General features: G+C 41.4%; 4 protein-coding genes and 1 pseudogene across 4 annotated transcripts; 3 read left to right on the plus strand and 2 right to left on the minus strand.

The window, feature by feature from the left end:
- The first annotated feature begins 2,050 nt into the window (after positions 1-2,050).
- LOC124385130 (NACHT, LRR and PYD domains-containing protein 3-like) lies at positions 2,051-40,593 on the plus strand. Its single transcript, XM_046848274.1, is given in 14 exon segments — positions 2,051-2,119; positions 2,713-2,793; positions 7,015-7,131; positions 7,298-7,414; positions 7,576-7,633; positions 7,994-8,198; positions 8,411-8,470; positions 8,473-9,019; positions 9,021-10,178; positions 29,287-29,460; positions 37,830-38,003; positions 38,377-38,550; positions 38,727-38,903; positions 39,762-40,593. Coding segments are annotated over 13 exon segments (3,009 nt in total). The 5' UTR covers positions 2,051-2,119; positions 2,713-2,752; the 3' UTR covers positions 39,769-40,593.
- Positions 40,594-42,136: 1,543 nt separating this feature from the next.
- On the minus strand, positions 42,137-45,588 carry LOC124385150. Its single transcript, XM_046848300.1, has 2 exons — positions 44,344-45,588; positions 42,137-42,165 (listed from the first exon to the last, which is right to left on the minus strand). The coding sequence occupies exon 1, from the start codon at positions 45,586-45,588 to the stop codon at positions 44,545-44,547; it is 1,044 nt and encodes a 347-aa protein (XP_046704256.1). The 3' UTR covers positions 42,137-42,165; positions 44,344-44,544.
- A 277-nt stretch (positions 45,589-45,865) lies between these two features.
- LOC124385166 (zinc finger protein 24-like) lies at positions 45,866-46,669 on the minus strand. The gene has a single exon (XM_046848329.1). It carries the CDS (start codon positions 46,225-46,227, stop codon positions 45,889-45,891), a length of 339 nt encoding a protein of 112 aa, XP_046704285.1. The 5' UTR covers positions 46,228-46,669; the 3' UTR covers positions 45,866-45,888.
- Positions 46,670-47,445: 776 nt separating this feature from the next.
- Positions 47,446-50,100, plus strand: LOC124385161. The gene is made up of 2 exons (XM_046848324.1): positions 47,446-49,482; positions 49,599-50,100. The coding sequence occupies exons 1-2, from the start codon at positions 49,042-49,044 to the stop codon at positions 49,776-49,778; spliced, it is 621 nt and encodes a 206-aa protein (XP_046704280.1). The 5' UTR covers positions 47,446-49,041; the 3' UTR covers positions 49,779-50,100.
- Positions 50,101-68,330: 18,230 nt separating this feature from the next.
- The window catches only part of LOC124383822, a 28,490-nt pseudogene continuing 24,731 nt past the window's right edge, over positions 68,331-72,089 (plus strand).

The following is a 72,089-nucleotide window of genomic DNA, read 5'->3' on the forward strand; positions in this document are numbered from 1 at the left end:
TACTCAATGCCACTGTCTCTAAACCATACAACATCGCAGGTCTCACCACAGTCCTATAAACTTTCCTTTCATTCTTGCAGATACCCTACTATCACAAATCACTCCTGTCACTCTTCTCCACCCACTCCACCCTGCCTGCACTCTTTCTTTACTTCTCTAACACACTCTCCATTACTTTGCACTGTTGACCCCAGGTACCTGAACTCCTCCACCTTCTCCACCACTTCTCCCTGCAACCGCATCACTCCACTGCCCTCCCTCTCATTCACACAGTTGTGCTCTGTCTTACTCCTACTGACTTTCATTCCCCTTCTCCCCAGTGCATATCTCCACCTCTCCAGGCTCTTCTCAACCTGCTCTCTACTCTCACCACAAATCACAATATCATCTGCAAACATCATAGTCCAGGGAGACTCCTGTCTGACCTCGTCCGTCAACCTGTCCATCACCACTGCAAACAGGAAAGGGCTCAGGGCCGATCCTTGATGCAGTCCAACCTTCACTCTGAACCAGTCTGTCGTACCTACTGCACACTTCACTGCCGTCACACTGTCCTCATACATGTCCTGCACCACCCTTACATACTTCTCTGACACACCTGACTTCCTCATACAATACCACAACTCCTCTCTTGGCAATCTGTCGTACGCTTTCTCTAAATCCACAAATCCACAATGCAATTCCTTCTGTCCTTCTCTATACTTCTCCATCAACATCCTCAAAGCAAATAAGGCATCTGTGGTGCTCTTTCTCGGCATGAAAAAATTTTAATTATTTATTAAGGATAATAAACAACATGTAGTCAGATGTGGATGCATTTGTCTGTTAATTGTTTTAATTTAATTTATTAGTATTTATTATTTGTTATAATGTATTTTCCAACTCCCACAGTAGAACAACCACTCCAACAGACTTTTCACAAAGGAAATAGAAGTGGGGAAATCAGATCCACCCTTACGAATAAGGGCTCTATCCAAGGATAAGAAACAACACACAGGGAGAGCAAATATACAGAGCATACACACTAAATTAAAGTGTACATATATGATACAATTATTAACAATATTATTGGTTTTCCAAATTAAGGATTTTGGAATACATTAGAAATATTGTTATTTGGTAATAAAGTGCAAAATGTAATATTAAAACTGTTTCACCCCTCCAATTAATGACTTTAATGTGCTCCATATTCACCAGAGTTCAATTTTATGGTTTTAACTTATATTATACATTCTTTAAATGGTTAACACTTTTATACAAATAGTGACAAGATGTATTATTTTTTAATGGAGACCAGATGAGCTTACTGAGCTCTGCCACCAATGGACAAATCATCTACTTAGATCAAATGCTGGTGTTAGAGAAGCCCTAGTACACGGCATCTCTGTTTTAGAATAGGATATGGAGTATGTGTATCACAGCTCAGATATTCACCATGAAAAGTTGCTGTATAAATATTTCCATTGATGTTACAGATTCAGTGTGAGATGTTTGGCTGTTGGTTCCATATGCAGTGTGTTCAAGAGCCTGATCCTATCAAGTTCTACAGCCAATTTCAAGCTTCTCCTCCTGACCAATGTTATTATTATTGCTAAAGTATTTGTAGTATTGAAGTTACTCTTATAAAAAAGTTGTAAAGATTTGTTCATATACAGTTCATAACAGTTCATTGTGTTAACATTGTGTGTATAAATATGTGTATATATATATATACACATACACACAAACATATTTATACACACAATGTTAACACAATTAACAATAATAATATAATAATATAAAACATTAAACAGTCAAAAGCGTTCACTTCTGACATGCTGCTTTATTATCCTTAAAGAATAAATAATATTCATAGTGTTAAAACAAAACAGGAAAAAAAAAACAATAAGGAAAATATAAAAGGCAAAAGTATCTGAAGAGCGTGACGCTGTTTGTGTAGTGAACTTGTTTGGGTCATCAAGTTCAAGCTGCACATGAACAACAGCGCCCTCTATAGTCACAAAATATAATCACAGAATCTGGTGTAACTTCCTGCTCTGTGGAATAAACAAGTCAAAGTGAAAGTAAAAACTCCATTTTATGAAGAGAGGAAGTAAAACGTTTCGAGGAGAAAAACACAGTAAGTATGTAAATCTAAAGCTAGAAGATGTGAATGTTAGGAATCTACACTGGATGAAGAACAGTTCAGGTGATTTTTTCCTGAAGTTGGATCTTCTACAGTTTACTGTAGGACTTGATTTACTGGAAGTGAACCGTGTGATGATCCAGGATTAGATGAAACACACCCCATATTGGAGTGAAGTAAATATGTGTCCTGCAGTGTTTCTCTTTTTTTCAAACTCTCCTCCTTTTTCCCAAATGAAGCTCTGGAGCGTGAAAGTGTTTTATTGGGGAAAATAGCGATTATGGGGGGTGGTGCAGAGTGGAGCGCATTACGTGTTAGTGATAAACTGCAGTTTAAGTTTTTTGGGAATAAATGGGCTGTTGTTTATTTTTTATCAATATATTAATGATTATTTTTGTATTTCTGATTTTATGCTGGTTTTTACATTGTTAAAGTGAGGCCTTGCCCCCCCCTTGCTGATTGAAATTGTTTTATTAACATATTTTTAAAATCTTGTTTCTAATCTTACTACTACTAATAATAATAATAATCTGTTTGACCTTGTTCTCTCTCTCTCTCTCTCTCTCTCTCTTTCTCTCTCTCTGTAGGTGTACAGGTTACTCTGTAGGAGTAGAAATTTCCTCCAGAATGAGTGAGTCTGTGAAACAAGACATAAAGAAAGATAAGAGGTGAGTGAAGGTTGTGAAAAATAGCGCTCAACAGCCATCCCATTGATGTGGGTGATATCATGTATCATGTGTTGGTCAGAAAGTCTATAATCCAGTTGCAAGTGGTGTTAATGCCCAGATCTACAAGTTTGGCTATTAACTTGGATAGAATGATGGTGTTAAATGTTGAGCTGAAGTCAACAAACAGCATAGGTGCATAAGTGTTCTTATTGTCCAAATGTGTGAGCACAGAATGCAGGCAAACTTGTGAGAGTCCAATGTGGATGGCAGAGAGTCCTTCAGGTGTGCCAGGACCAGCTGCTCAAAGCACTTCATGACAATGGGTGTCAGTGCTACAGGGCGGTAGTCAGTCAGGCACGTTGGGTTGGAGTGTTTTGGCACTGGCACAATGGAGGTGCATTTAAAGCAAGTGGGAACAGCTGCTTGGGCAAGAAACAGGTTGAAGATGTCGGTAAAGACCCCAGTGAGCTGCTCAGCACGCGTCCAGGGATGTTGTCTGGTCCAGTGGCTTTGTGTGCGCTGATCCGGCTCAGTGCATTGCAGACATCTGTGGAGGGGAGTGTGATTGGAGGGTGGCCAGGTGAGGGTTTGAGCTTGGTGGCAGTTTCTCTGTTGTCTCTCTAAAAGCGAGCATGAAAGTCATTAAGCTCATTTAAGAAGAGGACATTAGTGGCAGCAGGGGTGGAGTGGGAGGATTTGTAATCTGGATGCCTTGCCACATGCGTGGAGGGTTAGAAAAATGCTCCCCTGTCTTTCACTTGTAGCACTGCTTTGGCCACGGCTTGCCCCTCTTCAGGTTAGCTCTGGATGTGCTGTAGGCCTGTGCGTGGCCTGATCTGAAGGCAGTAATGCGTTCGTGTATGATTTGTTTCTGAGTAGTAACACTCTTTATGGTGGTATTGATGTAATCCAGTACAGAGGAGGTGTAGCAGTCGATGTCCGTGTGAGTGTCACTGGTGGCCTGAGAAGCAAATCTACTACAGTCTGTGTGTAGAAACCTTTCCTGAAGTGTAAAATCTGCTTCTGCGGGCCACACCTTGATGGTTCTCACTAATGGCTTCACCCGATTGACGCAAAAGCTCATGTTGGGTGTACGATGTAAGGGCACAGCTGTTCTGCACGAACAGACCTGAGATAAGCAACTAAAATACCGCAAAATTGCAGATTTTGGAGAGACCCTGAGCCTCGCGATGTATTCGCGCCACCATCTTGGTCTTCACCTTTAGATGGTTATTCTTTTGTTTATGTCACAGAACTACAGCTGGTGATTGTGTGTGTATGTTTCCGAATAACTTTTGCATAAAAAAACGACATCTTGATGGTAAAAAAAACCAAATATGACTGGTAGAATATAATGTTACAAAAAAAGAGACCACAAACTAAAAATAAATAAATAAATAAATAAATAAATAAATAAATAAATAAATAAATAAATAAATAAATCTTGGGTTGAGTCTCCTCTATAGGCAAGTGTCTTTTCTGCATCACCTATCATTTCAAACCTTTTATTTCCAGCCAGTAGCATTATGGAAACAAAAAAAAAATTTATGGAAATTGTAGCCAATAATTGCAGAATTCTAGCGATATATGGGAGGATTTTATTACACGTGTGTGAGTCTTAGTTTTATTACTCTTTACAAACACCTACTGGTCGAAGCAGCACGTGCATAGTGACAAAACAGGAAGTGGTTACAGCTCTCAGTTCGGCACAAACAGCTGTTTATAGCTCGTGCTAACTGGGCTTTGCTTACAAAAAAAAAAAAAGAAAAAAATGGACAGTCAGAAATGTTGTTTTATCGGAGATTTGCACAAAGCAGCGATGTGGAAAATATTCTTGGTGGAGTAACAACAGGGAAGGGAATGAAGATGGCGGCGAGGCAGTAGCTCCAGACCCAAAATGGTGCTACTTTCACTTTGTAGCCTGCCTTACGCAACATATGGACATCTGAGCAACTGGTGTCCCTGTGTACCACTGCCGAGCGCTCCAGGAACTCAGAAACAACCCCAACAACACAATAAATGATGATCTGCAGCAGAAGCTATGCAACCTTAGCGTGCTTCGTGAACCAGGCCTCCAGACCTCGGCGTCGCCTGTGGTGGACGGACGAAGGAAGGGGGAATCGAAAGCACTGGGCGACTAAGCTGAAGAGCGGAAAGTGAGCGGGGGCTAGTGTTAGGCTAAAAGCTAACCCTAGCCAGCCTGCTCTCCATCTCTACTGCTGGCAAATGTCTGCTCCCTGAACAAAAAAATTGGACTACATTAGACTTCAACAAGCTACTCAACGTAAGTACAGACACTGCTGCGTCTTTGTGTTCACTGAGAGGTGGCTGAGCGACAGAGTTCCATTCAGCTGGATGGGGTAGCCACGTTTTGTGAACACAGAAATGCAGCTCTGTGCGGTAAGACTCCCGGCAGCATCCTGTGTGTTTACATCAACACGGAATGGTGTAAGAATTTACCACCACTATTGTGCTCGGAGTGTACATTCCACCTAGCGCTAATGCTAAGGAAGCACTCAGCGTACTCTACAGGACCATTAGCGAACTACAAAACTCACACCCTGACGGATTGTTTATTGTCGCCAGAGATTTCAACCATTTAAATCTCAGGACTGTGTTCCCTAATTTTCCCCAGAATGTGGACTTTGCAACCATAGGAGAAAACACGCGGGATGTTGCAATCTGAGTAGTTGGGCCCCCAACTCAGCTACTCAGACCACATCTCTGTTATGCTGATCCCAGCATACAGACCACTCAGCAGGCGTTCGAGACCAGCTCGAAAGCAAGTGAGAACCTGACCAGCAGGATCCATGTCTGCTCTCCAGGACTGCTTTGAATGCACTGACTGGGACATGTTCAGGGAAGCTGCCACCAACGGCAATTTCATTAACTAGGAGGAGTACACTTTAACAGTGACCAGCTACATCAGCAAGTGCATTGATGACTCGACCATCTCCAAGACCATCACTACACGCTCCAAGCAGAAGCCGTGGATGACTGCCAAGGTGCGTGCGCTGCTAAAAACAAGAGACTCTGCCTATAGAGCAGGGAACAAGACGGCCTTAAAGACAGCAAGGGCCAAACTGTCCCATGCCATTAGAGAGGTGAAGTGCACATATGCCAAGAGAATCCACGGCCACTTCCAGGACAGCGGAGACATTCAGCGCATGTGGCAGGGCATTCAGGCGATCACAAACTACAAGACAACATCACCTGCTTGTGACCGTGACGTCTCCCTCCCAGATGCACTGAATGACGTCTACGCCCAGTTCAAGGTGCAGAACAACATGGCGGCGGGGAAGACCAACCCCTCTCCCAAATAACCAGATGCTCTGTCTAACCACAGCTAAAATGAGGAAAACTCTATGCAGAGTTAATTCACGAAAGTCTGCTGGACCAGACAATATTCCTGGCAGTGTGCTCAGGAAATGTGCACAACAGCTAGCAGATGTCTTCACCGACATCTTCAACACTCCCTGAGCAGCATCATTGTTCCTATGTGCCTGAAGACGATGACCATCGTTCCCGTGCCGAAGAAATCTACTGTCTCCCGCCTCAATAACTATCGTCCCGTTGCAGTCACAACCATCTTCATAAAGTACTTCAAGAGGCTCATCGTGAGGCACTTCAAGACACAGCTACCACCCTCCCTGGACCCCATGCAGTTTGCGTATCATCCAAACTGCTCCACGGACGATGCCATCTCCACAACCCTTCATCTGGCCCTCACTCACCCGAACAATTAGGACTCATATGTACGAATGCTGTTCATAGACTTCAACACATCATCCCTCACCAGCTGATAGAGAAGTTGAGCCGAATGGGCCTGAACACCTCCCTCTGTAACTGGATCCTGGACTTCCTGACTGGAAGACCTCAGTCAGTCCGATTTTTTTATTTTTATTTTTTCTTCCCGGTACTACATCATCTATAACTTTTTAATTATCTTTTTGAGCAATGTCAACTTTGAATAATAGACAGCAAAGATCAAAGTGTCTTTTATTTAAAGATATTCAAATTGTGTATGTAGCCCACTTTTATCAGGAACTGTTGACATTTAAATTTAGGTAGGGCAGATGTGAGTCCCAAAAGCTGTGGTGAAGGCACAGGTTAAAGAATGGGATCAGTGTTAATAAGAACATCATCAGATTTTAACTCCAGTTTCATTATTCAGTGTTGCTGCAGAACAGTAATAATGATGCAGTGGTTGTGTGTGTTTAGTCTGATTCAGGGTAAGAGATCAGACTCACCTGAACCCAGCTGTGTGTCCATGAAGAGTGAACAGTCAATGGGACCTCCGATAAACTTTAAAGACACAGACTGTACTACTGATCTGAGGTGAGGAAATAGTTGTTGTCTCTCGCTCTCTCTCTCTCTCTCTCTCTCTTTATATATATATATATATATATATATATATATATATATATATATATATATATATATATATATAATTTACACCCTGGCTTTATAAATACTTCAAATACTGTTTCATCCTATTTTACAGATTATTAAAGAATAAGAGATCAGACTCACCTGAACCCAGCTGTGTGTCCATGAAGAGTGAACAGTCAATGGGTCGTCCAATAAACTTTAAAGACACAGACTGTACTACTGATCTGAGGTGAGGACAGTTGAATGTATGAGTGCAGTGTTTTATCACTCACACTCTCACATAATCAAACATCTGTGTAATATGTGTGTATTCACTGCTTTGTGTTTGTAGTTATGAATATGATTTATAGTCTTTATTCTACTTTTAACAAGTGTTTTATTTGTTCACAGACTGCAGAAGAAGAAATCAAAGATCACTGAGAAGAGTCATTTAGAGGCCATATTCAAGGTGTGTGTGTGTGTGTGTGTGTGTATCTATTCCACCCTCACTGCAATGTGACAGAACAAAATCCTGAGCAGCAGTAAGAGAGAACACGAGTGTGATGTTTCCCTATTGAATTTAACATCTTTTTCCTTCTGCTTCTCTCATTCTTTTTGTTTGTTTGTTTTTCCAAACTTTGTCAAATTAAATCATCAGCATTTTCATACCTCTTTCTTAATACTCAGTGATTCACCTTCATGTTTTTACTCGTCTGTGCTCTCGTCTGAAACCAGTTTGTCTGGATGTCAGTAATGAACACATTCTTATGTTACATTCTAGTGTTTGATATGAGTGTAGTGTTTTTTATTTGCTTCTGTTACAAATCAGGATGTGGAGCACAAAGTCATCACTCTGCTACAGAATGAACTGAAGAGATATAAGAAGCTCCTGGGTCCAGATTACCCAGCATGCTCTGAGAGGGAGGTGGAGGATGAGGAGGATCAGAGCAGTGTCAGAGAGGGAGTGCTGAAGATCACACTGCACTTCCTGAAGAACATGAAGCACACAGATCTCGCCAACACACTGCAGAACAGTAAGAGCTCATGGGGTTCTAACATCACTTTATCTTCAGAGGAAGGAAACTGCTGTACATTTATTAAACACATCTCATCATAATGATGTGCTTTTATCAACACAATATAATAACACATCAGTACTGACATTCCATATGATATACAGCTATGAACATATCAGTAGCTCACAGAGATGATCAGAGAGTTTACATTTTATTCTTCTTTTTATCAGAACTCGTCTCTGTGCACCAGCGAAAACTCAAATCCAAACTGAGAGAGAAATGTAAAGAATTACTGAAGGAATCTCACAGCATGGAAGCTCAGCACTTCTGAATGAGATCTACACAGACCTCTACATCACAGAGGGTTGGAGTGGAGACGTCAATAATGAACATGAGGTGAGACAGATTGAGACAGTGTCCAGGAGACCAGCAACACAGGAGACACCCATCAAATGTAATGATCTCTTTAAAGACAAGTCCATCAGAAGTGTGCTGACTAAAGGAGTTGCTGGAATTGGAAAAACAGTCTCTGTGCAGAAGTTCATTCTGGACTGGGCTGAAGGAAAAGCAAATCAGGACGTCACCTTCATGTTTCCACTTCCCTTTAGAGAGCTGAATCTGATGAAGCAGAAACATCTCAGTCTGATGGATCTTCTTCATCACTTTTTCCCAGAAATAAAAGAATTACGATTAATAGACTGTGAGAGGAATAAAGTGGTGTTGATCTTTGATGGTCTGGATGAGTGTCGACTTCCTCTAAATTTCCAGAACAATGAGAGATTGTGTGATGTGACAGAATCAGCCTCAGTGGATGTGCTGCTGACGAACCTCATCAAGGGAATCTGCTTCCTCTGCTCTCCTCTGGATCACCTCTCGACCAGGAGCAGCCAATCAGATCCCTCCTGAATGTGTAGACCAGGTAACAGAGGTACGAGGGTTCAGTGATCCTCAGAAAGAGGAGTACTTCAGGAAGAGGATCAGTGATCAGAGCCTGGCCAATAAAATCATCACACACATGAAGTCTTCCAGAAGCCTCTACATCATGTGTCACATCCCAGTCTTCTGCTGGATCTCAGCCACTGTTCTAGAGAGAATGTTGGGTGAAGCAGAGAGTGGAGAGATCCCCAAGACTCTGACTCAAATGTTCACACACTTCCTGATCTTTCAGATCAAACACAAGCACCAAAAGTACCATCAGAAATGTGACCCTGATCCTCAGCAGACCAGAGAGAGTATCCTGGCACTGGGAAAACTGGCTTTCCAACAGCTGGAGAAAGGAAACCTGATCTTCTATGAAGAAGACCTGAGAGAGTGTGGCATTGATGTCAGAGAAGCGTCAGTGTACTCAGGAGTGTGTACTCAGATCTTCAGAGAGGAGTTTGGGCTTCACCTGGGGAAGGTGTTCAGCTTTGTACATCTGAGTGTTCAGGAGTTTCTGGCTGCTTTATACACATTTCTCTCATTTATAAATAAAAAGAGTAAAAAAACACAAATCAACAATCTTTCAGATCTTTTTACAAAATCAAACATGTCTGATTTCCTGAGGAGTGCAGTGGACAAGACCTTACAGAGTGAGAATGGACACCTGGACCTGTTCCTCCGCTTCCTTCTGGGTCTCTCACTGGAGTCCAATCAGACTCTCTTACAAGACCTACTGCCCCAGACAGGAAGTAGCTCTCACAGCAAACAGGAAACAGTCGAGTACATCAAGGAGAAGATCAGAGAAAATCCATCTCCAGAGAAATCCATCAATCTGTTCCACTGTCTGAATGAACTGAATGATGATTCTCTAGTACAGGAAGTACAACGTTACCTGAACAGCAGTAATTCCAGGTGTCTCAGTGGAGTCAGACTCTCTCCTGCTCAGTGGTCTGCTCTGGTGTTTGTGTTGCTGAACTCAGAAGAGAATCTGGATGTGTTTGATTTGAGTAAATATGACAGATCAGATGAATGTCTTCTGAGGCTGCTGCCAGTGGTCAAAGCATCCAGAAAAGCTGAGTAAGTCATTTTAAAATGATTTCATAAATGTGTTACTAATTCCATAAATGTAGTTATTATTGTAAATGAACACTAATGACACTGCACTGATTAGGATCATGATTATCATTCATTACTCCAATCAGGTAACCAGTGTTTACTGATGTGATTTAAATCATTGCTAAAAGCTAAAGTGCAAAATGATGTCATCAAAATTAAAGATTAGATTAGATTAGAGTAGATTTAACTTTATTGTCATTACACATGTACAAGTACAAGGCAATGAAATGCAGTTTGGGTCTAACCAGAGTGCAATAGCAGCAAGTGTAGGATATACAGTGTTTGCATGATTTATATAAGTTAAATAGAATGGAATATAGGACTATAAACAGTAATTTACAGATGTATATGTACTATGAATATACAGATGAATATATAAGTACTATAAATATAATATACTCATAGTATAACCAATCATTAGTGGTTGTAGTGATTATATATATATATATATATATATATATATATATATATATTACACATTTGAATATATAAATATCAAAACTAATTACGCTGGAAAACAAAATGATATAAAATAGGAAGTCTACTGACTTTTCATTTATTTTACACTCGATCACAGATTTATCTAAAAACACAATTCAATCAAAATAAATGTAAATATTGGTAACCACCCATGCAGTCCACATATAAATGACAGATAAATGATGTGTAATAATGTGAAATGACATGGGGCAAAGGTACACGCTTACTGATATTTATTTAATACTCTGTACAAAAGCCTACAAATAGCAGCTTCCAGAAGCCTCTTGTATGGAAAAACTATTTACATGCATTGCTAAGGTGTGATTTGGACCCATTCTTCTACACAAACACTCTTCAGATCTTGACCTCCAAACTTCACTGTTGGTCTGGTGTTTTTGGGATGGTGTGCAGTGTCATTTGGGAAATTAGAAAAACTGTCCCTGAACCTTCAGGATGGATGGAGGTTGAACAGTTTGTGACTGGGATGTGAGGAGTCCATGATGAAGTGAGCTCTGCTGTGATGAAGGTTCTGAATTGCAGGTAGTTGTTTGGAAAGCTTTACCTGGCTTTCTATAGACACAGTGTAGCTTCCATTTGATCCAGGATGCTTTCAATGATACAGCAGTAAAAAACCTGGAGACATATAGATCTTCCCAAGGCTCCTCAAGAAGTATAGATGCTGTTGCACCTTCCAAATCAGAGTTGTAGACAGGGAAGTGTCCCTGCTGTTAGATTTCCGGAGGTCCACACTGAGCTCTTCAATCTTTATGGCACTTAGGGTCAGGTTGTTGGTGGAACACCATGCTGTTAGGCTTTGGTTCTCTTCCCTGTAGGCCAATTATTTATTGTTACTGATCTTGCCGACCACGCTGGTGTCACACTTGAGGAAGATGTTTGTAAGGAATGTTTTATCCTCTGCCGCTTGGGCAGGATTGCCTTCTGTCCCCTGGACAGGATACCCCTGAATTCAGCCTTTCCTCTCGATCTTTGCTCTCCTACGTGCACGGGGAAGTCTCAATGAAAAACACAAGTCGGCTTTCAGAGAGAAGTTCCGAAGTTTATTGTTTCACACATGAAGATATACTTCCAAAGAGATGGAGAGAAAAAGGGAGGGCTGCCAGGTGTGTGTGTGTGAACAGAAGAGAAAGTTAGGAGAGACAACTCCACAAGGTTATGTTGAGCCTGCAAAAGATAAGCCTAAAACAGAAATACAGGAACCACTTTGTGTGTACGAGCAAAGTAACACATGCCACAAAAGGATAGTTCAGGGTATGGTCAACAGAAACATACAAAAAGGTTATTCTAGAAGCATACAGCAGAATTACTATAACTACTAATGGCAACAAGATACATATTACCATACTGTGAGAACATAAAAACGGTTAACGATAATAACTCCACATCTGGTCATGTTATTCGTTTAGCAGAAGCAACAAAGCGAGGATTAGCCATACCAAAAGGCAACAGTTTGGGTATTCTCACAGCGTAAGCGTATAAAGAGAGGATATAGACAAGAACTGAGTGTTCTGGGTCAACCTAATCTAGGACTAGTGATCAAGGATATCTTACAATTCCCCCGTTTTATCCATGATAAATAAGAATGGATAAATCACAACTTAAACTAACAGACATGTCGCATTGGAATAGGATAATAATCAGAAACACGAGGGACCGGTTGATAACCAGAAAGCATACGGGTGAATGATCGCTGGATACATTGAAAAATACATGGTCCAAATAGGCATAGCAACAGGAAAACGATGACAGTCGGGATTATCAAAGAAATGTACGGCGCCCAATGACCAAACAGAGTATACAACTATCCCCATACCCTACCTTGATTACCCTTTTCGTCATCCTTAAGAGCCTGAGCCGTGGCGTGCATTTTCTCAACTGCCTGACCTATAACTCCGTGTTCATCGTCGTTGTCAGGGACGTATGTGCAACAACTATCCCCCACCAATGCACATACGCCTCCCTTTTCAGCCAGCAGGATATCTAAAGCTAATCTATTCTGTAGGGTTGTCAGGCACAAAGCAGTGAGCTCAGTACGTATACCATCAACTGCGATGAGGGTTTCATTAATGAAAGTGGCCAGGCGATAATGGGTGACTTCTATTTGATTCCACAACTGGGTAATACCATATTGTGGGAAAAAGCCGTCCCAAAACTTAACAAAACGGGATTTAAGCTGATGTTCAGGGGAAGGGAAGGCAGGATCAGAGACAGCGGACCGTTTCTGCCGGGTCTGTGTTTGGTTGAGGTGTCCGAATATATATGACGACGAGCCGAATCGGGTAAGAGCACACACCCCACCCCAATTATGCGTTAGATACATATATACTTGCTTCCCACACACCCAATACCAATCCTCTGTTCTATATACTGTGCCATTACCCGGGTGAATCAGAGAACAGATACGCGTCAGGACATGTTTGATTGACGAAATACTCAGAAAAGGTATGTGCGCAAAGGCGGTTGGGGGTGACCTCGAGGGAAATGGGTCCATCACGGTGGAAGCACAAGGGGAAAACATACTCTTTTGAAATGCGAGGTTTTATGGAGGTAGGGCTAAATAGTTCCTCCTCCGAGGAATGGGTCCAGGCTACTGTGACCGCAATCAGGAGGTCTATCAGTTTCTGAGTTGGTCTATTACGAACGAGAAGACAACGATCACGATGTGTAAGGTTGTGTATCTGAGTATCTGGGATTACAGGATCATTCAGACAGAAGGCATTCATACAGGTGGATTCGGCAGCATTAAGGATTTCAGTCTCGTCCCGGGAGTTGGGTATCAGGGACTTGGACCCTACCGCAGATGGTAACTGCTGACACACGTAGCATGGACCTGCTGTGTGCTGACGAGCCATCCAGTTGGCGTATTGCCAGAAGGTGTTGTGGTGTGGGTAAGCCTGGGCGGGAATCCCAGCCCCAAGGCTGACGATTAGGAGAAAAAGGACAACCATACTGGTCACTGGTTGTGTTACCTCCCTGGATTGATGAGAGATTGTCGTTCCGCTTTTCTTGACATGTCCTGCAGCTGTGAGGATGCCCGAATAGTCGGCACAGAAGGGTCTGAGGAGTTGTCACCGAACCTCGATAGATGATGACAGGAACCGATACACGTCTCCTAGAGAACTCATGGGGAGGTCAAGAGGCTATGCTTCTGTAACATAAAGGAAAATAGTGATACACAGGGAACATGTACACACAAAATTTAAGAGGGATCACCTCCATTTCTTGATTCTGGTAGCATGGATCCACTGTGGGAAAAGGTCAGTTAATACACCTGTGCATGTATTTCTGCTGGCCCCTCATATTTGCATACACCCAATCGCCTGGGTTTTAGAGATTTAACCAGAACACCATTCCCCACCCAGGAGGGATGGGTTGGTGTCAGAGGGATGACAGGTATAGATTTAGAGACCAGTTCATGTTTTGACAGTGTATCAATCAGGGCAGCAGAATACTCGGCGATGTGCACATCCAGATCAGCTGTACCTATGGCTGGTTAACCTTTTTTCCAGGGCGTTGGAAATTTGTGTGGTGATAGGTGGACGTCTTTTCGCGGAGTCATTCTCATTTCGGCAAGGACTGCAGGTAGTAAGTCTACCCATTTTTTGTTACCTGTAGCTTGCATGGCCTTAGTCAGTTTGTCCTTAAGTGTCCGGTTAGTTCTCTCTATGATACCGGAAGACTGAGGGTGATAGGGATTATGGAAACGCCATGACAGGGATAGGTATTTACATAAGTCCTGCATTACCTTCGCAGTGAATGGTGTTCCTTTGTCTGAATCAATCGTGTGAGGAACACCATATCGTGGTAAAATCTCTTTGGCTTGGATATGTGTGACAACCTTTTCTCGTTAACAAGGGAAATCTTCAACCCACCTTGAGAATTTGTCTACCATCACCAGGAGATACTTGAATGAACCACAGGAAGGCATGTGAGTGAAGTCAATCTGCCATTCAGAGAATGGAGCAGTGGGTAGTGGAGGCACTCATGTTTCGCTGCGCTCTTAGTGATGTTATTTCGGGCACAGATCAGACATCTAGATAAAATCGAGTCTATCATGCAGTTTAAGTTAGCTATACAAAAAAATCGGTTCATATCCTCCCTCACCCCCCTTCGTGCGCAATGTGTGACACCGTGAAACTCACGTACGAGGAAAGGAACACAGTGAGATGGAAGGCATAGGCGACCATCTGCACTGTACCAAAGGCCATCGGAGGCCACGAGGCATTGTGTGATTGCCAAAAGGCAGAATCATTCGGGTGGCTGAGGATTGGACAGATGGCAAATGTAAATCAGGAATGAGAGCGGAGGAAAGAAAACAGGTATTAATAGGAGTGCTAAGAGAGGGGAAGAATACCTGAGCTTGAGCCGCACTTTTTGCCACTCTGTCAGCCAAGGAATTGCCTTTGGCCTCCACATTGTTGTCATGAGAATGGGCTTTTGTTTTGATGCTGGCCAGTGTGCGAGGAAGACAGCAAGCAGTGATAAGGTCCTGAACTAAGGACGAATGAGAAATGGATTTCCTCTCAGCCGAGCGTAAACCACACGATTGCCAGATGCGGGCAAAATCGTGCGCAATACCAAAGGCGTATCGGGAATCAGTGTAGATGGTGACATCTTTTCCTTCTGAGAGGACACATGCAGGAGTCAAGACAAAGAGTTCACCCCTGTTTAAAGGAGTGGATGACAAATCTGGGTATATACTAGTAGAGTGAACGACCTCGGAGCAGCAATCATGTGTGGTGTCGGGCAGAGTGTCATCTTGTGCATTAATCAAACGAGCAAGGGCATGACCTAAAGTGTCAAAAGAGGAGGTGGCCTTGATTTTCAAATTACTGGTTGAGCAAAGGATAGTTCCATAGCCGGATCTCTTCTCTGAGCTGTCATGTGTTGTGTGTGCAAGTTCTGAAGGACCTGTTTCACCTGATGTGGAGAACAAGATCATAGGATGAGACAACACTAGTTTTTCAGCATCTTGAACCATCACAGCACAGGCAGCCACCACACGGAGACACGCAGGTAAACCCTGAGCCACGGTGTCAAGTGTTTTGGACAGGAGCACATGGTCTCATGCCCCCATGCTCCTGCACCAACACAGCAGAGGCAGTTCTGCCCTGTTCACAGGCATAAAGGTGAAAAACCTTATGATAGTTTGGAAGTCCGAGAATGGGAGCTGGACACAGAGCTGACCGCAAAGCCTCATACGCCTCATTCATCTAGGGTGTCCACGTTAGCGGGTGCTGCAAAGGATCGTTGTGTGAGATCACAGAGTGGAGACGTTTGTCGTGGAAAGAGCAGTCAGGTATCCATGGACGGCAGTAATTAATCAGGCCCAGGAAAGCCATGAGAGCATGCTTTGTGGAGGGACGCCTTGTGTTAAGAATGACCTGTACACAGTCTTTAGAGAGCCGTTTTCTGCCTTTTGAGAGTTTAAACCCTAGGTATTTTACAGTGGTTCTACATAACTGAAGTTTGGTTTTGAATACCTTGAATCCTTTCCTTGCCAGATGCCGCAGGAAGCACAAGGAGGCTTGTTCACAGAGGTCCTCGGAGACTGCGGAGACCAGGAGATCATCTGCATACTGTAAGACAACAGAGTCAGAGGGAGGGCAAGATCACAGAGTGCATCCCTTACCACACTGCCGGGGAGTCAATGAATCCTTGTGGCAGACGTGTCCAAGTATATTGGCGCCCCCTGTGCGTGAAGGCAAAAAGAGGCTGCGTCTGCTCTTCTACAGTAATGCTGAAAAAGGCAAAACACAAGTCAATCACCAAAAGTGTGTATGATTGCATGGAATTGTAGCGATAATAGAGGCCACATCGGGCACAACAGGTGCAACAGGAACCACAAAATCATTTATTTTTCTCAAATACTGAGTGAAGCGCCAAGTGCCGTCCGGCTTAAGAACCGGATTAATGGGTGTGTTGTATGAACTCACACACGGCTTGATCACACCCTGTTGTAACAGAGAGGTCAGGATTTTGTCTATTCCCTGCAACTTTGATTCAGAGAGAGGATACTGTTTGAAAAACACAGGATGCAAATGTTTTAGTTTAGCTTCATAAGGAGGACAATGAACCAAGCCCACATCGTCCTTATGCTCCGCCCAGAGGAGAGATGGCAATTCTTCCAGTGAAGAAGGGAGTGGTAATTTCTGTGTGGTAGAGAAAACAGTCATTAATGTTCATGTTAGAAAGATATGACAGAGGAGCAGAATCAGGAACTGAAACCGTGAGTTTAGAGCCGGAGAAGGTGAGAGAAATGTGCAGCCTGCTCATGAGATCTCGGCCCAAGAGATTAAACGGACAATCAGGCATAAAAACAAAACGATGTTGCAGAAAAATATTTGTGTCGGAAGGACAGGTTACAAGCACGGATTGAGTAAATGGTGTTTCTTTTTCAACCCCTTCAATACCCACAGAGCTAATGGAATGACCAGAAATGGGTCCCTCATATTGTTTGCCTACCACTGACATTGTCGCCCTGTATCAAAGAGAAAGGGTACACCGTGCCATTGATGCAAAGTTTGAGAAATGGCATTTCGTTTAATTGAGGGATTCATAAGTACAATGCAGCATGGTAGGGGTTACGCTCTGTGGGCACCCCTATCGTCATATGGGCTGATTTGCATTCCTGCAAATGGGCTAGGTTCTGTAGGAGGAGGCGGTGGAGGAGGGGAGCCGGTGGGGTTCTTACTCTCATCCCATTGTCTCTTTCTACATTCTATAGCCCAATGTCCCTTCTTACCGCAGTAGTAACATACACCGGGCCGTTTTGGGTTGGAGTTAGCACCAGACATATTTCACCTTCCCTGCCTCTTCCCAAAACCCCGCCTCCTGCCACAATGAGGCAGGCCACTTGTTTACTCTCTATTATGCCATCACCTTCCATCGTACGCACCCTCGCCCCTAAATGTCTAACCGTCATGTTACTACGATCGGTGAGCTAATACTTCAGGACTTTCTGAACCTCCGGACGACAGTTATGCATAAAAGTCGTGAGGAACAGAGGGTTACTGTCTCCGTCTTCTAACTCCATCGCTCCCAATAAATTCCAAGCCTCCCTAAATCGGGTCAAATATTTGGAAGTAGTTTCACCCTTCTCCTGTTTACAGTTAGTTACTTGAGAGAGACCTCTATTGGCCTGCTGCCGCTGGAGTAGGAATTTGGTCAACTCCTTTTTTAACGCTGGGAGAGCAAATTGCTCAGCTCAGTGATAATAATAGTAGGTGGTTTTGCTCTTATTTTTTTTTTAACCCTTCCCCCTCGTCTTCCACCTCCGTTTTTGTTTCCATTTTAAATCACATCATTCCTAGGGTGTAAACTGGGCACCGCGGCAATAAGCGTTACCTCATCACAACTGTCCCCTAGTACTGCATGAAGGATAAACCTATAGTCTGCGCCTGTCAACTGATTATGGTGGGTAGAGCTCATTAGCATGTCAACGAAATGCAGAGGTTTGGATGGGGATGGAAGAACCCTGATAATGTCTCCAAGTTCCCCGATCGATGGCGGATGTAATTTGAGGCCACGGGCCGACTTTGACCATACGCATACCGCGTTAGTGTGGGTTTTGGGCCAGGGAGGAGGATCGATCTCGGGGACTGAAGGAGACACTTACCCGCCATCCCGATAGGGTGGGGGTGGAGCATTTGGCAATAAAGATGGTTTTGGCTTGGCTTCGATTTTGTGCAGAGACTTAAGCTCTCTTTTTGAGTTCGGTATGGAGTGATAGTCGTCCCAGATTGGTTTCATTTCTACCCATTTTTGATAACTATCACCCATGTAAGAATAACCCCAGTTAGGATCGCCAAAACCTTCATAAATTTGGGAATGCGCAGACTTCAGGTATTCAGACTTAAAGGTACCACCACGACGATAAGTCAGAAATTGAGGTTGTGGTTCAGTCCACCCTGCTAAATTGTCTAGCCAGGGGGTAGTATGAAAGGTGAGACCACAACGATTCATCCAGTCCCGAGGGGCTTCCTCAGGATCTGGTTTAGGATATTTAGTTCCAGAATTACCCATGACCCAATATAGGTACAACTGTCTGACAATGTTAAATACAAAGGTTGGAGGCCAGAGATCGAGATAGATAAGGCGGTTTAATAAAATTTTCGATGTCTCAAGTTACTGTGACTGCAGAGACGGTTCAACGTCGACATCAAGTTCGCTTACGAATACAAGGTGCGTGCCTACACATTGAACGGTATGACAAGATACCAAATCAGCACAACACGGATATCAGCATACGAGGTAAGTGCCTACACATTGAACAGTATGACAAGATACCAAATCAGCACTTACCCGAACACTGATATCCCGGACGAGCCCCCAAGAACTGTAAGGAATGTTTTATCCACTGCTGCTTGGGCAGGATTGCCTTCTGTCCCCTGGACAGGATACCCTTGAATTCAGCCTTTCCTTTTGATCTTTGCTCTCTTACGTGCACGGGGAAGTCTCAATGAAACACACAAGTCGGCTTTCAGAGAGAAGTTCCGAAGTTTATTGTTTCACACATGAAGATATACTTCCAAAAAGATGGAGAGAAAAAGGGAGGGCTGCCAGGTGTGTGTGCGCGTGTGTGTGTGTGCGTGTGTGTGTGTGTGTGTGTGAGACAATCCCACAAGGTCATGTTGAGCCTGCAAAAGATAAGCCTAAAACAGAAATAAAGGAACCACTTTGTGTGTTAGAGCAATGTAACACATGCCACAAAAGGATAGTTCAGGGTATGGTCAACAGAAACATACAAAAAAAAAAAAACATTGGAATAAATTAGTGGGCTCAAAACACATCCCTGTGAGATGCCAGTGTTCAGAGTGGAGGCAGAGGATATGTGACTGCAAAACTAACAGACTGAGGTCTATTGGTAAGAAAAAGTCCAAAGTTCTTCTGCATGTGAAGGTGCAGATACTTAGGTTACTTAGCTTGATGGTCAGTTTAGTGGGGATGATGGTATTAAATGCATAAAAAACTAGAATCATAGTGCTGCACTTAGCAACTTTACATCACAATCACACGACAATTTAACTGTATTTCCTTCAATACGATCACATTCTGACTGGTATTTTATTAATATTACACCTATGACAACAAAATAAATATATAGCAGCAAAATACACTCACCAGAATGTGTTGGAAAAAACACAGAAAGCAGCTGTCCGTCAGCCCTGACTGTTTCACCATCAGTATTCTTTTACCTTGTCACGTAATTTGGATTTTTTCACAATCTAAGCCTTTTCCCCCACTTGGCTTTTGGTCAGGTGTCTTTCACCCTTCTCCGGGGCCACCTCACCACAGCAGGCCACAGATATATAGAATTACACACACTTTATATTTCAAAAAGGTGTCTGCTTACCTTGATCTGTTTTGGGCCGGCTTCTGTAGGTTGCTGGGTAAGTGTTCCCTGGATCAGGCTTTCAGGCTACCTGGTTCAATCCCTTGAAGAAGCTCCCGGGTTTCGGCACCAATAAAATTTCGGATCCCAGATTCCCCTCCGAGACCAAACACCTCAGGAGTGCTCCAAGTTTCTTTTCTTATTTATCAATTCCCACTAAACTCGGTTAGAACTCCCAATAAAAGGCCCAGAGGCTTGGATAAGAAGGACAGCAAAACACGAGTTTATTTTCTTTCTCTGCAGAGATGTACAATCAACCAACAAGAATATTACAAGAATAATCTTTTTCAGAAAAATAGATGCTTGCAAGGGCTTCAAAAAGGAAAATCCCCAAAACCCTAATGGTTTAATACACCTAAGGTGATTTCCACCCAGAACTCTTTGGTAGTTTCCAAAAATCAGAGCTCACCCAAAAAATTTAAGTAACAACTAAAATCCTGAAATAGAAGTCTTCAGACCAGTCTTGAAGGTACTCCAACTGCAACTGCTCCAGAAGAACTGCTAAGACTGCTGAGATTGCCTCCTTTTCATTTACAGGTGCCTCTAGGCTCCTCCCTGCTTAATTTACATATTTTTACTCCAAATCCCATTATTTCTAAGGTGCTGGTTTCTTAGGCCCTTCCCACTAATTTTTGCTCATCACGTGGTATTTTCCAAATCCCATTATTTCCGAATTCGCCTGGTTCCTCCCTTTCCTGTCGTCATTTCCCACACGTGATCTCTTTCTTTTATATCCCGTTATTTCCGGGCCCATTTGCAGCTTTATTATTTTTTAAAACTCGGCTTATCTTCCTCATTCTTGTCTTGGCACTTGCTAAAGCAACATTACTTTGGATTATCCTTTGTCTCTCTGGACATTTTCTTATTTTCAACTTCTTGATCATGCGTAAGTCTCTTCTTTTATTTTATCTTAGCCTATGGTTAAATATTCTTTCTTAAACCTTCATTTTAATGCTTTTATATGCTTTTTCTTAAAGTGTGATTATAGTTGATTATACTTCTATGTGCTTTGTCTTATGCTTTTTATGCTTAGCTGTGTGCTAGTTTAGTACTTAGTGTGCTGGACTGGTCTTCCTACTTAGTTGCCACCATGCTACTGATTGACCCCCTTGTCATTTCCATGTGTTCTAGCTCATGTTAAGGCTACTAGACACAAGTCCTCAGGGCCCTATCACAGGGCTCGTCTTTCTGCCCGTCGCCACCACTAGATAAACCGTCTGCTTTATGAGATGTCCTCTTATTTGGACAATCTTCCTAATGACACTGTTTCTCCTGGGCCTTCCTCACCTCCACCCATCCCTTCTTCCTCTTCTTCTTTCAAGGATGTTGGCATTCAGACTGACCCTGTGGCGATTTTTTCTGTTGGTTCTCTCGACTTGTGCCTTCTTCTCCGGCCTCTACTGTCTCTCCTCGACCTGCTTCCCCATCCTATTCTCCAACTTCTCCTGCCAGCCCTTTCCCTGGGCCGCCATCTCCTGCCAGTGTCATTATGCTTGAGTCTGGTTACGAACCTGAGATAGTTCCTGCCCCCTTTGAGAGTTCCTTTCCGTATGAGTTTCTCCATACCCCCAGTTCTCCTGTTCCTTCCTGTCACTGTTTTCCTTTAAGCACTTGTCCTCACATGGATTAACCTGAGTTCAATAAATAAACATGGTGGTCTTTTCCTAACTGGTCTCTGTTGTGGTTATTTGTAAGCAAGCAAATAAGATGGTTTAAGATGGGTTTTAAGGTTTCTTATAAGCGAGTAAGGTAATCAAACTTATAATAAATCTATTAAATGATATTTGATTAAATGTTAAATGATGAGTATATAAAACCTGACTGCACTGCTATCTTGTCAAAAATTCCACATTACTTCCCCCTCTGAATCTGACAAGTTTCACACAGTCTACGTTCTTCTTCTTCTAGTTAGCGCTTGCATCTTCACAGACATAGGACATGAGTTCATGAAATGCGAAATGTATCAATAAAATTGTAATGGTAAAACACATAATCAGATCATGTCTGTTTAACCTGAACTGTTCCTAATAGCATTAGGACCAAAGCTACAAAAGCATCTAAGTAAAGTAAAGTACATCCCTGTATGCTCATTTTAAGTAGAGTAAAGTAAAGCAAAGTCAATTCAATAAAATCCCCTTAAATTCCAACTCCACATTAAAAAAAGGAAAGTGGCGAGTCCAAAAGGGCAGAGTGGCAGTAATGCGACAGCCCGTGCCCAATCGTGCCCATATGTCAAATCTGTCAGTGGGTATGAGATGTGATCGTGACGAAACATGTACTGAAGAGTCCGTGCTGTAAAATAATGGATTTATCGGTGGCACTGTGGCCACGGCGTTCAGGACCCCGAGGTCGTTTTCTGACCTACTGGACCACAATCCATAGCCTGCCAAGGAGACAGAGTAATACTCTATTGTGGCTTGTTGTAGGATGTCCCGTGTAAGCAAGAAAGCATGTGTGGACACACCTCCATAGGCGGAGACCACTGTTATGAGGCGACGTATGGTGTATGTATGCACAGTGAGTGTGAGCGGTCGTGTGGTGTGAAGCGCATAGTCCGTGCAGTTGTGGTCGTGCATCCAAAGTTGATTGCAAAGGGTGAAGTCAGCATGCTTCAGGATGAGAGAGAGCGGGCGAGGGCCGTCTTCTCCGAGCGTGGTTCGCTTGAGCTGTTGGTTTAACCCATGAATGTGAGGGTCCGGCGGATACGGTTGAGCAATACTCCGTCTGAGGAGTTCAGGCGGAAACTGCTGCATGTCTTGAGGGGTCAACCAGGCTGAAGAGGCCTGGGCATAGCGTGCGACAGTGTGGCAGGCTCCGCAGTGGCAGTTGCTGGACAGGAAGATGTAGGCGTGGCAGACGTTTCCTGTCGGTCAGGATGGAGCCCCAGGACAATAAGTCCGGATAGTGCAGCTGAGGAAGTCAAAACGTCTCCCGCGGGGAACTCATGCCGCTGGCATGATGGCGGAAGGGGCAACCCAGGGGGTGATCTTACGGTTGCCATTAGCAGGGTCTGCACAGAAACATACATTGACAGACAACATAGACAACAAACATAGTAATGGGAAGAGTCCAGGGCTAGTACCATCAGCAGTTGTGGTTCGGAGCCAATTCATGCATGCTGTGGGGTAGGGGAATGTTCAGCTTGTGTCCGGCCCGCAGATTGGTCCAGATATCGCACTTTGTGAGGGGCTTGTTTCAGAGTCTGGGCGCTATGCACACAGAATAGTCTATGCCGGTCTGGGCTATGAATGCAGGGGGGCTTGTTGGAAGCTGTTGGAGCTGTAGTTTGAGTTGTGGGGTTAGCGATGTCCATAGCTGATAGCCGCAAAAGGAAATGGTGAGGTATTGTATCTGATTTTCTACTGGAATGTTGGGAGTGACTAAAAAGGCGTGGTATGCATGGCTTCCGTAAGCTTGAGCTACTGAAACGAGATGATGACAAATATAGGTATGTACAGTTAGGGTGAGCTTGGGTGTTAGCGAGAATGCCATTTCCGTGGGACCTCTATGGATCCAATCTGTGACATTTAAAGTCATGTTAGCGTGTGATAAAATATGGGAAATGGATCGAGTGTCTCAACGTCTGAGGGGGAACATTAGTGACAGGGTTTTCCGATCAGATAGGGGGCACCAGTTCTGTACACAGTTAAGTTCTGCAATTTCTGACAGGGGAGGGTAGGAGTTTGGTGTGCATCATAAGGTATTTGCCAAATGGAGAGTGCATGGTTTTGTCAATGAGGGCGCGAATGAGCGGAATACCACAGCACACAAGAGCCAGGACTGCTACGAGTACGAAGCCAATTATCGTAACAATCCTTATTAGGCCAGCCGTCAACCATTTATACCAGGCTGGATCCGGATCTGCATTGTTTTGAGTCAGTTCTTTGCGCAATGCCTTCATACGGTTGAGGACAGTGGATAACTGTCCTTGTGGTCCGGTGTGTAATGGAATAAGAGCGCAACAGTCTGTGCCAAAAAGGGTACATACTCTTTGGTCTGGACCTCGCATGGTATCTAGAGCGAAACGGTTCTGGACAGTCATCATCGTGGTGGCATGTAATTGTTCGGCTATGAGGCCTAAGGCTGATATGGTGTGGTTAATAAAGCGCTGCTGATTGTACCAGATGTAGTTAATCCATTTATAGTTCCTGTGTACTTTCACATGAGGGAGGAGAAAGGTCCAGGCTGCGGACGAGGACTCTTTTTGGGCGCCATATTGTTCTGGAACACCGACTGGCTTCCCTGTCCAGTCTATATACACTTGTGCGTCTGTCTCCCATTGTGGTATGTGTGTAGAGTTACCTAATACGAAATATTGGTTTACAGTTAACTCACTGAGACCTGAGGTGTCGCGTCGAATGCGAGAGTATGGTTGGTGTTGTGTGGGGTGTCTAAGAAACTGTTGCAAATTGGTGTCATTCAATTCAAATATGCTGAGGTGTCCTTCTAACAGGACTGGCGTGCAGAGTCTGTCCCAAAATTTTGGGAGAGTCTGTAACACTTGTGGTTCTCCACAGTACCAGAACACGTCAGCTATCTGTAATGTGCCTAGTCTAAGGCTGGGAATGATGACTTGAACCGTAATATTGGATTCACACCCATACTGTGAGTTGTTACAGTGGAGAATCATGTTAATGATAGGGTGATTGGCTTCCAGCGTGTCTTGGCACGCTGTTTTGGTGACACTTCCGATGGACACGGAACCACGTCCTTTAATGCATAAAGGAATTTTTTGGTCTGGGTGCACACACACACTCATACATCTGTCGGGGTTTCTGTTGTATCTGGATGATATGAACAGGATTTGCTATAATTTCTCATCCATTCTGCTCCATGAGTATGGGCAGCTGCTTCCAGCAGGCATGCTGCTGGGCACAGGTTCGTATTATTGTATGGGGACATTGCACATTCTCTGATTCCTCTTGTGGGCATGACATACGGTATATGTTTTGATCGTTTGTGACATACGATGCATGTGATGTTAGGATGCGCTTGGCGTACAGTGTCTTGTAGCCAGGCATAATACAGGTTTGGGGGAGTGTCATGGCTATCGGTGTCGTTGAGTATGGTGATGCTGAGGAGAGTAACGGTAGAGGACACGTTCGGGGGGAAACCCAGGAGTACCGCTTACATCGTAATGGCCGTCAATTCCCTAAACTTTCCCTCCTGGGGACTGACAAGTCTCTGGGCATGAGCTATTTAGAGCCATGTGTACCAAGAAATGGCTTAGGTTGCGTGAGGCGTGGCATGGGGCTTAGTATGAAGTAAAACTCATGATTTGAAGCGCAGAAAACATGGATGGCGAACTGGTAGACGGGCCTCCGCATATTATCCCAAAGTCTATAGCTGCCTGACGGGGCTGGAGACCAGGTTGGCCTTCGGGGGCGTACATTCGTGCTCCTGTACTCAGGTCTACACTACTTGTTTGTACTGATTTGTCGGATTACTTAGGTCATTTACCACGTTTGGACGTTGCACGCCTACCTCTACTGTCAGCAGGAAATCAGAGTTTGATGCATTATAGGCCTAACTTTGTACCTCTACTTTGTGCGGGGTAAAACGGGGCTCGGTCATATTTGGTAGTAGGTACCATTGAAAGTCATGGTTCCGTTCTGCGAAGTCTGTTGTACTGCTGATAACATTAAGAAAACGGTGCCATATAGTAGGCCTGTTACTGTTACCATAAGGTAGACCGTGCATTTGTGTTCTTTTGACCTGCCTTCTAATATATAAATTCTATGCTTCGATTTGTTCCCCTCAGCCTGTATTTTAGTCATATTTGTGTTCCCAAGCTATGTCAGCAGGGTCGAGGGTGTCATACAATGGTGGCGGTTCAGTTGTGGTGAAAGGAGATAGTACAGGGGTTGCTAGATCAGCCGAGGAACCGCCGGTATACTGTGACGGACTTGGGATGTCTAACGGTGAAAACGCGGACGGTGAAAATGGGAGACACACGTTTTGCATGTCTGGTAGGAGGTCTGAGGGGATGCTATCGATGGCCAAACTGTCTATTTGTGGGGTTTATCGGATAAGATGCGTTCGGGTCTGGTGTGTGTGGCAGAGTTGGGGATAACTCTGGGGTTGCCTGCGGGGCAGCCGAAGGTTCTTCTGCCTGTGGTTCAGGTGTCGATTGCTTTTTGGCTAGCCGCTCTGCTTTCTTTTTTTCTCGTACGTCTTGCTGGTCCTTGTGATGTACTCGGGCCGTCGTCGTCTCCGTCGTCTGAGTTTTGGTCGTCTGGAGTGTCGTCCTTCCCACTTACCATGGGCTTTTGTCCTTTCTTTCCTTCCACTTGAGCCCTGCAACAATTATTTAAATGATACTAGTGTTCCTTACCTTCAACTTTCACCGCAGTGGGAGTTGCCAACACCATTTTGAACGGGCCCTCCCGCCTTGGTGTCTTTCAATGTTTCTTTTTAAACACTTTAATGTAGACAAAGTCTCCAGGCTCAACTTTTGAGAGCTTCTTTGCCTCTTTGTCTGTTGGACCTTCACTTGCCATTGTGGCCTCACACACCTGTGGGTATACAGTTCTATGGATTTCGGTTAGGTGTTTTACATAGCTTGACATTTCTTTTTCCAATTGTTCCAACCCTGGACCTTTGTAAGGTCCTCGTGTAAATGGCATTGGCATAGGATGCCCCGTCACTATCTCATGAGGCGACAGGTGCAATGTCCTGTTTGTCTGTGATCTCATTTTCATCAAAGCCAATGGTAATGTTTGCACCCAGTTTAGCTTAGTGCTTGCACATGTCTTTGCCACTTCGGCTTTTATTGTGCCATTTCCCCTTTCTACCATTCCCTGAGACTGGGGATGGTACACACATCCAAGCTTGTGTTTTACACCTAGTGTCTTCCATACTTCCTTCATAAGCATGCTGACGAATTCTGGCCCATTGTCTGACTGAATTTAATCTGGGATACCAAATCTGGGAATCACTTCTCTACATAGGTACTTGACCACTGTCTTTGAATGTTTATCAGCCGTCGCTACCGCTTCTACCCATTGACTGAATCTGTCTACTATTACCAGGATATACCTTTTCCCTGCCACCCTGTCCTGCATGTCTACATAATGCATTACCAAATGTCAAAACGGTTCCTTTGGCACCAGGATATGGCTAATGGGAGCTGTGAAGTTTTTCCTAACATTGTTCCAGGCACACACTTCACACTGTCTTAGCTCATGGTCCACCATACCTGCCAAATATGGTGACCACCATTCTCTCCTGATTGTGTCAATGATTACCTTCCTATTGCAATGGTCTGCTCCATGTACCTCTCTAATCAACATGGGTAATAGTGCCCATAAACCATCTGCACTTCTCCACACCTTTGTGTCATCTTCCCGCCATGCCCCTCTCTTCTTCCAGCATTCTTTCTCCTCTGGGCTTGCGGCCTCTTGTCCCTGAACTTTTTCGTCTAATGTCAAATTTTCTGATGTCTCTTCTAGTTCTCCCGGTATAAACACTGGCATCACACACTGTTCGCCTACTGCTGCTTTCTTTGCAGCCTTATCCGCAGCTGTGTTTCCCTTAGTTACCACTGTACCATCTTGTGGGCTTTGCACTTGACTATTGCTAGCTTCTTTGGCAGTTGTATTGCATGCAATAAATCTGTTATGGCTGGCCCATGAGTAATTGTCGACCCATCCGCACGTTGGAAGCCTCTTTGTGCCCAAATTGTGAACTCATTTCCAAAAATCAGAGCTCCCCCAAAAAAATGAAAGTAACAACTAAAATCCTGAAATAGAAGTCTTCAGACCTGTCTTGAAGGTACTCCAAATGCAACTGCTCCAGAAGAACTGCTAAGACTGCTGAGATTGCGTCCTATTTATTTGCAGGTGCCTCTAGGGTCCTCCCTGCTTAATTCACATATTTTTACTTCAAATCCCATTATTTCTAAGGTGCTGGTTTCTTAGGCCCTTCCCACAAATTTTTGCTCATCACATGGTATTTTCCAAATCCCATTATTTCCGAATTCGCCTGGTTCCTCCCTTTCCTGTCGTCATTTCCCCCATGTAATCTCTTTCTTTTATATCCCGTTATTTCCGGGCCCATTTGCAGCTTTATTATTTTTTAAAACTCGTCTTATCTTCCTCATTTTTGTCTTGGCACTTGATAAAGCAACATCACTTTGGATTATCCTTTGCCTCTCTGGACATTTTCTTATTTTCTTCTTCTTGATCATGCGTAAGTCTCTACTTTTATTTTATCTTATCCTATGGTTAAATATTCTTTCTTAAACCTTCATTTTAAAGCTTTTATATGCTTTTTCTTAAAGTGTGATTATAGTTGATTATACTTCTATGTGCTTTGTCTTATGCTTTTTATGCTTAGCTGTGTGCTAGTTCAGTACTTAGTGTGCTGGACTGGTCTTCCTACTTAGTTGCCACCATGCTACTTATTGACCCCCTTGTCATTTCCATGTGTTCTAGCTCGTGTTAAGGCTACTAGACGCAAGTCCTCAGGGCCCTATCACAGGGCTCGTCTTTCTGCCCGTCGCCACCACTAGATAAACTGTCTGCTTGATGAGATGTCCTCTTATTTGGACAATCTTCCTAATGACGCTGTTTCTCCTGGGCCTTCCTCATCTCCACCCATCCCTTCTTCCTCTTCTGTTGTTTCTGCCTCTGGGGCTATTGCCATCTCTGACACTGATACTGCACCTGACTTTGTGCCTTCTTCTCTGGCCTTTACTTTCTCTCCTCGACCTGCTTCCCCATCCTATTCTCCAACTTCTCCTGCCAGCCCTTTCCCTGGGCCGCCATCTCCTGCCAGTGTCATTATGCTCAAGTCTGGTTACGAACCTGAGATGGTTCCTGCCCCCTTTGAGAGTTCCTTCCCGTATGAGTTAATAAATAAACATGGTGGTCTTTTCCTAACTGGTCTCTGTTGTGGTTATTTGTAAGCAAGCAAATAAGCGGGTTTAAGATGGGTTTTAAGGTTTCTTATAAGCGAGTAAGGTAATCGAACTTATAATAAATCTATTAAATGATATTTGATTAAATGTTAAATGATAAGTATATAAAACTTGATTGCACGGCTATCTTGTCAAAAATTCCACACAGTGAGGAGTATTTCTCCAGTCTTCTGCAACTCTCACAGTAGTGTGTGTGCATATCTGTGTGTGTGTGTTTGAGGTGTCACTGTTCTGATTTATCATCATTTCTCTCCCAGGTTGTGTTGGTGTAATCTCACAGGTGAAAGCTGTAGAATTCTGTCCTCAGTTCTCAGTTCAAACTCCTCCAGTCTGAGAGAACTGGACCTGAGTGAGAATAAACTGCAGGATTTAGGAGTGAAGCTGCTCTCTGCTGGACTGGAGAATCCACACTGTACACTGGAGATACTGAGGTCAGATCATCACTTACACACTGTAGATCCTGCATTTCTGTCATATGGCTGTTTTAGATGAATAAGATTTTGTGTGTCCTGAAGCACACTTCAATTAAAGCAGCAACAACTGCTATGCTATAGTTTACCAGATTTATAAATAACAAACACTGAAATAGACATTTAACAATCTGGAGTTTCTTCTCACTTTCATTGTGTGTGTGTGTGTGTGTGTGTGTGTTTGTGTGAGTGAGTGTGAGAGAGAGAGACTTTTGACTGTCCTTTATTTAACATCATGTTATTTAACAAATTGTAACAGGTTGACTCAACACTTAATTAAATAACTGTTTGCCCAAACGAAACTTTATTCTTGGAGAGGTTTTCCATACGACCTGCGGTGCCCGTACTGCCTTTTTGATATCAGGGAAGAATCACACAGCACACAGAAAATGTTCTTCTTCGGTTTATTGCAGGCAGCAGACACGTATATATACACACATTGGAGAGAAAGCTGACCTAAAGTTGTTTCCTGTTTAGACCAAGAGGATATACTAGCCGGAGATGTGTGAGCCAGATAAAGACTCCCTGTATACCTTACATACTAACATCGTAAATATCCTATAGACACTGAACAGACAAAGGAATGTGTGCAAAGCAGTGTGAGAACAGTCTTAACAATAACAATAACCAACTAAATAAATAAATAAATAAATCATATATGACAGTTAAAGGTATGGGTGTGTTGAGATCATTTAGTCCAGTTCTGGTACAAAGTGAAATTCTTCTTCTACTACAGAACACAGAGCGTCTCCATAACACCACACAGCCTTTAACATCTTGAGATCCCTCATTTTTTATAAAAAAATATCAATCAAAATACTTCATTTTGTAAGTCTGGAGAAGATTTTTTTTGGCACAGTCTGTATTTTGTGTTTTTGTTCTTTCTGCTAAGGTTTATTTCAATTTTAGCTTGACCAAGAATAAAATGAATCAGTTTAATCAGCACATAAACCTGTTTCTCCCGATGTACTTAAAACCAGGAATCACACACTGAAAAGTAAAATCCAAATTAAAAGACCTTAAGATATGTTTTAAAAGCACAAACAGAGACTGTAACCTGGAGAAGTGTGTAAAAGCATGAAAAACAGCATCTCCAGGAAGGGAACCTCCACACTATTTGAGATCGGGAGCGATGTCCAGCTGGGGAAAGGATTCCTCCTCTGCAGGATCGTTCTCACAGATTTTGTAGTCCTTCAGCTGAACATGTTCCTCTGCTGTTAGGGTGGACCTCCAGTGATATAGGAGCTGATTAACAACACACAAGGACCGGAGTCCCATGTTGCCATGTCCTCTCCTCATGATAGGTCTGTCTCTGCAATGTTCTGGACAGTGTGAGGGTGGTTGCACCGTAGATGTCCAGATGACTCTCGTGGACCAGGGGCTCCTCCAGCAGCCAGTGTAGTGTTCTGCAGCCCTTAAAAACAAAGTTCTGTCATGTCCCAGTCCTTCCACCATGTGCAGAAATTCACTGGCTGCCGTACTCCATACCAGATACCTGGGCCCTGTTAGGAGTCTCTGGATTAACTGTAGGCAAAAGGCTGCAGCTCTGCTGGAGAGCTGAACCAACCCCTAGCCCCCTTCTCCTTTGGGCAGATGAAGAACACTCTGTAGAATCCAAACCACCCTAGAAGAAGTTGACAAGCAGGGTCTGGATGTTCGCTAGCAGGTTTGGTGGTGGGTCCATGCATGCTAGCTTGTGCCACAGAGCCTTGACCCTTTAGGACATCTTTGGAACCAGTCACTTCCGCCTGTTCAGTCTGCCCTTGATGTGCTCTAGAGTGCCTTCCTAGTTTTTATTTAAAAACTCATTATTTCCCAGGAAGATACCCAAGTACTTTAAACCACCTTTTTTCCACACCAGGCCTCCTGGGAGTGTAGGGTCCCCACCTCCCCACTCCCCAACTAAAACTGCTTCACTCTTTCCCCAGTTTACTTTTGCTGATGATAAAAACTCAAAGTCTTTTAAAACATCAATTAAAACATTTACATCAGACTGGGAGCTCATCATTACAGCCAGGTCATCTGCGTACTGCATTGCTAGTTTAGGAAAATCAGACCAGTCTTTAAGCCCATTAGCTTGGAGACTTCCAAAATGTCACAAAGTAGGTATATGTTGTTAAAAATCGATCTGCCAGGCACACAGTACGTCTGGTCATGGTGAATGATCTGCTCCATCACCTTCATCAGTCTCGATGCTAATGCTTTTGACAGCAGCTTGCAGTCAGTGCACAGTAGTGACACCAGCACCAATTTTTCAGGTGGATCAGATCTCCACTTTTTGCAGCATGGTCAGGATGGCTCTACTGCAGTTTGATGGGCGCTGAACACCCTTCACACTGTCCTTTAGAACCTCTAGCATGTCCTGCCTTATTGTTGCCCAGAATGCATTGAACATGACAGAGAGACCATCTATGCCAGGCACCCATTCTGAAGCTCAGCCAGTGTCGGCTCCTTGTCCAACTCTCTGGCTACTGACTTTGTGAGCTTAGGCAGGTCCTTGAGAAAGCTCTCCTCCACTACCTGTGCCCCTGACCTCTTGTTGCTATACAGCTTCGAATACAAGCTGACTGTACCATGCAGTGGTTTGAGATGCCTACTGGAAAAATAAAACACTGTAAAAAAAAAAAAAAAGCCAGCTGATGCTTAAAACCATAAAAGTAATCTAATCTCACCAGGGAGAGCGTGTTGTCTATGCAGTGGGCCCACGTTTACTGTTTCTGATTCTTATTTAAATTTATCCATATGTCACAGAGATCGTGGGCCTCTACCAACTCCCACAGGCGCTGAAGGGAAGCTGCATGAGGTTCTACATGGTTCCTGTGTATATTTTCTGCTTTACAATTAAAATCACCTCCCAAAATTACACACACACACACACACACACACACACACACACACACAATGTCCTAAACGCTACAACACACACACACACACACACGTGTCCCAACCACTAACACACACTCCTCTACACTCACATACACACACACCCACACACTGTGTCCCAACCGCTACCACACACTCCTCTACACTCACACACACCGTGTCCCAACCGCTAAGACACACTCTTCTACACTCACACACCACCCACACATCGTGGTCCCAACTGCTAACACACTCCCCTACACTCGGCCTGAACACTATCCGCACTCCATGTCCAAAATGCTAACACACACTCCTCTACAAACACACACACACACACACACACACACACACACACACACACACACACAGTGTCCCAACTGCTAACACACACTTCTCTACAATCACACACACACCACCCGTACACCATGTCCTAAATGCTAACACACACTTGCAAACACACACTACCCACACACCGTGTCCCAACCACTAACACACACACACTCCTCCACACACACACAAACGCACACACACACACACACACACAGTGTCCCAAGCTAACTAACACACCTCTACACTCACACACCATGTCCCAACCACTAACACACACTCCTCTACACACACACACCATGTCCCAACCGCTAACACATATTCCTCTACACTCACACACACACCACCCAAACACTGTGTCCCAACTGCTAACACACACTCCTATACACTTACACACACACACACACACACACACACACACACACACACACACACACACACACACACACACACACACACACACCATGTCCCAACGCTAACACACACTCGTCTACACTCACACACACACACCACCCACACCGTGTCCCAACCGCTAACACACTCCTCTGCACTCTCACACACACACACACACACACACACACACACACACACACACACACACACAGTGTCCCAAGCGCTAACTAACACTCCTCTACACTCACACACTCTGTGTCCCAACCTAACACACACTCCTCTACACTCACACACACCGTGTCCCAACCGCTAACACGCACTCCTCTACACTCACACACACACACACACACACACACACACACCCACACACGTGCCCCAACCGCTCTCAGACACACACCAAACACACACTGTGTCCCAACCGCTCACACAGGCTCCTCTACACTCACACACACACCAAACACACAACGTGTCCCAACCACTAACACACACCTCCACACACACACAACACACACACACACTCTCTTCGTGTCCCAACCACTAACACACACTCCTCTACACTCACAAACACACCAAGTCCCAACCGCTAACACACACCTCTACACTCACACACACCACCCAAACACCGTGTCCCAACCCCTAACACACACTCCTATACAGTGTCCCAAGCGCTAACTAACAATCCTTTACACTCACACACCATGTCCCAACTGCTACACACACACACACACACACACATACAGTGTCCCAAGCGCAAACTAACAATCCTTTACACTCACACACCGTGTCCCAACCGCTAACACACACCTCTACACTCTCTCACACACACACACACACACACACACACACACACACACACACACACACACAGTGTCCCAACTGCTAACACACACCTCTACACTCACACTGTGTCCCAACCACTAACACACACTCCTCTACACTCACACCACCCGCACTCTGTGTCTTAACCGCTAAAACAAACTCCTCTACACTCACACGCACACACACACACACACGCAAACACACACACACACACACACAGTGTCCCAAGCGCTAACTAACACTCCTCTACACTCACACACCATGTCCCAACCGCTAACACACACTTGTCAACACTCACACAAACACACACCACCCACACCGTGTCCCAACCGCTAACACACACCTCTACACTCACACACACACACAGTGTCCCAACCGCTCACACACACTTCTCTATACTCACACACACACCACCCACACTGTGTCCCAACCGCTAACACACACCTCTACACTCTCACACACAAACACACACACACACACACACACACACACACACACACACACACACACACACAGTGTCCAATCGCTCACACACACTTCTCTATACTCACACACACACCAAACACACAATGTGTCCCAACCACTAACACACACTCCTCTACACACACACACACTGTGTCCCAACTGCTCACACACACTTCTCTACACTCACACACACCGTGTCCCAACCGCTAACATTTACATTTACATTTACATTTGCGGCATTTAGCAGACGCCCTTATCCAGAGCGACATACAAACGTGCTTTAAATCTCTAGTAATGAATAAATCTACACTGGTACGCAAGATTACAAACTCAATATAACTATAACTCGAATTCTACAAACTTGGAAAGTGCTAATTTAGGTATTTCAGGCAAAGGTAGGTCTTCAGTCGTCGCTTAAAGATAATCAGGGACTCTGCTGTACGGACATCTAGGGGAAGTTAATTCCACCACCTCGGTGCCAGAACAGAGAAGAGCCTTGAATTGTACTTACCTCTAATTCTGAGAGAAGGTGGTACCAGTCGAACAGTGCTGGAGGATCTCAGACAGCGTGGTGCAGTGTGAGATGTGATGAGGTCACTGAGGTAAGATGGTGCTGGTCCATTTTTAGCCTTGTAGGCAAGCATCAGTGTTTTGAATCTGATACGTGCAGCTACTGGAAGCCAGTGAAGGGAGCGCAGCAGTGGGGTGGTGTGGGAAAACTTGGGCTGATTGAACACAAGTCGTGCAGCTGCATTTTGGATCATTTGCAGTGGACGAATAGCGTTCAGGGGGAGACCTGCCAGCAGAGAGCTGCAGTAGTCAAGTCTTGAAATGACAAGAGACTGAACAAGCACCTGGGCAGCCTGTATGGACAGAAATGGTCTAATCCTTCGGATGTTATAGAGAAGAAATCGACAAGAACGAGCAACATTAGCGACATGTGGGAAAAAAGACTGTTCATTGTACATAGTTACCTCAAGGTTACGAGCAGTGGCTGAAGGGGAGAGCAGAGAGTCATGAAGTGTTATTTGTAGATCTTGACCTGGGGCTGAATCACCTGGGATGACCAGCAGTTCTGTTTTGCTGGGGTTGAGTTTGCTAACACATACTCCTCTACACTCACACACTCCACACACACACCTTGTCTCAAACGCTAACACACACACTCCTCTACACTCATACACACACCACACACACACACACACTGTGTCTCAAACGCTAACACTAACACACACATACACACACCAAACACACACCATGTCCCAACCACACACACACTACTCTACACTCATACACACACCAAACACACACCGTGTGCCAACCGCTAACACACACTCCTCTACACTACTACTCTACTTGCGTGTTTTTGTGTGTGTGTTTGTGTTTGAGATGTCAGTGTTCTGATTTATCATCATTTTCTCCCAGGTTGTGTGATTGTAATCTCACAGATGAAGAGGATGTTCTTGCCTGCATGAAGTTCTCGCCTGCACGCCGCGAAAAGTGCGCTTTCTCCGGTACAGAGAACCACTTTTTTGGGCATGGTGTGGGGCCAGATTGCGGGCACGGTTGTCTCCCGCCTGGATCAAAGTAATCCTCACCGCAGTCAGGAAAGTGAGAAAGGGCCAGCCACTTACATGCCTATATCATGATGCTTGCACCACCATGCTTCACTGTCTTCACTGTGTACTGTGGCTTGAATTCAGAGTTTGGGGGTCGTCTCACAAACTGTCTGTGGCCCTTGGACCCAAAAAGAACAATTTTACTCTAATCAGTCCACAAAATGTTCCTCTATTTCTCTTTAGGCCAGTTGATGTGTTCTTTGGCAAATTGTAACCTCTTCTGCACATGCCTTTTTTTAACAGAGGGACTTTATGGGATTCTTAAAAATAGATTAGCTTCACACAGACGTCTTCTAACTGTCACAGTACTTACAGGTAACTCCAGACTGTCTTTGATTATCCTGAAGCTGATCATTGGCTGAGCCTTTGCCATTCTGGTTATTCTTCGATCCATTTTGATGGTTGTCTTCCGTTTTCTTCAACGTCTCTCTGGTTTTGCTCTCCATTTTAAGGCATTGGAGATCATTATGGCTGAACAGCCTATAATTTTTTGCACCTCTTTATAGGTTTTCCCCTCTCCAATCAACTTTTTAATCAAAGTACGCTGTTCTTCTGAACGACCCATTTTCCTCAGGCTTTCAAATGCATGTTCAACAAGTGCTGGCTTTATCCTTAAATAGGGGCCACCTGATTCACACCTGTTTTTTCACAAAATTGATGACCTCAGTGATTGAATGCCACACTGCTATTTTTTTGAACACACCCATTTCAACTAATTGCCCAATTGCACAGCCTTACGAGCGTGTATATCATGAATGCTGGGTCTTGTTTGTTTTCTGAGAATCTACTGCACCTACTGGTAACTTGTTTGCCACGTAGCAATAAAAAATATACTAAAAACCTGGATTATTCTGGTTAGTCACATTGTACTGCTATTATTTTGAACAATACTGTATATGGTAGATTGGATGGCGAGTGAAGGGGGAGAGGGATCTTTTAAAGGGGACGGATTAAGAGGTAACAGGTGCAGGTGATTAGTAGGTGGGAAAAACTGAGCGACAGTGTTGAGCGTTAGAGGGGGCTGGTGCTTCTCTGACAGTGTGTGTGTGTGTGTGTTTGAGGTGGTGTGTTATTTCATAATCAGAGGTGGAAAATGTACTGAAAAATCATATTAAAATAGAAGTATTACTTTAAAAAAATGTGTGTAGTAGAGTAAAAGTATCTGCTCTCAATTCTACTCAAATTATGAGTAAAAATTCACCTTTTAAAAGAACTCAAGCAGTTTGTAGTTTTATGCTGTAAATGTTATTCCACTTTATATCCTGCAAATTAAAAAATTAAGCTTACATCAGTGTCATTCTCTTTTATAGATGTTTTTCAGTAACACAAACAGAAAAAAACATAATATTTCTAACAAACAGTTTAATTTTTGACTGCTGGCACTGACAATCCAGGCAGCTAATATTTGAAAAAGCAACCCTGCTGTAGATCTTCTCCTGTTATCTACACCCCATGATGCTTTGTGTGATCTGTGGCTGGAACTTCAATTAGGACATAAACAATCATTCGCTTCAGTGTCACTAATCATTCATTCAGAACATGTGGAATCACACACTGGAATCACACACTGACAGAACTTATAGAGCACAACATCAGCATGTCCTTCTCTTCCTTAACAGAGGAATGGGAGGATGATTTAAAAAGTGATAGCGTGTAACAGACAGTAGCATTTTTAGCTTCTTTGTTGATTCAGTTGCATGTGACAGAAAGGTGATGATCAGTGTTTGATGAATTTGTGATTTATTACTTTACTCCACTTATAATAATTTCTCTCCCAGTGTGTGTGTGTGTGTGTGTGTGTGTGTGAGATGCCAGTGTTCTGATTTATCATAATTTCTCTCCCAGGTTGTGTGAGTGTAATCTCACAGAGGAAAGTTGTAGAATTCTGTTCTCAGTTCTCAGTTCAAACTCCTCCAGTCTGAGAGAACTGGACCTGAGTGAGAATAAACTGCAGGATTCAGGAGTGAAGCTGCTCTCTGCTGGACTGGAGAATCCACACTGTACACTGGAGATACTGAGGTCAGATCATCACTTACACACTGTGTTTATGTGATTGTCATTATTATAGTATAAACCTAATCACAGTAAAACGTAGAGCAACAAATATTCAACATTTTACTATTAAAATCTTTTAAATATAAGGTATAGATTTTGTAATTAAAAATATATTCAGTGTATTTTATTCTGTAAAGCTGCTTTCTGACAAAAAAAAAAGTTGATTATTAATGGGAAAATATTTATTGTTTGTACATGTACTTTGTACTTCTCTGTGCATAAAAATGAGTCAGAGAAGCATCACTCTGTCAAAACCATTACACACTGCACTGATTTTATACCTTGTGTGTGTGTGTTTGCGATGTCAGTGTTCTGATTTATCATAATTTTCTCCAAGGCTGCATTACTGTACTCTCACAGAGGAAAGCTGTAGAATTCTGTCCTCAGTTCTCAGTTCAAACTCCTCCAGTCTGAGAGAACTGAACCTGAGTGTGAATAACCTGCAGGATTCAGGAGTGAAGCTGCTCTCTGCTGGACTGGAGAATCCACACTGTACACTGGAGATACTGAGGTCAGATCATCACTTACACACTGTAGATCCTGCATTTCTGTCATATGGCTGTTTTAGATTAATAAAATGTTGTGTGTCCTGAAGCACAATTTAAATAAAGCAGCAACAACTGCTATAGTTTTCCAGATTCATAAATTCAGTAAGTTGCTGATCTATAATTGTTGATCTCTCTACAGGCTGGAATGGTGCAGTATTACAGGTGAAGGTTGTGCTGCTCTGGTTTCAGCTCTGAGGTCAAACACCTCATCACACCTGAGAGAACTGCATCTGAACTACAATGAACCAGGAGACTCAGGAGTGAAGCTGCTCTCTGATCTACTGAAGGATCCACACTGTAAACTGGAGACACTACAGTGAGTTACTGAGTTACTGTTCATTTGTATGCAGGTTCTACATTTCTGTTCATGTTCTAGTGGAATGTGTGTATTTGGGGCTCTGCAGTATAAATCCTGTACATTGGAGCTGTTAAACACTCAAACAGCTTTAAGATTCTACACTCAGAGGATCAACACTGATTTTGTGTAGAGTGTAAATACTGATTATGATGATTGTACCGTATTTTCCGGCCTATACACCGCTATTTTTTTCCCACGTTTTGAAGTCCGCAGCTTAAACAATGAAGCAGCTAATTTATGGGTTTTTCCCGGTTTCACAAGCTTAATGCCAAAAAACTGAGCCCCATAACATTAGAACAATGAAATTGCCGAACAGGTTCGGGTGAACCAATGAAACTCTTTATATTAAATCAGATGCGCTCCCACTGAATCGGGCCGCACAACATCATAAATATAGATGAGGTTCATTTGACGTTTGACCTGCCGCTCACTCGGACTGTCAACAGGAAATGCGAATCATTCGTCAACGCTGAAAACAACCGGGCATGAAAAAATACACTTCACCTGTGTTCTGAGCTGCACGGCAAAAAGCTTCACCGATGGTGATTTTTAAACGCACGACGATGCCAAAAGAAAAACTCCTGAGAGAAATAGTTGTGAAAGGAAGGAGGAAGACAGTGAACAATGTTTTTCTTGGTAGGCTGCTGTTTAGATACAAGCCGTGTTACAGACACTGTCTTTCGTTAAAGCCTGTGTAAAGTTCATTCGTTTCAATGTAGACACCAGTGGGTGCGGCTTATATATGGGTGCGTTTAATAGTCCGGAAATTACGGTAGTAAAAATCTGATCATTTTACTCTTCTCTCCTTTATTACAGGTTCTGATCTGAGTCTCACACACAGAGGATTATGAGCAGAAACTCTTACAAAAACACAAACATGATCAACATATAATGTATTTTATTATAATTGTGATTGATATACTGTATGGAGTAAAAATATAACTGAATCAGAGTACAGACTGAGCAAAGTCTTTATACTGATACAAAAGTCTAGTTTGGTTAATTATGTAAATATTTGCAATAAATCGTTTATTTTGTACTTTTATTATTATATATATTTTATCATTATATCAGATTTGCATTCATACACAAAAAAAGTTTATATTATTCCATCAGAACTGTCTTATTATATGTATCAGTGTAACAGTGCTGTTGTATCTAAATGAATTTTAATTACAAAGCATTTGATTAGCAAGTAAAATCCACTCTTCACCCCGTACACAGCTCACATCATCATAAACAGTTAAAAGAAACCATATGGCAGTTGTGAACATTTATGTGCGTGTGTCCGAGTCAGTACGAGCACAAACTGCTGGAAAAGTTCAAACTGTCTCTGATGGAATGAAGACAGAACACAAAGTGCATCACAGCTTGCTGTGTTTGGAGCTGATTAGCTGCAGAGCAGTCAGAGGGTCCATGCAGACCCTGTACACCACCCAAAGCTCCTGTACTGGACAAATGGACAGAAACCTACAGGGGTTACCTACAAATGTACAGGGGTTTGGAATCATCTCAGTTAAGCTTCATAACATACATTACAATCAGATGAATAGTTATATAACGGTTGAAACATTAACTTTATAAATGTCCCTACTGTTAATCTGATCTGTGTGATGTTCATTAAATAAACACTCTGATCAGAAACATGGATGAACTGGTGTGTAGCTTCTTTATTTCTTTATCAATCAGATTTTTATTCTCATGTATCTGCTGCTTGTATGTTTGGTTCGACTGCCATCTAGAGAACAATAACAGGAACAACAACTAATCACTACATCTTTCCTCAGGAATAAAATAGAAACTGTATTGCATGAATAACAGAGTCTATACAACACAAAATTATCCATTTGTCACTAAACTAAAACAGTGGATCTGTTTAGTACATTTCAAATGTAACGAGGCATAAAGTCATTTACAAAGTAAGTCGATCAGGTTTCTTTATGATACGTGATGATCTTAGTGCTGGAGAGTCATTTGTTTCTGAGGAATGAACACTGTACAGGGGAATGGAAGAAGATGAAGATTGCATGCTTGGTGGTACTTTTTCTTCAGGCCGGTTTTTAATATCAACTTTTCAAAACTTTTAAATAATTTAGTCTTTAAAAAATAGTGTTGTTCATTCTTATTTAAGGCAAATGTTTACTATCAAGCTTTGGAAGTCCCAAAGAAAACATAACAATAAACATATTTGATATTATTTCAGCATCCTTTTGCATACCAGATTTCAAAAGCAAAAAAAAAATAAAAATAAAAATCACCTGTGAATAAACAATCAATATTTTATTCGATTCTTATTATGAGGGTAATATTAATCTTTGCCATGCTGTTTGTCTTTGTCTGGCAGGAAGACGGCAGTGATCAGATATTAGTAGGCCATTCCTAAACAACCAAATGCCAGACACAGATGCTCACACCTGCATAGCTGTTAGAGGTAATATTTCTAGAACACACACACATATACATATACACATTATATATACACATTATATATATATATATATATATATATATATATATATATATATATATATATATATACACATACACACACACACACACACACACACACACACACACACACACACACACACACACACCCCTTTGGTGTAGTATACCTTTACATTTTGATATGTCAAGTCAAGTCAGGTTTATTTGTATAGTGCTTTTCACAACAGACATTGTCTCAAAGCAGCTTTACACAAATCAACAGTTAAGGTGAATGGTGTAAATTTATCCCTGATGAGCAGCCGTGGTGACTGTGGCAAGGAAAAACTCCCTTAGATGTTATGAGGAAGAAACCTTGAGCGGAACCAGACTCAAAAGGGGAACCCATCCTCATCTGGGTGACATCAAGAGTTTGATCATAAATCTTTCAACAATACAGAACACTGGAGAGTGAGAACTAACATGAGCACTGGAGTATAAGATTATAAGTGATGTTCTTTCTGCAGTCTTATACAGTCTATATGGTTAGTAGCTCCTAGTTTTGTAAGCTCAGCATTTGTGATCATCACAGATCCAGCATCAGCTTCTCCATGCCAGAGCCTTTAAACACTCCAGGAGGTCCAATGTCAAACTCCACACATGTAGCGGGATCCAAATGGCACTGGTACGTCTCTAGATGATTCGGGATGTTTGCGAGTTCGGCATCTACTTCTTCAAAGGTCCGTAATCATCAAGATGGTGGGAGGTGACTGGAGCTAGCCAAACCTCAGGGTGTCTCGGGATGGGGAGAGAACAAAAGAGAAGCAATGGAGAGAAATTAGCGTAGCTGCTGTTCATGATATTAACAGCACAAGTTGATAATGTGCATGTGATCAGATGTTCTGGAGCACAAGGTTATGATGTGATGTGTGTTATGTGTAGGCTTTGCTAAAAATATATGTTTTTAATCTACACTTAAACTGGGTGAGTGTGTCTGAGCTACGAACACTGTCAGGAAGACTATTCCAGAGTTTAGGAGCTACAGTTGTGTTCAAAATTATTCAACCCCCAATGCTGTAAATGGTTTTAGGGAATTTAGTGTACATTTGTAATTGTATTCAGAATGAAATCCTACAAGGACTTCTTAAAGAACCATATGCAACTAAAATGACATCAATTAGTTTTGTAATACAGTAGTAAATGTTTCTTTTGTGAATTCTTCATTGACATAATTATTCAACCCCTTAAAGACTACCACTCTGAAGAACAGAGGTTCAATGACGTGTTTTCAAATCAGGTACTCTTCAGTACCAGGAGATATTGGATGACAATGTGATGCAGTCCGTCACAAACCTGAGGCTTGGAAGACGTTGGACCTTTCAACAGGACAATGATCCCAAGCATACCTCCAAGTCCACTAGAGCATGGTTGCAGATTAAAGGCTGGAACATTTTGAAGTGGCCATCGCAGTCACCAGACTTAAATCCGATTGAGAACCTCTGGTGGGACTTAAAGAAAGCAGTTGCAGTGCGCAAGCCTAAGAATGTGACTGAACTGGAGGCTTTTGCCCATGATGAATGGGTGAAGATACCCGTAGATCGCTGCAAGACACTTGTGTCAAGCTATGCTTCACGTTTAAAAGCTGTTATTACTGTAAAAGGATGTTGTACTAAGTACTAAGATTGAATGTCACTTGGGGGTTGAATAAAACTGATAATGATGTGAGCTCAGAAAAGACATTTGTGGTTATTTCATTATAAATGTTATGTTATATTTGTCTGACCTACATGTGCCTCTTTGATTGAATTGTAAGCAGGATGACTGAATGATCATAATCAATGTCAAACCGACCAAAACAATCAATTTCAGTGGGGGTTGAATAATTTTGAACACAACTGTATAAACAAAACGTATTTTTTTTAAATGAATAAAATAATCAGGGTGCGCCGTCTGTCGCCTTTGTCTGCGTTTAGAAACACGTCATTAAAAAGCGCTTAAACTCGGCCAATATCGACACACGGAAATAAAAAAATATATCTTTAGACAGCTTAAAGTATGTAGTTTTAGAATAAGTCGGTGAAATAAATCATGTGAAACCAAGTAAAGGTTTTAAGCACAGACTTTCCTCCTCAGGTCATTATCTGACAATGAGCTGCGACCGGACACGCCCCGCTATTCACAGGTAAATAGTTCACACGATGAGTCACACCCCCCCCGGACAGTGGCATAAAACAATGCGAATCCACTGAGATTATTACACATTCAGCTGCGTTTGAAAGATGACACGCTACACCGTGAGGAAGCTCTTTAGAATTTAACTTTTCATCCGAAGAAGATTGCGATTCTGACGAGGCGCGTTTGCATTTTGAAGAGCAAATCAACCTATCCGAGGACTTTCCAGCAAGTTGTTACGATGAGTAGGTTATTAAGTCTTACATTCTGATAATATAAAACTAATATTGTTTGTAGACATCTCTGCCTAGTTTTGTCAGCGTTGCCTTTTAATGTAACAACAAATATCCACCAATATCTGCTCATTTGTAACATTAACTGTTTGTAATTGTATGCCCTAAATATTGTTGACGTTATATAAAGTTATATTTTAGCCTCAGTTCAGTTTAGGTTAGTCACTTATAATCTTGAAAAGCTGTTATGTAGTGTTAGCTAGTAGAGATGTTCCGGAATGCTGAGGTGTAAATGCTAGCTAGCTAGCAATTACTGCCTTATGAATAACATTTTCCAATATTTGCTCAGCTGTAAATGGTGATGGTGTAAATGTCTGAGATGCATTATGGTCTATGGCCTATCAACAAACATTTATCTGTCCTATTGCCCATCATCAAATATGCCTATAGGCTATATAATGCATGCTAACAAATATATATTGCTTAAGTGTATTCATCATCCTTAAATATATTGTTTGATTATTTTTAGGAATGTGGCTGCATCACCCTTGCCTTCACTGGAAACTCACCAGGCCACGCAGGCATCGCTCTATTTTGAGTTTGACCGAGAATCATCCTGGGTCCTCCCAGTTTTTCCGGAAAAGATCCAGAGGTCCTTGGACCTGCCAACCGTACAGGAGCTCGAAAGGTGAGAAGCCAGGCGATGCTTGTGGCACCTCCCCGTAGGCGAATAGCAAGAAGGGTAGCCATTTAGCCCAGTCCCTTCCGTTTTATTGAAACGCTCCACAAGTCCATCTGTCTGCGGGTGGTATGGACTGGTCTTGATAGCGGAAGAACAGCTGAATAAGAGCATTTATGATCTTAGGGGTGGTGATGGAGCGGAGAGGAAATGCATCCGGGTACCTAGTGACGTAGTCACTGATGACAAGGATATACTGATATCCTGTACTGCTCTTTTCCAGTGGCCCTACTATTTCCATAGCGATGCGTTGGAATGGGACAGAGACCACAGGCAATGGTTGTAGAGGGGCCCTGTCTCGTCGTCGCACAGCACTGGTCTGCTGACAGGTGGGGCATGTGGTGCAGTACTTTTGTACATCCGCGTACATAGCCAGCCAGACGAATCGTGAGCTGATGCATGCGTAGGTTTTCCGCAGAGCAAAATGTCCTGCCCAGGGAACTGTATGTGCCAGATGCAACACCATGGGGCGACAACATTTCGGCACCACCAACCGGGTTACATCCGAGGCCTGCATATAGAGTATATCGTTGGTGATTACATACTGCTCCCCACACACGTCCGCTTGTTTGCCTTGCAACGCTTTCTTGTACCAAGGTTTTAGTGACTCGTCGGCGCGCTGCAGCTTCACGATGTTTACCAGTACAGTCCATCCACTCACCTCCAGTCCTTCAGTTTTAATGTCCGGCACTGGGATACCAAGTCCTTTCTCTAGCCGACGTTGGCGACGTGATTTTCTGGACCCCTTGGTCCCGCCTTGCAACAAACTGCTGTCCGTGTCAGGCAACGGCTGCAGTCCCGTCTTAACTTGGGCCCGAGTGACAACTGGACATGCTAGCTGGACGTTGGATCTTGATCGTTCTTCCTCCCAGTTCACTTGTACCAGTTCTGGTAATACCGGTATGTCACGTCCCAAAATAACATCTGCCGGTAGGGTTTCCACAACAGCCACAGTGAGTAGGTATGTCTGCCCGTTTATGGACACATTCACCTCGGTTTGGGGTACTGTTTCACCTCTCCATGCACACATTGTAGTTTTGTGTGATTTGTGAAAGACACACTGGTCACATGACATCTTTTCACCAGCGACATTGAACTCCCAGTGTCCAACAAAGCTTTCAACTCCTTCCCATTAACGGTCACTGGGACGAGTTGGGGGTTCCCCATCCAGTTTACTGTACTGTCCTCCTTTCTTGGGACATAACAAAACCCCGTCAACTTGGCTTTTCTTGCTGGGCACACGGTGGCTGTGTGTCCTGGCTGTTGACAATAGTAGCACGTGAGTTCCTGTTCTCTGGTGTCTTTGTCCCCCTTGCTGGCTTGAATGTTGCGGCGAGATTCTCCAGCTTTCCATCCACCAGGAGAACTCCTCTGGTCACCCTTTCACCAATTGAAAACGACGACCCTCCTGGTGAGCGTTCCGATACTGCTGGGCAAGTTTGGCAGCAGCTAGCCCAGTTCTCGGCTCCCGTTCCTTTACCCATATCCTGATCTCGAACGGCAGGACATGGAGAAACTGCTCCAGGATGACCATCTCACCAATTTCCTCCTTGGTGTGTAGTTCCGGTCGCCGATTATAAGTCTCTGAGGGTGTCTCTACAACCGGGGTCGTAGTTGCATGAAACCGCTGATGATAGATTTCTGGAGAAACGTTAAACTTCTCCAACAGCACCTTCTTGAGCTTGCTGTAGACCACTGCTTGGTCTTCATCCATCGCCAGGTAGGCCTCCAGCGCTTGCCCGGTCAACAGTTTAACCAGCTGGTAGCTCCATTCTTCCTTCGGCCACTTCCAGGTTCTGGCGAGCCACTTGAACCGATGCAGCTAGTTCTCTAAGTCTTCCCCTTGCTGAAAGCTCAGCAACATTTGCTCGGTTCTGAGCATTGGCTGACTAGTGGGTGTCTAGTGCAGTGACCCTCAGTGCAGTAGTACTTCTCCGGGGAGCTGGTGTAGGAAGCTCCAGTTGTGGGCTTCCCGTTGGAGTATGTTGAACCCTTGGGGACAAAGGCTGCGACTTTGGACACTTCCATGAAACAGTCAGACTTTGTTTCTGAGGGAATAAATACTGATTCTTTGACATCACAACCCTGGATTCTGCACTTAGTCTTTGCTATTTATCTGGAGTCTTTGTTTTGATATTGAATTAGTTTGTTCTTAAGCAACGAAACTGGAAGGTTTAAACGTTGTGACTCAAGCTGCTTTTTGCTTCCCCTCCCCCCACCTGTGAGCGCAGACTCCCCTCCCCCACATTACAGCGAGTGACTCCAAAACAGACACATCCACATCCAGCCAGAACAGTGGCAGACTGACAGATAGAATCAATAAAAATAAAGGTGCTGCTCAGACAGAACAAATAGAAAATGCAACATTTTTCTAAGTGTATTTGAGCATTTCAAGTACTTTTTTGTACTTTTCAAGTACTTTCAATTAACTTTTATAATAAAATTCTAATAAAATGCATGTTGCTTGCAATATAAAACGGTTTTATTTCAGGAAAATTTTGCTGATTGTAATGAGTGATAACTCTGTGTAAAATGGCTTAATTGCTGTTTAAACACCTTGTTTGTTAATGCAAAAGTCCTTGGATTGGAGAGGGCTGTTCAGAGCTAATCATTACTAGTGCGCCCTACCTTTGTAAGACCGTATTCTCCATAACAGCAGCCTTAGAAAGTGTAAGGCTTAACTGACTTAACTTACTGACCTTTTATTTTCTGGTGCACGTCCTGAGGTGTTATTCCCCCCTGTTGAGATTTTTACAGTTCTTCAGCTCAGTTCTCCTACTGCTATTGTTGTGCAAACCACCCAACACCTGTAAGGCCTAGCACATTTGCATTTGTTTACTGAGACTGAGAGAGCCTAGTGAGTTCAGGTGACCCACTAGAGCTTGAATTTAGAGCTTGAACTAGCAGAGTTGTCTGCAGCTTTACTGTTAAATTCTGCATATTCTTGCAAAGAACCCTAAGTTGTCGGAGTTCCTCCAGAATGGCTGCCTTATCTTCACGGAGTTGCCTAATCTCCTGTAATGTCATAGGCAGCTTGTCATTGCTTGGTAAACTGTGTGTCTGCCTCTAGTGTAGCCTGGAGATACAGCCAGTTTTGATCTGTTCTCCTCCAAATTCAAGCTCTCGTTGGTCTCCTGAACTCATTAGACTCTGAGGGAGATGGTGAACTACCAGTGGCCATTTGACATCGTGCAACCTTTCACTCAGCACTGACCATTCAGCAGAGTCACTCAGCACTGACCATTCAGCAGTGGTCACTTAGCAGTGGCCTTTCAGCATGCATTCTGCATCACGCAACCTACTGAACAGCAGCTAACATAAGATAGCAAGAATCACCTTATATACGATCAGTTCTATACCCAGTAAAGTTGAGTGTTCTGAATCCTGTACCATGCTTTGACTGACATGCTGGGGCAAGTACAACCCCCTGATCAGCACATACCAGATAGTGAAAATCCTAACATTTGGTCATTCCAACCGGATAGGAAACCTTCCTAACAATTGGTCTTGATTGTCCATTGTTACTGTGTATGTAAGGGAGTGTCATTGCATGACTACAGCACAGTGCTGTGCATAAAAGCAGAGCGACCCAGGCGGGAGAATCATTTCTTCTTCACATTTTTTGAGAACGCACATCAGGATGGCCTCCGTATCACTGCCACGCAGGAAGAACCTCTCCGCACAACAGGCTTTGGCCTGGCTTCAGGAAATGGACGAAGCAGACTCTGATGGAGGAGAGATTTCATTTGTCCAGCAGGCCACTGATACCTCCTCAGAAGAATCCAAAAAGGAGACGGAACAAGAACCCAACATGCCTCCACGGAAGATGCACCATGGTACTGGAAAGCCCTGTCTGAGTCAGACGGCAAAAGACGGCACTGTGTGGGTAGAGGGAGGACATTGGAATGCCCAGTGCAGTAGCAAATCAATCGTGCTTTACTGCGCAAGCTGGACCCACAGAATCTGCTAAGGTTTGTTATTGCCATAGTACATATGATATTTATATAAGCCCATTTAGAGTGAGGTTCATTTAAATTTTCCATTCTCTATTTGTTTATCTTCAGAAGCTTTCTTTGCCTGTTAGTTAGGAATGCTGCAGACCATCAGGGAGTGCACGGTCCATCAAGCCCGCAGAACAGAGCCGGACTGGTATTTGGCAATTCATGAACTGATGGCATTCATTTCAATTCTGTTTGTAAAAGCAATCATGTGTCCCGTTGGTGCCATTGTGGATTGCTGGTCAGAAAGCTTTCTGGTGCCAGTAATCAAAGAGACAATGCCCCGAGATAGATTAATTTCAATTATGCAACACCTTCGATTTGATGACAAGGACATGCAGGCAGAACGGGTGAAAAACAAATTTGCTGCAATCTCCGACATCTGGTCACGCTTCAACAAGGACTGTGCTGAGAGTTTTAATCCAGGAGAACACATGACCATATATGAACAGCTGTTCCCTACCAAGGTTTGTTGTCCATTCACATAGTATATCGCAACCAAGCCAGACAAATTTGGGATCAAGTTCTGGATGGCCACGGATTTGGAGACCAAATATGTCTGCAATGCATCTCCTTACTTGGGAAAGGACCTCAGTCGACAGAAGGGAGAGAGGCTGGCAGAGAACGTGGTCATAAATCTGATGGAGCCATTTTTGGATGATGGAAGAAATGTCATGACGGACAGTTTCTTTACTTCACTGTCACTGTCGCACAGACTGCTGCAGCGCAAAACAGCACTAATGGGCACGGTGAATAAAGACCGTCGTGAACTTCCTCAACTTGCAAAAGACACTGCACGGCCAGAGGTATTCTTCACTTCAGTGCTTAGAAGTGGCAGTGTCTCCTTGACAATTTATGCACCTAAAAAAAACAAGGCTGTGTGTGTTCCAAGTTCCATGCACCAAGACGTGAAGATCGGTGACGGCAGAAAGAGGAAACCCAACACGATAACATACTATAACCACATGAAGGTATGTGAATGTGTGTATAAATTTACACCAGTGCTACAATGTATTCTGATGTGTACTATACAGGCCTATAGAAAAATAGCACATATCCTCATGACTCTCTCTCTCTGCTTTTACAGTGTGGTGTAGATGTGTTGGACCAAATGGCGTGGATGTATTCCGTAAAAGCAGCAACACGCAGGTGGCCAGTAGCGTTTTTTAAAAATATGCTGGACCTAGCGGCGGTGAATGCCTACATTTTGCACAAGGCATGTACAGGGTGGACAGGCAAAAGAAGATTGTTTGAGTCTTCTAGCTAGGGGACTTCGTTGCCGATTTATGAAGCACAAAGGTTTGGCCTCTGAGCTATTCTGAGTAAACAAATGCAAATGTGCCAGGCCTCACAGATAATGGGTGTGTTTGCACAACAAAAGCAGGAGAACAATGGAGCTGAAGCCTGTGAAAATCTCAGCAGGGGTGCTACTAGGTGTTAGGTCCAGGGAATTTACGCAAATTTGCGTAGGTTTAGTAAACCTAGTTTAATAGTTAAAGTCATTAGGAACACACTTAAATACAGAAATATCGGTTTGGAACATAAATATTGCTTTTTTTCTCCCACTGAAGTGCCCTTCTTAGGCATCACCGTGCCACCGACATTTTGTTAATCAGAGAATTTTCTTTGTCAAAATATTTATTATGTCAAATAATTGGCGGCACAAGATTAATGTAAATATTCCAAATACATAATTTGGAATAAAATGTAAATGCGTTTTTTTCCTGGAAAATGTAGACACGTGACAATGGCGTTTGCTGGATTGGGAGCTCAGAGCCAATCCCCACTCGATGCAGCCATTATTAAAGAAAAGGTAGGATCAAGTCTTTTCTGAAAATGCAATAACTGTCTATAATTACTATCTTTACGTTAGTAAGATGTATATTTAGATTAGTGATTAAATTGTATTCCGTTTTATTCAGTTGTCACTTGTATGCCCAAAAAAAAAAAATAGTTAACTGTATGAGTAATTAAAAAATTTACTAGTTAATGAAAATAGCCAAGTAACTAGCTGAACTATATGAACTATACTCGATTATTTTATCATTTTTAAGTGTGTAAATCACAGAAGCTGACAAAAAGTATAATGAAAAATTAGATGTGAATCCAGGTCTCTGTTTTAAGTCTAATTAACGCCATAATAGTTCTGTGTGATGGGCAGGAAAGTTTTTTTTATTTAATATGACTTTTATACACAGCACATGCACTGTCATTAAATTTAATAGAACTTTATGAAATCATACGCACTAAACTAACAGAATTGGTGATTATCAAAATCATTTTTGATTTTTCTGTAATGGTTAATCCAGCAGTATGTGTAGTTCTTTTGTCCCAATAAAATAAATAAAATAAAGTTATTCATTAATTTTCTAATTTACCATTTTACAAGAAAGGCAGTAAATATTTGTAATTCTTTTTAATCAGATGCCCAATTAGTCAATAAATACAGCACTGTATGTGCTTAACAAATTTAATAGATCACCTGTCATAATAAAGAGAAAACAAATGTTTAAGGAATCAGTTTAAAAGAAAAAAAAAATGTATTGTCATTCATTGGGAAGATAAACTAAAACACCTAAATAGTCTTTATTCACACAAACAAAAAAAATACCAGCTTGCATTGTTATAGTTAAAATTAATTGTTTTGGTGAGTAGGATCAACAAAATGTTTAATTATTGTTCTTTGTTCCATTCACCGTATATTTATTTTCTTCTCTTTTTTCAAATCATTACAGAAAAGCTGATGTCAAAATGCTGCGAATCCCCCACAAAAAAGAGGAAAAAAACCTCAACAGCTCCCAAACCCACCCTAACATTCCATATACTATTTTATATTTTGTGCTTTAAAAGACAACCAGAGCAGTGTTTATGTTCATCTTTATAGTGTTTTTGTCTTTGGTTTTGTTTAAATCTGTGCAAGATATCCTTGATCATTAGTCCTAGATTAGGTTGACCCAGAACACTCAGTTCTTGTCTTGTCCTCTCTTTATACGCTTACGCTGTGAGAATACCCAAACTGTTGCCTTTTGGTATGGCTAATCCAGGTTTTGTTGCTTCTGCTAAACGAATAACATGACCAGATGTGGAGTTATCGTTAACCATTTTTATGTTCTCACAGTATGGTAATATGTATCTTGTTGCCATTAGTACTTATAGTAATTCTGCTGTATGCTTCTAGAATAACCTTTTTGTATGTTTCTGTTGACCATACCCTGAACTATTATTTTGTGGCATGTGTTACTTTGCTTGTACACACAGTGGTTCCTGTATTTCTGTTTAGGCTCATCTTTTGCAGGCTCAGCATAACCTTGTGAAGTTGTCTCTCCTAACTTTCTCTTCTGTTCACACACACACAGGCGCACGCACGCGCACACACCTGGCAGCCCACCCCCTTTCTCTCCTTCACTTTGGAAGAATATCTTCATGTGTGAGACAAACTTCGGAACTTCTCTTTGAAAGCTGACTCATGTGTTTCATTGAGACTTCCCCGTGCACGTAGGAGAGCAAAGATCGAGAGGAAAGGCTGAATTCGGGGGTATCCTGTCCAGGGGACAGAAGGCAATCCTGCCCAAGCGGCAGAGGATAAAACATTCCTTACAATGTGTTTGTTGCCAAAGCTTTCAATAATGTCTTAAGCTGAACACCTCTTTATGTGTCTTTTCTCATCTGTAACATCCACATCCAATGAATGAATGAATGAGTTTATTTGTACTTAATCAGGGACAAGGCACAGAGAACATTATTCTAAGAAAGAAGAGATGTCATGTGCCAGGTTATAGCAAAAAAAATGCTAATTTCCACCTGCAGTCCCTAGAAAGATGTTACATTTGCAAAAGGTCATGAAATACATACAGTATCATACATGGAAACATTATTTCACTCACATCAATAAAATCATTAAAACACTCTCCACTTCATAATTTAACAGAAGTTATACAAGAAAAACCTTCACTCACATCATAAAAACACTCTCCACTTCATTAATCTAGCACTCACTCACTTACTCAGTCTACTTTGTTCATATCACAGTAATTTAGTGCTTACACGTTTGCTTTGCTAATAGCCACTGTTTGGTCAGGCGTGTAAATGTGCTATAGTTTGTACATAAAATAATATCATTTGGAAGAGTGTTCCAAAGGCTTGCTGCTTTATAAAAGAACGAATGTTGACCATAAGTGGTTCTGCATCTTGGAACGCTGCACTCTCCTCTGACTGTCGACCGTGTGGCTCTATTAAGTCTATCTGAATTTAGTGTGACAAATTTTCTCAAAAGGGGGAGCAGCGATATTATAAATAATTTTAAATAAAGCAGAAATTTGGTTATGTTTAATGAGGTTCTCAAAACTCAAAATATTATATTTACTCAGTACATTACAATGATGGTACTGACGAGGCTTTTTATCATGAATTTTTATTGCCCTTTTATATAATGATTCTAGTAATTTTAAAGATGTTTTACACGCCTGAGACCAACTAGACATGCAATACAGTAGATGCGGAACAATCATAGCATTATAATAAATATTTGAGGCTTCCGTAGTTAGTAAATTTCTAATAGGTTTATAATTCATCAAATAAAATTTCAATTTATTACTAAGTTTTTTTATATGACTTTTAAAACCTAGATTCGAATCAATAATTAGACTTAAATATTTTGTTTCCTTTACATTTTTAATATTTTGCCCATTTACTTGAATATTTTGAGTTAGATGTAACTTACGTTTATTTGAGAAAAACATTGAGACCATTTTATCAAAATTTAAGGTTAGACAAGATGTCTGCAACCATTCTACAACTTTTTGCATTCCTTTTGATAATTTGTCAACCTCCAGCTCGTTTTCCCCATAAGTGAAGATCACCGTATCATCAGCATACACGATTATGTCTACGTCCAAACACACTCTAGGGAGATCATTTATATAGATGCTAAAAAGCAAGGGTCCCAAAATAGATCCCTGCGGCACTCCCATCGAGGTGGCTCTAAACGCAGATTTGATGTTATTTACTTGTGTACACTGATGTCGGTCACTCTGTACTGCACTGTAATGCATTACTAGGTGGATGTCCTGCATCATTAATAAACAAGCTTCAGTTAGTTCAGAATGCAGCAGCAAGAGTTCTCACTAGGTCAAGAAAATATGATCACATAACCCCAATCTTATCGTCCCTACATTGGCTTCCTGTTAAGTTTCGAGTAGACTACAAACTATTACTTCTCACTTATAAAGCATTAAATGGTTTGGCTCCCATGTATCTATCCAGTCTTTTAACACGCTACAATCCGCCACGCTCCCTGAGATCTCAAAACTCTGGGCTTCTAGTAGTTCCTAGAATAGCAAAGTCCACTAAAGGTGGTAGAGCATTTTCACATTTAGCTCCTAAACTCTGGAATAGTCTTCCTGACGGTGTTCGGGGCTCAGACACACTCACCCAGTTTAAGTGTAGATTAAAAACATATCTTTTTAGCAAAGCCTACACATAACATACATCACATCATAACCTTGTGCTCCAGTAGCTGAACTATATGAACTATACTCGATTATTTTATCATTTTTAAGTGTGTAAATCACAGAAGCTGACAAAAAGTATAATGAAAAATTAGATGTGAATCCAGGTCTCTGTTTTAAGTCTAATTAACGCCATAATAGTTCTGTGTGATGGGCAGGAAAGTTTTTTTTATTTAATATGACTTTTATACACAGCACATGCACTGTCACTGTCTTGTGCTCCAGAACATCTGATCACATGCACATTATCAACTTGTGCTGTTAATATCATGAACAGCAGCTACGCTAATTTCTCTCCACTGCTTCTCTTTCTCTCCCCATCCTGACACCCCTTGAGGTTTGGCCAGCTCCAGTCACCTCCCACCATCTTGATGATTACGGACCTTTGAAGAAGTAGATGCCGAACTCACAAACATCCCGAACCATCTAGAGACGTACTAGTGCCATTTGGATCCCGCTACATGTGTGGAGTTTTGACATTGGACCTCCTGGAGGCTCTGGCATGGAGAAGCTGATGCTGGATCTGTGATGATCACAAATGCTGAGCTTATAAAATTAGGAGCTACTAACCATATAGACTGTATAAGACTGCAGAAAGAACATCACTTATAATCTTATACTCCAATAATCATGTTAGTTCTCACTCTCCAGTGTTCTGTATTGTTGAAAGATTTATGATCAAACTCTTGATGTCACCCAGATGAGGATGGGTTCCCTTTTGAGTCTGGTTCCTCTCAAGATTTCTTCCTCATAACATCTAAGGGAGTTTTTCCTTGCCACAGTCGCCACGGCTGCTCATCAGGGACAAATTCACACCATTCACCTTAACTGTTGATTTGTGTAAAGCTGCTTTGAGACAATGTCTGTTGTGAAAAGCGCTATACAAATAAACCTGACTTGACTTGACTCAAATAAGATCTTATCCAGTTTTGGGTGTGCTCAGAGAGACTATATTGATTTAATTTACTATAGAGTATCTGGTGATTAACAGTATCAAAATCTTTACGCAGATCAAGGAAGACCGCTCCCACCAGTCTTCCTGATCCACATATGCCCTGATAGTTTCAAGAGGTAGCAACATGCAAAGTTTGTAGAGTATTTACGCCTGAAGCCAAATTGCATTGAATTTAAGAGAGCTTGTGATTCAAAGTGGATGGTGAGTTGCTCCGCCACCTCTTTTCAAATACTATTGACACAGCTGGGAGAATACTTATTGGATGGTAATTGTTCATGTCTTGTTTATTTCCAGACTTAAATATAGGGGTAACAATCGCAGATTTTAGAGCTGCTGGAAAAATACCCTCACTAATCGATTGATTGATCATTGTTGTTAACGGATCAGAGAGGATGTCTTTATATTGTTTCAGAAAAGTATCAAGTCCATAAATATCTTTTGCTTTGCTGCTGTTTAGCACCATGAATATTTTTCAACTTTAGTTTTAGTTATTGAGCTAAGATTAAAATCAGATTTGTCATTGATTATGAGAGGGGGATAAACAATTTGAAAATTCTGAACTGAATTTTAAACAATGTCTAAAAAATATTCATTAAAATTTGTGGCTATTGCAAAAGAGTCATCAATAATTTTTCCATTTATATTGAGACAAATATTCTCACATTTTGACTTTTCATTTCCAATCAATTTATCAATAGTTTTCCATATTATTCTACTATTGCCTTGTGCATTTCTAATGATTTCAAGGAAAAACTGGCTTTGGCCTTTCTAAGTTCGGCTGTAACTTTATTTCTTAGATTTGTAAAAGAAAATTGATCCATTGTTAGTCCTGATTTTGAAAATGTTTTCAGCGCCACATCTCGTTTTTTCATGATATCCCAAATAACTTTATTGAACCATGGAAAATTTCGTTTTTTATGCCGCTTTCTCTGCTTATTTTTTGTATATTTGTTTAAGATGTCATTTACAGCTAGCATAAGATCATGACAGCCCTGTTCACAATATTTTTTCTCCAGGATGTCTGCCCACTTTATTTGTTTCAAATCTTTTTCAACCAGTTGTAAATCTTTCTTTGGAATGAATGTGATACGCATTTTACTGTTCATTGAGTTTTCGTTTTTAAACCTTGTTTTTATCAGTTTTCTAGCTACTAGGGTTAAATTGTGATCGGACATACCTGTAACTAGATTATAAGTTTTAATTATTCTCTCAGGTTTATTTGTCAGTATTAAATCTATTAATGTTTGAGAAGTTCTTGTTATACGAGTTGGTTTCCTTAGTAGTTGTGTCATTTGAAACGATTTGGTTATTTCTTTAAGTTTGTTTCTACATGATTTCTCAAGCCAATTTAAGTTAAAGTCACCTAAAAGAATGACTTCTTTTCCATCACATTGTTTAAGTAAATTACTAAGAGAAATAAAAAAAATCACTAGTAGCTTTAGGAGATCGATGAATTGCTAATACACCGAAAGACATTTCAGGTGATAAAGTAATAGTAGTCCCCACACACTCCAAGTTACAATCACTGATGTCCAGTTGTTTACTTTGGATGTGATCTTTTACGTAAATCAGCACACCGCCGCCTTTACCCTTGTTTCTATCGCGTCTGTACAGGGTATATCCCGAGACTTTCAGTATAGAAGAAGGAATAGTTGGAGTTAACCAAGTTTCCGTTAAACAGAGATAATCAAGATTTGAGTCCGTTAACAAATGTTCGATCTGTTTAGTCTTTGAGACAATGCTGCGGATGTTTAAATGTCCTCCAAAAATGCCCTTCGGCTTTATTTTCGGGTTCCAAAGAACGCTCGCATGATTCGCAGTCTGAAACAGTCTCATTTGCTGCTGTTTAAGTACGGCGGCAGTATTTGCAATTGCTGCAGGCTTAGCGTAGATCACTGATGTTAATATTGTTTTAGGAATAAACTTAGGGACAGAGTTTGTCAGGTGGTTATCTTGTTTTCCCACGCCGGAGCCTTGGATATGAGTCAGCTGCGCTTCCACTCTACAAGAGGAAACAGCTGATTGTAGATGATCCACACGATCTTGATAATCCAAAGGCCCGGGGTTTAGATGAATATCCTCACATAGAAGCAGGACCGTGCAGAGAAAGGCACAATATCCTTGAGTCCGATTTGCTGGTACCATCCTACTCGAGTACACACTCGCCCGTCATTTAAAATGTGCGAGTATATGGTGTATTGGCACCAAGAAGCAAGTGGCGTTGTCACGATTTTGTTTGCGAACGCCGTAGCCTGCAACGAGGTATGGCGGTCGTGTTCACGAGTCCCCCACAGTTGTGTCAGTAAGAGAAACAACACAGAGTTACCCGAAAATGTAATAAAGAGTTCTCTGTTTTAGTGTGTTTGATTTGAGAGTTCCAAGATGTAGAAATTCTGTTTTCAAACAAGTCATTTGGCGGTCTCCCAGTTTGTTTTAGGAAAGGTACAGCAGCACCTGTCGAGCGACTGCCTTCCTCCGCCATTCCTCATCCCTTCCACATGTCAAGGGTCGGCGTTCCCTCTACAACAGCACCCTGTGCTGTGTCAACTTCTGCACCAGCCTCATCCTCTCCTGCACCACCCTCATCTTCCTCATCCTCTCCTGCACCACCCTCATCTTCCTCATCCTCTCCTGCACCACCCTCATCCTCTCCTGCACCACCCTCATCCTCCTCAGCACCACTTTCTTCCTCTCCTGCACCACCCTCATCCTCTCCTGAACCACCCTCATCCTCTCATGCACCACCCTCATCCTCCTCAGCACCACCCTCATCCTCTCCTGCACCACCCTCATCCTCTCCTGCACCACCCTCATCCTCTCCTGCACCACCTCATCCTCTCCTGCACCACCCTCCTCCTCCTCTCCTGAACCACCTCATCCTCTCCTGTGCAGCCTTCATCGTCCAGATGTGCCTCATCCGCAAATCTGAGTTCATCACATGTGTCTGAGACTCTCCCATTAATGGAGGTTGGTAAATGATTAAAGGATCTGTACATGTAGGAATATTAATATAGATGTAATTTAGGATTCTCTTGAATGTGATTGTTTTGGGTAAAAGGGGGATAAAATGTCAAATGGATTTCCTGAATTATTGGGATGGTCTTGGTGTATTGGACTGGTAGTACTAAATATATTATATGGAATTATTTATATTAGTTTGTATGTCATCTCTTTCAGATGTACTCTAGAGCACCTAGAGACTAAAAGACAGGTATGTAACTTGTCATGCAGTACGTCATATGCTCTAATGATTTTGCATAATTATATATGACTGTCACATCCCTTAAATATCCACAACACATTACAACTTAATAAACAGTAACCACTACTTTCCAAACTCTGCCCAGATATTACCTCCTCTATTTAAACATCTGTTAAGATTCTGCCAGATGTGTACTCAATTATGTGAGCACAAAATATTTAGTTGGGGAAAAACATTTTGTACTATTTGAGTAAATGTTTATTTTCTCATTCAGCATTTAGAAAGTAGCAACAGTGACACAGACTACAGTGATGTTGACTACACACCCAAAATCAGCTTAACTAAGTCAAGTAGTTCTTCTGGACATGTCATGACTGAAAGCAGCTCAGACAAATCACATGGTTGTGCTTCTGGTCATGACTTGGTCAAAAGTTCTTGGATGCATACATCATCAACCTGTTCAGAAGGCAAAGTTAAAGAGACCGGAGATTCGTCTTATAACCGTATGGTATTACATCACCAAAAAGGATAAAAGGGCAAACTAAAGAGACAGATACCTTGTCTAGTGATGGGACTTATTTAGTCAGTGCTGTCTCCAAAGCAGGAACGCAACACATACAAGAAGCAGTATTGCCTTTATTGCTCTAAGCCATATTCTAAATTGGCAAGACACCGAGTTTGTACTTCGCAATGGAGTAGAAGTGAAAAAGGCAGTTGCATTTTCAAAACATTCCAAAGAAAGGCAAGTCACCCTTCTAAAAAAACCAGAGGAACTTTGCCCACAACACAGATGTAGAGAGAAAAGAACATAGGGAGATAATTGCCTGCTATCATCCAAAAAAGTAGCCAAAGATTGTCTTCAACGCATCTACTGCCGAAGCCTTTACAACAAGCATAGCCTTTGGAAACATATGAAAACCTGTTCACTAAAACCCAAAGATGATGAACCTCAAGGCAGGATAAGAGTTCGATCTCCTTGTGCTCTAAAAACACCAGTCTGCTTAGAGGTAAGCAAAAATTTAAAGAAAATACTTTCCTTTATGAACCACGATGAGATTTTCCATGTAGTTCATTCTGACAGATACATCATGCAGCTGGGGGGAGCACATGGTTAACAGGTTGGGGCCTGATGTGACCAAACATGACATCAGACGGAAGATGAGAGAACTTGGCAGGTTGCTTCTTGAAGCAAGGAAACTACCCTAATGAGAACAATGGAGGACTTCATAATACCAGCAAACTTTAAGCAGGTGATATCAGCTGTTAAAGTCGTATCAGGCTACGATGAAGAGAAGAAAACTTACCACAAGATCTGTAGCATTGTTAAGAGCAATGCCATGATGTACGGTGATCATGAGAGTGTTGAGTGTGCTCGAGACTTCAGAAAAATACATCAGGCAGGTGGAATGAATACATTTCTGCTGGTGCAATAACTACACTGAAAGCACCACAGATCATTCCTTTCTCTCAGGATGTCAAAGTGCTGCATGCTCATCTAGAGAAGAAACATTATGAGTTGCTCAGTAAGCTCAGAAGTTGTGCTTCTGCAGACGGCTAGGCTGCTCTTGCCAAGGTCCCACTGTCCCAAGTCCTCCTGTTTAACAGGCGAAGTAAAGGTGAGGTATCACGGATGCTTTTGTCAGCTTTTAAAAGCAGGAAATCTTCTGAGCTGCATGAAGACATCTGTCTTTCTAAATTTGACAAACTTTTGTCTGCACTTCACCAGAGTTGTGATCCGTGGTAAATGAGGGAGAAGGGTTCCTGTGCTCCTCAAGCCTTCTATGGTTTCTGCCATGGAGCTGCTCAATGGACCGCTTGAGGCTTGTGGCGTTCCGGATCAAAATCAAAGGAAAGGAACTTGATGAAATTGAAAATTTACCCAAATGACAGGAGCAATTTTTGGATTTTTTCATGCGTCTGTGCTGTACATATTTGCAAAATCATTTCTACAGTATTTAAAAAATTGTCAATGTATTTGTAGAGCAACTTGGGGACCAATGTGATGAAATGTCAAGTAATGAGGAGGGGCCTATAAAGCTACCTCAAACACCAGCACCAGCAGAGACAGATCAACCATCTATTTGCCAGCTGCAGAGTCCACCAAAGGAACAAGGTAAGAAAATTCTTTAGACCTTAATCGGTATTAAACAATAAATAGAATTTGCTCTGAATATCCAATTTAAAAAGTTGACACCCTCTGACTCTTAATGCATCATGTTTCCCTTCTGAAGCATCAGTAAATGTTTCACCTTTTCTAAGTTCTGTACGAGTCTCTCAGTCGTCCTCAGTACGAGTCCCAGATTTCTTGGTGTTTAGTAGATTATCTAAGATGCCTCATGTAATATTAAGTGACCTGTTATAAATATTAGAAACACTTGTAGTTTAGCTATTGTGTTATTGTGAAAGTAGCCTTACATTTTATTGGAGTTCCATTAAAATGCCTTCATTTCTTTAATATAACTTTCCCTAAACCTGATTTCAGAATTCTAAATATCTACACGTCAGGCAAAACTCAATTTACTTCGTTTGAACTGAACTCTCTTCAGTTGTAATTGGAATGAATTAATTCATTCTTTCATTTCTTTGTTTATTTATTTTTTAGGTTTTTCAAATCCTTTAAAGCAGGGGTGTCGAACTCAGGCCCGCAGTGTAATTATATTTGGCCCGCGAGGTCATATGAAATGTGTATTAGGGCTGCCCGCCAGTATATAGCACATACACCGCTAATACTTCAAATCCCAGAATGCTTTGTTAGTGCATTAGCGGAGATTTACCGACTTTGAAGCCCAGAAATGCAGATTTGAACTGCTCAGTAATCCGTTTGTGGTTGACGTGGAAAGCGCAGCAACCAACCTCCAAATGGAGCTGATTGAACTCCAGTGTAGAGACACGCTCAAGTCAAAGTACGACTCTGTGGGTGCTGCACAGTTTCCATTTTTCCTCCCCGACACACGGCACAACTCCGTGTCCAAGGTGCTCAAACACTCTCTATGTTCAGCAGCACATATACCAGCAACTGTTCTCTTTAATGAAGATGAACAAAACACCACTCAGAAATCTCACTGATGAACACCTTCACTCAATCCTGAGGATTTCCTTAGCTCAGAGCCTAAACCCAGAGGTGATTCTCAGCTCAGAGCCTAAAACCAGACATGATGCACTTGTATCTAAGAAGAGATGCAGGTATCTGACTTCAACCAATCAGAGTAAATCAGAGTGTAGAAACTGAGATTAAATGAATTTTATCTTTATGCACTTTTTCTACTCAAAGGCATGAACTGTTAATGGTTGAATTACATTGGTTTTTTTACATTTTCGGGTAAATGGTTTTTTTTAATTAAAGAAAATTATTATTATTGATTGTTTTGTTGTTACCATGTGAAATAAGGTTTACATTAAAAAGAAATTAGGTCTATAGATAGAGAGAGACATAAGAAACGAATACCGCTGATGTGTGTTTTATTTCAAATTTAATTTCTCTTGTGTTTATAATATTAAACTTTGGTTGTTCCAGATTCAATGTTTATGCAAAACTAAAGTTTGTTTCCATATGAAAAGGTTCAACATTAAACATCTGGAGAGATGGAAAACATGCACAATTGCAGTCAATTTTTCAATAAATATTGAGTTTGGCCCGAGACTTCGTCCCAGTTTTAAATTTTGGCCCACTGTGAATTTGAGTTTGACAGCCCTGCTTTAAAGCGTAAATGTGAAAACGCCTAGGTAAAAGCAGTAGAACGACATGATGAACTTCAACACATGCAAAGTGTCTGGTAAGAAAGACTGAGTGATGCAGACAAGCAGAAGCAGCAGTGAAGGAGTGAACAGGGACATTCGTTTAAAATGATGAACAGAATCAGTGCTCTGAAAATAAAGGGTGGTTTATAGTGGTGTGCAGAAGAAACAAATGGGGGAAAACGACACCATTATATTGAAAAAATAGCACCGTGAAGTTATAACCCACACACACACACACACACACACACACACACACACACACACACACACACACACACACACACACAAAGTAGAATCTAGAGGCAGAATGTCATGGTTTGATACACCACCCTACACAGTGTCCTACACATGTCAGTGGTGTGGGAACCAATCCACCCCTGTCCCCTACACAGCTACACTACACACAGTAAATCACACTGATTTGTTGTGACACATTCAACACAAACACTACAGTAGTGCACTACATAGGCTACAAAATAAGGGTTAAGGGCCGTGCTCAAGGGCCCCAAGAGAGGCAGCTTGGAGATACTGGGATTAGGGGTGTAGGATTATATACATCTCATCAGCGATAATATCATAATTGTTATTTTAATAATGTGCTATTTCACAAACGCGCGCGCGCACACACACACACACACACACACACACCAAGTGATGAAGTCTAGTAGATTAGACACGTGTGTGCACATTTAGAACATTTAGTTATTTCAATGCATAATTCAGTCTATTAATGTATTTAAAATTCAGGATCAGGGGCAGAAAATGTGCACATTTATATTCTTTCATATATTTAATTAATATCACATGAAAAGTGCTGCTTTTCTCTACAAAAATCAGCACGATTACAAAAGTGATATTGATTTTATACACCAGTTTAATAAATAAGAGATTAGAATATAAGAAATAAGAGTTAATATTAAGAGATTTACGTTTTAGACACCACGTTGCCTGTTTTTGCTCGATTTCAGCAACAAAAATAATCAAAATGTAGCAACCACGCCATCCCTTCGAAACGAATTTGAAGGAGAAAGAAATCTGTTCAGAGCACGGGCCCAAAAACGAAACCCTTCAGATGGCTAAGGTACAAAAATGTATTGCAAAATAGGACAGAAAATAATAAACATAAACACCTAAACATAAAATAATTGATACCAGTAGCTCATCCAGAATTTGTCCCAGCTCTCGAAGAGGTTAACAGCCAGCTCAACTCTCTCGCTATGATGACTGCTTTCGCTATGCAAGGCAAACCTTTAGGCATAGGGGGACATCCCTCTTACATTAAACACTCAAAAGGCAATAACCACAATTCAAATAATACACAACTTAAAACATAACCCTTCACTCATAACCACAAAAGAAAACACAGCAAACTTAAATCCCATACACAAAGGGATGCACACACGCACACAAAAGACAAGCACCATGAGTTAAGCTAGTTACATAAGGCTGGGAATGTATCATCAATAAAAATAAAAGCATACAAAAAACAAAGCCCCGGCCAAACGGGCCTCGTACACAAACGATTCACACAATACACGTGCTGCCACCATGCAGCACACTCCTGAGACGGGCCAACCAGGGGACCAAACAAAAACAACACGGGAGAAACAGCAATTGACAAATCTTCATTGGCAGATAGCAGATATAACAATCAGTTGATGTTCAAGCATTTATCCAGATCTACACCAGCAGCTGTCAACATACACAGTCAGCATTGCCTAATTTATCTGCATCTCCTCTAGGGCGACTTCAAACACAACCAAACAAAGCAGCACTATATCCCATGTGCTTTCAAAACAGGGCCTACATTTTCGAGGCCTCTTGCCCAGTGCCTGCTTAAAAAGTCTTGGGATAATTAGCCAACCACACCCCTACTGGTAGGTGCTTGCCTGGCTACACAAACAAATCCACAGCACTGTTTTGTGTCTCTAAACAACATGATGGTGTTTCGTTCCTAAATGAATCACTCGTTTAAATGATTCGGTTCAATCGCAATGACTCACTTTTAACAGTGACGTGCTGCCACCTACTGGCGGTTTTAATATCACATTTAAATTATCTTCTATTTTTTATGATATTAAATATCAGTATTTTATGATTAAAATATTATTGCTGCATTTGTAAGTGCAGATTAAATCATTACATGTTCCTCTGAGCGTTAAACAGTGTGTGAACACATCTAAATACACTTCAGATGCAGCTTCAGTTTCTGCTGCATTCAAACAAATTTTGTTCATACTGATTTCATTTGTTTGGTAACAGACAAAATGTGTTATTTAAATTAACTGATTAAATGTAAGAATTTGACTCTAAAGATGATGCACACTTTTAGAGAAAATGGATTTATAAATGTGAAAACCCCTGATTTAGGATTAGTGCACATATAGCTCATTTTAAATGCTGTTAAATGTCCAATTTATTTACTTTATTTATTAATAATTATATAATTATTAAAATGTAACTACAAATAATAGTTTTCTTCCTCACACATATGATACATTATTAAACACAGACAATAAATATCACAATTTTACCCTAAAAATCAGCATTAAATCTTTAATATTTCTGCATTGAGTTTATATGAAGAATAATTGATATTTAATTGTTCTCCGTTAGCTTAGCATAGTCTCCCCTGAATATAGCGACTAACTCCTGACAGGATTTTGATCTTTTTTTCCACTTTTACCACCCAAATCATTTCTAGTATATTTCTACAGTCTGAATGATCTCATTTCATACGGTTTTTATTGTAAAATAATAAAGATATCAAAATATTTACCTCAGAAATGAACAGGCGGGAAAAATAATGCTGGATGATTCTGAATGCAGCAGGACTTTTTCTTCTCCTGCGTGTCTAATGGTGTATTTATGTAGTAGCGCCACCGCCTGGTGGGAGAAAATATCAGCATTATCCATTTCTATAATTCAGCATATTTGTAGGAACAATACATCCATTTTTAAAACAAAGCCATTTGTAACATTTCCCATAATAATGATATGATTTGGAAGAAACACACACACATTGACTTATTAGCGTTAGCACGCTATTTCCAACACCACGTGGTCTCCATCCTTAGCATGACTAGCGTGATGTAGGAGTTCAACTCTGAACAAACTTTCAAACTCACTTCAACAACTCATTAATGCTCAGAACAACGATATCCACATTTCAGCCCCTTTTCCAAACCTCAACAATAAATTCAACATTGAGTTGATGTATTTATTACCTGGTGAGGAAAATATTAGCATTAAGAATCACAGGACACCGAAATGCTGCTGCTGCTTCATCAGCGTGTGTGGAATGTGTGTGAAATGCGCCCCCTTCTGGTGAACACTCAGAAAACAGGGAAAAGCAATCAAAGAATCCATTGTCCATATCGCTGTATGTAAGGAAGATCAATCAGCATCAACTCAAATCATACACTACATACATACATACATACATACATACACAACTCAAATCATACACTATATACATACATACATACATACAACTCAAATCATACACTATATATATATATACATACACAACTCAAATCATACACTACATACATACATATATACATACATACATAACTCAAATCATACATACATACATATATACATACATACATATACATACATACATACACAACTCAAATCATACATACATACATATATACATACATACACAACTCAAATCATACACTACATACATACATACACAACTCAAATCATACACTACATACATACATACATACACAACTCAAATCATACACTACATACATACATACATACACAACTCAAATCATACACTACATACATACATACATACATACACAACTCAAATCATACACTACATACATACATACATACATACACAACTCAAATCATACACTACATACATACATACACAACTTAAATCATACACTATATACATACATACATACATACATACATACATACATACACAACTCAAATCATACACTATATACATACATACATACACAACTCAAACCATACACTACATACATACATACACAACTCAAATCATACACTACATACATACATACACAACTCAAATCATACACTACATACATACATACACAACTTAAATCATACACTACATACATACATACATACACAACTCAAATCATACACTACATACATACATACATACATACACAACTCAAATCATACACTACATACATACATACATACACAACTCAAATCATACACTACATACATACATACACAACTCAAATCATACACACTATGCAGTAGTATGGAAGCATAGAGGGAGACACATCCCATTTCAAATACAATCTTCAACATGATAATGGATTTCCCTGAAAGTCCCTGAAGACATAATCAGCTCTATGGAGGAGGAAAAGGTACCAATATGTGAAATAAATGTTTGGTTTAACAGGATGGACTCATCACACAGCACTATGCAGTAAAAAATAATATTACAAAGATGAACTCTGATCTCAGTGGAGCTCAGAGGCATTAGTGCATGTCAGGAAATTACTGTCAAATAATCAAACGTATTTATCCAGGCTAACAGAAAATCATTTAGCAAATTATCTTGTTAAGAGGATGTTAACCAATATTTATTTATCACTTTAAAAGTATTAAAAAATAAATGTTGAAATTATTAACAAACTCAACATAAATTTCTGACCATGTGGATATCACCTGTAATAAATTGCAGTCTTTTGCAATTAAATAATTGCCCAAGTCCATATTGCATTAATTATCGGATTAATTGTGCAGCACTAGTCATTCTGAATATATATATATATAGAATGGACATTTAAAGCAGATGAGAGCTAAACAAGGAGGAGGCACGAGGACAGTAGTGGTTGCAGTAAAATGTGTCATGGATTCTGTCCTACACAAAGGAAAGAATCTTTTCTTTTCAAATGGAATGTCAACCAAAGGCCATGAATCCTATTTTAAGATTGAAGTGTGAGATTATAAACAAAATCGGGTCAATGAGGATGTGACTTTAGCTGTGAAACCTGGAAGGCCATGTGCCAGCTGTAAAACATGCCAGTGCCTACCAATCAAGCTGGTGCGCCCCCTTGTGGAAATAATCTTGTATGGATCAGTGTGCAGTAATTTACTTGAAACCTTCATGCATTTTGTAAGTTGCCAAGATGATGACGTCCTTCAGAAGGCTCTTAAAAATGTTTCCTCTGTTGATACTGATGAGCTGTTAGAGGTCCTAGACAACTATGAATGTCAATCAAGAGTTGCAGCTCAGAAACTCAAAGACATTCTGATAGAGATCGCCAGAGGTGGGAGTAAGTCACTAAATGCAAGTCTCAAGTCAAGTCCAAGTCTTAACATTGCAAGTCAAAGTCAAGTCAAGTCATTCTGTTGTAAGGGTCAAGTCAAGTCAAGTCATACTCTTTGTCAAGTCAAGTCAAGTCAAGTTGCAACTTAGTCATCAAGTCATACCAAGTCGCACAGATTTGTTTGACACATTTTTTAACTCAGGGTCTTTTATTACTTATTTAGACACAGAGGGCTGATGATGGGTTACAAAAATAAATAAATTAACTTGTGTGTAAAAAAATATCATTAAGAAGCACTTTAAATGCTTTAAAATAAAAATAAATTAAATGAACAAGTAAACAAGAATTAATAAAACTTTTCCCATCTCGTGCTAGCCCTACATATAGTTATTTTGCTGTGATGTCCCCTATGAAAGTGTAAACTAAACAAAAACATTCAACATTTCAATTTAATCCAATTAGGCCAACGTGAACACGTTAAAAAGAACTAAGAACATATTTCTGGGAATTTCATATTATTGTAAGTTTTTTAGACAGTAGAATGTGCTGATGTTCCCTTCTCAGGAGGAGTCAAAACTACAGCTGTTAAACTGGATCATTTCTATCTATGAATACCCTGATGTATCTGTGTAAACATGGAGTGAACAGTCACATGTCCCCATCTCAACATATAGTAATAATAATAGCTATAAGTGTAAAGTATACTCTGTCATCTCATCAGACACCAAACAATGGGTTGCATACTCAAAGTAGAATATCAATATCAGAAAAAAAAAAAAAAATCTTACTGTACAAGTGAGGCAGTTGTTTTTAAAAGGTGATGAACCCAACATTGTTTGTTCTGTTAAGAGTTATCCACAAACTATTATGATCATGTTACTCTAGAGCTTTTCATTAATTTTCTAATATCTTTAATAATGTAAAAAAAGAAAACTATCAGGTCATGCCCCAGTATTTACGGAGATATAAATGCATTGCACAAATAACTTGTGTAATGCAATTTTCATTTCAACTCTGATTCTGATGAATGTGGACCTCAAGTTTACATTATTATATCGCTAACTGTTTAATTTAAGTTGGCAGTAGATAGATACAACAAATCAACAATCTGGCAGATCTTTTCACCAAATTAAATATGTCTGCATTTCTGAGGAGTGCAGTGGACAAGACCTTACAGAGTGAGAATGGACACCTGGACCTGTTCCTCCGCTTCCTTCTGGGTCTCTCACTGGAGTCCAATCAGACTCTCTTACGAAACCTACTGCCCCAGACAGGAAGTAGCTTTCACAGCAAACAGGAAACAGTCGATTACATCAAGGAGAAGATCAGAGAAAATCCATCTCCAGAGAAATCCATCAATCTGTTCCACTGTCTGAATGAACTGAATGATGATTCTCTAGTACAGGAAGTACAACGTTACCTGAACAGCAGAGATTGCAGGTGTTTCAATAGAGTCAGACTCTCTCCTGCTCAGTGGTCTGCTCTGGTGTTTGTGTTGCTGAACTCAGAAGAGAATGTGGATGTGTTTGATTTGAGTAAATATGACAGATCAGATGAATGTCTTCTGAGGCTGCTGCCAGTGGTCAAAGCATCCAGAAAAGCTGTGTAAGTCATTTTAAAATGATTTCATAAATGTGTTACTAATTCCATAAATGTAGTTATTATTTGAAATGAACACTAATGACACTGCACTGATTAGGATCATGATTATCATTCATTACTCCAATCAGGTAACCAGTGTTTACTGATGTGATTTAAATCATTGCTAAAAGCTAAAGTGCAGAATAACGTCATCAAAATTATTGATTATTAGTGGTTGTAGTGTAAAGTTGTCATTGTTTTGGAGCTGATGGAGATCCATTATAACAATAAAAACACAAAATCACAAGGGGACACAGAAGAATTAAATATATATTCTTCTGTGCACATTTGAATATAACAATATCAAAATAATGGAAATAAGATTATAAAAAAATAAGAAGTGTCCTGACTTTTTAAATCACGGATTTACGTGAAAACACAAATCAATCAAAATAAATTAAATATGCCGTGTGGAAAATGAGTTTTACAGGTGGATTTTATACTAATACAAACGATTCTCAATGGGTAACAGCTTTCACAGTTACCTGCTCATACTGTGTGCAGTCCACCCTTCCACACAAACACATGTTGTATTAAATCAATTAGCTCACCAAAAGATAATGTGCTCTGTTACTATCATGAACTGTTCTTTCCTACTGGATTTTCTAGCATGGATGATCCTCTAGTCAGGTGGTACCGTCAGTCTGTCCGGATTGTCATTCTTTCTCCACGAGCAAATACATAAGTAACTTTATGAGGCCATTTTTTAAACCTATGCATTTACCTAGCATTTCTGACTGTACCAACAAGGCTTTTAAACGAAACCCTGCCACTCCATATTTTGTATTATGTGTGTCTTGGAACTACTATGGCATTGACAGAGGTCCTGGGATTATACCAATGGCTTTCCTTCACAATTGCACAATTTGGTTGGTGCACATGTAGATGTTTACCCTTACAGTGAGGATAGGGATTTCCCGAGCAAATAAAGAAGTTTTGATAGTGAATTAAGAATCTAAATCACTACTGGCTGGTAGAGTGACATAATGCATGTTACGAGAATAACATTGCACTGCTAACAGGGCAGTATGCGAGCACCTAATGGCGGGTCCACGGAGTTAGCTTAGGCCGCTTAAATGGACAAAATGGTGAGTCAGTCTCTCTCCTGCTCAGTGGTCTGCTCTGGTGTTTGTGTTGCTGAACTCAGAAGAGAATCTGGATGTGTTTGATTTGAGTAAATATGACAGATCAGATGAATGTCTTCTGAGGCTGCTGCCAGTGGTCAAAGCATCCAGAAAAGCTGTGTAAGTCATTTTAAAATGATTTCATAAATGTGTTACTAATTCCATAAATGTAGTTATTATTTGAAATGAACACTAATGACACTGCACTGATTAGGATCATGATTATCATTCATTACTCCAATCAGGTAACCAGTGTTTACTGATGTGATTTAAATCATTGAAAAGCTAAAGTGCAGAATAACGTCATCAAAATTATTGATCATTAGTGGTTGTTAAAAGGAGATGAGAGAACCGTGGCCAAAGTTGTCATTGTTTTTTTTTTTAAGCTGATGGAGATCCAACAGGTGGTTCATAACAATAAGTACACAAAATCACAAACACAGATTAAATATATATTCTGTGCACATTTGAATATAAAATATCTCAGGGATGTATCGAACCCTAAAATCTAGCTGAACCCTATAAGATTTTGTGATTTCAAAAACAGGGGTGTTGTTGCGTATGTCCTGACTTTCAGTTAAATCACGGATTTACTTTAAAACACAAATAATCAAATTCAACGGTAACGGCCAATGCATGAACTAATGTAAGTATTTACCTCTTCAGCGTTCATCTCTTTGTTATAAGAAGTAACAAGAGTCTGCCTCTCTGTGAATTATATAGAAGCCTTTAGTATCCGAAGATACGTGCTGATACGACCCGTAAACCCGTTTCATTTGAGTAGCTGTTATCCGAAACAGCCTCTGTGGCACGCCAACCAGGTTAATGTGCCTTCTACCGCAAAAAATACTTTATTCTGCGTTAGTTAAAGCCTTTCAGTTCAAAGTCTTACCTGCGCCGTGAGCATGTATTAATACGTATTCTACCACCATGTTTTAAGGTTCTAACGATATAGCTTGTACATTTCTGCCGTCAAACCGACTGTTGCAATGTACTCATGTTGTTTGTCATTGTGTTCATATGGCCCCTAAACCTTTCAAAAAACTGAGGTTAATCACTGGAAAACGTCACTAATTTGGTAGCAGTTCTAACATGGACGAATGCGTTATTATACACCGGGTGGATCATGTATCATTCTCGCTGAGCATAGAATGATTGAAAGAATAATGTTGTATATATACAGAATAAAACTTTTCCGTGTGTCAAGCAGAATCCCGCTTAGCTCCCGTAGAGATGTTTCACACAGTTTATAATTATGGTTAACACGCAGAACTGATTAACGCTCATGCCGAAAGCTGATTATGCCAACAGTGTAATTGTAGAACGAGTCCATCAGGCTGTGAAAAGACTCCCGTTTACAGGATCAAACCTTGGCTGTTATTCTTGTTTAATAGAACTTTAATGAAATGACAAACGATCCGCATAAAAACGATAAAACGTCGTGAGGGTCCAGGTAAAAGTCCTGGTTCAAAGCGTGAACTTTACTCCCGCAGTTATGGGACTGTCCCTCAATAGACTGCATTTGCCCCTGTTGAATTCAAATTACGCACTTAATAGGCTTGTCATGATTTATAGCCTTCCTTTTATGTATAACGACAAGGGCACTTATGGGTAAAGGTTACTGTTCATTACATAAAAAGCTGTGACCAGGCTACGTTTCGTCCATAGGCTGCAGTTTATCTGGCGGAAGCCTGGTAGGACTTTACATGTCAAGTCTTTGGAGTTGATGGTAACTTTCACAGCGGATATGGGTAGTAAAAACCCAAATATGTTTAAGTCTTGCATTATGATTGTGGTAAAAATCAGTTTGGCTGAAATAAGTGTTTCACGCTTACATTAAGTCATCTGCAACTCGATAAAATGGCCTTCGGGACTCAATCCTCGGTTTTTAGACTAATGTGACTGTCTCTTGCCATCACTAGGTGTGTAGTTTTTTATTTCAGTAGCGAGCTTCATATCTTTATTAGCATTTGTCAGCGGATGCAGTCATAGTTACTTAGTGTTATGCTTTTGTAAAATCCTCCTTTTCAATTGGGTTTGGAAATATAGTGTCAGCAGTTCATTGTGCTTTCCCAAAATCCGGAGTGTTACACCAATCTTTGCAACTAAATGAAACGTTTTAGGAATTT

Source organism: Silurus meridionalis, chromosome 4 (genome assembly GCF_014805685.1).
Source record: "Silurus meridionalis isolate SWU-2019-XX chromosome 4, ASM1480568v1, whole genome shotgun sequence".
In the NCBI taxonomy this organism is placed as follows: domain Eukaryota; kingdom Metazoa; phylum Chordata; class Actinopteri; order Siluriformes; family Siluridae; genus Silurus; species Silurus meridionalis.

Coding starts and splice junctions, on each gene's coding strand:
- LOC124385150 (XM_046848300.1), bottom strand. CDS start 45,588: ATGTCATGTGACCAGTGTGTCTTTCACAAATCACACAAAACTACAATG.
- LOC124385166 (XM_046848329.1), bottom strand. CDS start 46,227: ATGGATGAAGACCAAGCAGTGGTCTACAGCAAGCTCAAGAAGGTGCTG.
- LOC124385161 (XM_046848324.1), top strand. CDS start 49,042: ATGGCCACGGATTTGGAGACCAAATATGTCTGCAATGCATCTCCTTAC. Junction 49,483..49,598: donor CATACTATAACCACATGAAG/GTATGTGAATGT, acceptor CTGCTTTTACAG/TGTGGTGTAGATGTGTTGGA.